The sequence below is a fragment of the Heterocephalus glaber genome, unplaced genomic scaffold, assembly GCF_053883595.1.
Source record: "Heterocephalus glaber isolate CG9 unplaced genomic scaffold, H.glaber_assembly_v1.0 deba00000347, whole genome shotgun sequence".
Lineage (NCBI taxonomy): Eukaryota > Metazoa > Chordata > Mammalia > Rodentia > Bathyergidae > Heterocephalus > Heterocephalus glaber.
Genome location: NW_028258143.1, coordinates 52,848,890 through 52,920,545, shown reverse-complemented (window position 1 = coordinate 52,920,545; position 71,656 = coordinate 52,848,890). Strand labels below are relative to the sequence as shown.

At 42.8% G+C, this 71,656-nt stretch overlaps 1 protein-coding gene and 4 pseudogenes across 8 annotated transcripts; 3 read left to right on the top strand and 2 right to left on the bottom strand.

The window, feature by feature from the left end:
* Positions 1–20,174: 20,174 nt before the first annotated feature.
* Positions 20,175–22,260, top strand: LOC101712433 (large ribosomal subunit protein eL22 pseudogene; annotated as a pseudogene).
* A 5,661-nt stretch (positions 22,261–27,921) lies between these two features.
* Positions 27,922–34,476, bottom strand: LOC101712094 (large ribosomal subunit protein eL8-like; annotated as a pseudogene).
* Position 34,477: 1 nt separating this feature from the next.
* On the top strand, positions 34,478–35,692 carry LOC101711724 (Y-box-binding protein 1 pseudogene; annotated as a pseudogene).
* Positions 35,693–40,692: 5,000 nt separating this feature from the next.
* Positions 40,693–41,731, top strand: LOC101711353 (uncharacterized; annotated as a pseudogene).
* A 3,104-nt stretch (positions 41,732–44,835) lies between these two features.
* On the bottom strand, positions 44,836–55,596 carry Cdca7 (cell division cycle associated 7). Of its 8 annotated transcripts, XM_021238613.2 has the most exons (12): positions 55,443–55,592; positions 54,166–54,258; positions 52,746–52,871; positions 52,093–52,329; positions 50,684–50,737; positions 50,283–50,519; positions 49,691–49,768; positions 48,516–48,710; positions 47,897–48,034; positions 47,169–47,318; positions 46,840–46,976; positions 44,836–46,055 (listed from the first exon to the last, which is right to left on the bottom strand). In XM_021238613.2, exons 3-12 carry the CDS (start codon positions 52,824–52,826, stop codon positions 46,016–46,018), a joined length of 1,347 nt encoding a protein of 448 aa, XP_021094272.2. In that variant the 5' UTR covers positions 52,827–52,871; positions 54,166–54,258; positions 55,443–55,592; the 3' UTR covers positions 44,836–46,015. The 8 variants fall into 8 exon arrangements, with proteins under 8 accessions (XP_021094272.2, XP_012932391.2, XP_021094269.2 ...); XM_013076937.3 differs by lacking the exon at positions 54,166–54,258 and having other exon boundaries at positions 55,443–55,596; XM_021238610.2 differs by lacking the exons at positions 54,166–54,258; positions 55,443–55,592 and adding an exon at positions 55,026–55,408 and having other exon boundaries at positions 48,516–48,707.
* Between the last annotated feature and the right edge of the window lie 16,060 nt (positions 55,597–71,656).

Here is a 71,656-nt window from a genome sequence, read left to right as displayed (position 1 = left end):
GAAAGTCAAGTCCGAGAAAGCCTTGGAAACATATTTGTTCATTTTAAAGGATTTTTCAACAAAAATGCTAATGTTTTAAATCTCTGCTCCATATGCTTAAAATAAAAGGTTTTTATTAGAGCAAGTCATTGAACTAAGATGCAGGTCATTTGAAAGAAAGAAAAAAAGACTCTTGAAAATGGCCTAGTGTCATTGTCTTGGAAGAGAATGATAAATAGAACACAGATATAAGCAGTTTTTAAACTCTCACAAAAGTTTTTAGGTTTAGTTTGAACATTTTTTACATGTACCTAAATCAACAGGGAGCACCATTATGAACATTTTTTTTTGCATATTATCAACTTTTATTTTTGAGTATCACAAACTTCAATCAGGACACTTTTAAAAATATTATTCTGCATGCATTCAACAAATTTGACAAATGGACAAGTATCCAGTTTATTTGCATGATAACAGCTTTAACTGAACAGTCAATTAACATACCTTCTATTGATGAGAAGAAGTTTGAAAAGACAGGAGATGGAGGAGAATTTGAAGGAGATGCTTATGGAGAAGATACTAAAGAAGGTGAGCTTGAAAAAGAGAGCAAAGATGGCTGCCCTGTAAAAGCTGGCCCGAGAGAGAGGCTGGAGGAGACTGCCCTGAAAAGGAGTTTGAAAGGGGTAGTCCTAGAAGGGTTGAAAAAGAATTCCTTCAAAAGAGAATCTAAGAAGAGACTCAAAAAAGGTGGTAAAGAGAACGGCCTTGCCAACAAGTCTGAAGATGATGATGCTGACAAGGAGTCCAAAGGGGAGGGCAGCCCCCCCAAAAATCGGAAGAGGACAACTCTGAGAATGAACTTTTTGAAGTACTTCCTTAGTCTCAATATTTCTGAACACAACTATGTTCCTTAAATAATTTAACACTCAGACTATAAATGTTTTGTTTTGGGCTTTTTCATTTTTTGTTTGTTTGTTTTTTAAGGATCACACCTTGTAAATAACCCTCACAGCTTTAGGAGAAAATGATTTACTAATATGTCAAAAGCAAATGTGCAAGACACCAAAAATAGAGAAAATTCTTTGAAGAAATTAGCTCTGATTTAAGTGTAAGTTACATTCAATGTCTCAGGCTTGGGATTTACAACTTTTTGTCCATAGCATGGGGCTCTGTCAGGAAAATAGCTAAATTCCAATTACTGAAACCAAAGGGCCAGGGATTTAGCTCAGTGGCACCGCACCTGCCTCTCAAATGTAGGGTCCTGAGTCCAATCCCCAGTACAAGACAGAGAGAGAGAGAGAGAAGGAAAGAAAGAAAGAAAGAAAGAAGGCAGGCAGGGAGGGAGGGAGGGAAGGGAAGGGAAGAAGGAAGGAAGGAAGGAAGGAAGGAAGGAAGGAAGGAAGGAAGGAAGGAAGGAAGAAAGAGAAATTCAGCATTCCCATTACTGAAACCAACAAAAATCTCATCAAGCAAAAGATTCAAGATCATAATTTGTCATCATGAAAATGAACAAAGGAAAATAATCATAGGAATTGTCCAAGTTTTAAACTTTTAGCCCAAATTTTGACCACGTAGAGATATAGCTTCATTTGATTATTTTCTGTCTTGAGTTCTTTCAATGTTTCTGTTATGATACAACCACTACTAGAATGTTGCTCAGTGAACTTATTTAAAACATCTGAAGATATTGAAATGAGAAAATGTGCCATGGCGGAGCATTAGACGCTTGTAGAAAGGATTGATAATGATGCTCAGGTACATTCACTTTTTATTGCATGTCCTGCAGTGTAGCTGGCAGGATATTCACTGATTATGAATTAAGTGGTTCAGGTAAATGTATGTGGCTCATACAGATGCTCTCAACATAAGATGGGATTACTTCCCCATAAACGCCTGGAAAGTTGAAAATATTGTAAGTCAAAAATGCATTGCTGGAGATTTAGCTCAGTGGTGCTGCTGCTGTTTCATAAGTGCAAGATCCTAAGCTCGATCCCTGGTGCCAAAAAAAAGCATTTAACCCACCTCGCCTAGCAAACAGCAACACAGGGTACTGCAGAGCACCAGCTGTACCTTGATGGTCACTGGGCTGACTGCAAGCTGCGGTTCACCACCACGGTCCAGCATTGTGAGAGAGTATTGTTCTGCATATCACTGGTACAGATCCAAAACTCCTGGTTTCCGCTGTGTGTATATTGCTTTGCACCATTGTCAAGTCAAAAAGTCCTAAGTCAAATCATTGTCAGTGGGAACCATCAGTAGCAAGTTTGTCCCTGTGTGGGTGGGATGGTGTAACCCAGGGGTTCTTTTTCTTTTTAACCAGGTTGTTTGCTAGATTCACCTAGCCAGGGATTTAGCTCAGTGGTTCCACTGCCTGCCTTGAAAGTGCAAGGACCAGAGTTCTATCTCTGGTAAGAAAAATAATAATAAAAAAATTTTTAACGATTCACTCACTGGGTTCCTTAGAAACACTGAAGCCAGGGCCAGGGATTTAGCTCAGTGGTTCTGTTGCCTGCTTTGTAAGTGCAAGGTCCCGAGTTCGATCCCTGGTACCAAAAAAAAAAAATTGGGGGGGCCTGTGATTTAGCTCAATGGTTCCACCACCTGCCTCTCAAGCAGAAGGACCCGAGTTCAATCCCCAGTACAAAAAAAAAAAAAAAAAAAACACTGAAGCCCTGGCCCCACCCTGGACCAATGGCTTCAGGATCACTGGATGTGGAGCAAGGACCAAGTTGTGTGTTTAAGCCCTGTGATGCCGCTATTTAGTGTGTGATGCCCTGATACAGACATCAAGGGCTGGCGCTGCATTCAGAGAGCAACTCTGCCCCTGACTAACTGTGCACACTTCAGCTTTGCTTCCTTGTCTGGAAAAGGGAGATGGTAATTCCTCCTTCAAAAAGTAACTGTAACTGTTAGATGAGAAAATATGTGGAAAATACTTGGTAATCGTAGCTAGAGATGCCAGTTTTCTTTCCTTTACTCAACGTTTTTTCTGCTCTGAAACAAATCTAATTTTGCTAAATAATTTCAAGAAAGTTGCTCAAATATCCAATATCTTTTCATTCTTTCCCAAGGAACTTACTTTCCAAAAACTGTGCAGACACTGGCTAAGCAGCTATCAGGCAGCATTGTGCAGGAACAAAGTGTGAACACCAGGGTTAGGGAGCAACAAATCCACACTTAGTAAGACTCAGCCTGCATGCTACGACCAGAACAGAAAGCGCTTACTCTTGCCTGTCTCTGATCCGACTTAAGCTGCAGAATCTACCCAGAAGTAGTCCAGGGCATGTCTGCCAATATTCTTTGTTCATGACTCATTAAACAATGACTCAGAAAAGGTCCAAAGACGAAGGAGTGAAGGGAGGGGAAGGGGAAAGGAAAAGAGGGAAAGGAAAAACTATGAGAAAAGAAAAAAAAATGGAAATGAAATCTTTGTAAATAGGGAAGGGTGGAGGGGGTGAAGGGTGCACAGGTAATGGGGAAAAAAAATAAGAACCAAGATACATCATGTACAGGTACAAACACCCAATGATAAATGTAAACAAATTGTATACCTAAAATGTACCACTAAAAGAACAACAACAACAACAACAAAAACAATGACTCAGACTTTTATTTCCAGTAATCCTCTGCAAGCACTACATGCAATGGGAACCTGACATTGGACTTTTCTTTAGAACAAGGTAAACAGAAAGAAAGAAAAATAAAAGAGAGAGGAGGGAAGGAAGGAAGGGTGGGAGGGAGGGAAGGACATAATGTGATCTTAAAACTACAATAGGCCTCATCCTAAGAATCTTGAGAAACTGCAGGAAGTGTGTCAGGAGGCACAGAGGAGGTGAACATTTTGCAAGCAGGTGTTGCTGGATAAGCCAGGGGCTGTTGGTCCATGCAGGAACCTTGCATGGTGGCAAGGCAATTTCCCTGGTAACCTGGTGGTCTGGAGTGGGAGGAGTCAAGAAGACCAAGCCATGCTCTTCAGCAGTACTCTTCTTCAACCTTCAAGTGAAAGCTTAAGCCATAAGACTTCCTGGCCCAGCAGTTCAGAAAGAGCCAGGCATTTTGTTGACTTCCATCTTCCCTTCAGAAAGAGAGAAAGAACTGTTTACATTTTTATTGTATTTCAATGACCTAAGATAAATACTCTCTTGGTTAGTATTCATGATTTTGTCATGAAACAAAAGCTATGCTTTAAGGGTTCAAGTATGCATTTTTCACCAGTGAGAAAAAGCTCATGATATATCCTTGGGTCAAAGACAAGAAACTTCAGCACAAACAGCCATGACAATTGCATCAAAAGAAGACCACTGGGTTATATTTCAAATAAGCCCACATTTCTCATTACAGCTGTGGTGCATTGAGGACTGAAATCTAGCTTTTCAACATAATATGCGTCTAGATCAAACAGCATTAAATAATCATTAAAATCTGCTTTGTCCTTCTTGAAGCGCTGCTCGTAGCTGCGCATTGTGCTATGCATATTAACGGAACATTGGATATTATATAAAATGTGAATTGCAACTGCCTTGTGTGGTAGACAGTTTACTAAAGCATTATCTAGAACACATGCTATCTGATTTACTAACTTATTACCCATTAAAAAAATCCCTGGGTAAATAAATGTGTAACTAAAAGAATTGTTACTCTGTATAATCAGATGAATAGATACAAACAGGGAAGATTGCTGTCATTATGTTGTATATTGTGCTACACAGATGCACATGATTTTTTTCAAATAGTGCACTATCTCACACTGCTTTCTTCTGTCCGGGCTGTGCTTTTATCAATAAGATGCTTCATATTTCAAACCAATCATTGTTCTGAGAAGGCTATTCTCCGCACCTCTCCTCCTTCCCCTACCCTCCTGGCTTCTTCCTTGCCCCAAATATTTTAGCGAAAAGGCTGGGCACAGAACAGAACTGATGGAGACACTGGATCTACAAAGCGTGGCTGAACCTGAGTCTGCCCTCGCCCTAAGGAGTGTAACATGCCACAGGGCACGTCTGAAAGAAATCACTGTGAGTCTTACTGGAGACTAGGGCCCTAGCAGTTTGCCAGCTCTCTAGATAACTGCTCCAACAGTCACAGGCCAAACTGCACATTGGTGTTACTTGTGTCTTCAGTCCTTCAGTGGGTGGCAGTGGTAGAGCTGTGCTAAATCACGCGGTCCTCATCCCTTCTGTGCTTTGCACACATCTTTCATTTCTAAGATGCAGATTTCTAAGAGCAGACAGTAGTCATGGGCAGAGATGACAACTGGCCCTTTCCTTGCATCTGTCCTTCATTCCACCCCATCCATCCATTTAGTCACACCAGAAACCCTCTCAGCTCCCTCCGGCAGCAGGCTACAGAGGCTTACAGAGGTGAAAGGAAGAGTCCCCGGAGCAGGGACTTGCTGGCAAGGTGCCAACAAAACTGAGAGCTGCACCAGGTGCTCTGGAAGCAGACAGGAGAGGCAGTGGACCCTGATGGAGTCCCAGGCACTCCAAGTTGTTTTAAAAACAACTCCTTTTAAAACACCTTTATTGAGATATTACTGTACAAATGTACTCAGTGACTTTTAATATATTTATAAGGGTGCACAGCCATCAGCACAATTGACTTCCAAACATTTTCATCACCCCCAAAAGAAAGTCCACATTCCTAAACTGTCACTCTCCAATCCCCACCCAGCCCCAAAGAACCGATAATCCACTGCATCTAGAGATTTGCCTATTCTGGACATTTCATGTTAATGGGATCATATGACATGATTGGCTTATTCCACTTAGCATAGGACTTCGGGGTCATTGAAACAGTCTTGAAAAAGGCAGCCATGGGTCCCAGCCTGGGGGACAGCTGACAAGTTGATTCCATGTGTTCTTGACCTGAAGGGTGGCCAATCCACATGCTGGTCATCAGCCAGGGAGGTGGTCTGGCAAGAAAGGATGTACAGGGCAATCAGATTCTTTCCCATAGGAGCTTCCAAAATACTGAGAACTAGGCAGCCTTTGGTGGGACTGAAGCCTCTCAGAGCTAGAGTTGCCCCTGGGGAACAAGGAAGTTGAGTTAGGCAGCAGTGGAGACTATAAGCAGGATGAGGAGAGGAAACTACCAGAGATCAGAGGCTATGAGGTAAAGAAAAGATGCAAATCCTATAGGCCCCATTAGTAGTGCCACCCAGACTGAAAGCATAATCACCTCTCCTTCAAACCTTCTTCAGAGATGTTCTGGGTTCTGCTTTTCCTAACCCCCCAAGGCTTCCCTTCCCCTGAGACCTGATTTTGGTTTTGGTTTTTCAAGCCCTAACAAGGTTCTTCCATAGACATACAATAAAACCGTCATTCTGTGAAATGATTCAAATGAGCTCAAAAGGAAGAAGAACACTTAGAAGCACAAGGGAATAATGAATTCAGAGCAAGATGTGCTGTTTAAGGTCGGGGACTCCAAGCTGAGCAGCTGTGGGGATATGTGAGCACCTAGAGGAGCAGGGACAGAGATTGTGCCAGGCCTGGCAAGGTCTCCAAATAGACACTACCGAGAAGTGAACAGAGATCGAGAGGCCAACCGAGGAGGATAAGAAGGGGCATAAGTCAGAGCCATGGGCAAAGAACCAGGAGACAGTGGTTGGGGAGCAAAGCCACACCCCTGGTCTCATTGTGCTAGAGGTCGATGAACTTGGCCATGTGACTCCCTAGACCCCCATTATTTCCCCTGTCTGTGGGAGAGCAGACCAATTTGCTCCCTCTCAGCTCTGACTTCCACTGAACTCAGGGAACACTGAGGACTGACCGCTGCGAAGCACTGTGCTGTGGATCTGCATGGAGAGGGGCTGATTAGGTCCTGGACTCTGGAGAAGGGGAAGAAAGAGCCAGTGCTCACTGTGAGATCACTGTGAACCAATCTGGCACCACGGAGATACTTTTTAAAGTTACCTTAAACCTCTGAACAACCAATGTAGAAACTGGATGATTGTATGCTCAAAACAGACAAAACATAGCTTTCAGGCAGTGCTGGTGAAACCTTGCTATAAACTCCCTTGTACAATGGAGCTTTCCCACTGCTGGACACAACACCCAACACTCGCAATTTAAAGGAGGAAAGGTTTAATTTAGCTCACACTTTAGGGGAATTCAATCCACACTCAGCTGGCTCCAAGGCCAGAACATCACGGCAGAAATGTGTGATGAAGCAAAGCTCTGAGTTCATGTTGGCTGTGGAGCGGAGCAGGGCAACAGCATCAGACAGCAACAGGCAAGGGACTAAGCACAGTACCCAAGGCCACACCTCCATAACCTACCTGGACACCCAGGAGCATGCTCCACTGATCAGCTAGGCATTTCTTAACCCAGTGAAGTAGATGTATCAGAATTATCAGTCCCAGATAGTAAAGCACTGCTGGGTGGAGGGGAGAGATTACGCATAAATGAGAGGATCTGAGCTCAATTCCTCATGCAGAGTGAGGGCTGAATGCAGCAGATTATCACCATTATCATCCACTTGCCTGTCAGGGCAGACCTAGTTTCAGTACCAGATTGTCAGACTGACTACTCTCCAACTAAACCACACTACAGTCCATGCAGACACCAATAATCACAATTCAAGGCAAAACACACTGCATTAAGAGCAACCCAAGGCCCTGCCACCTCTTCCACATCTTTGTACAAGTCTTCCAGTCCCTGCCACTCCACAGCTACCCTCAACTCCCTGGGGTTGTTTTATAGCTCACCTGAGACTGCATGAAAGCTTTTTGTAAACTAAAAATGTGTACACAGTTACAATGTGAGAGACTTGGGAAAGATCAGCCAAGTTTGGCTTTGTAAAGAGTTTGGGATACACAAGATCCGTTGTTTTCTGCACCTTGGGTAGGGTCCCACTATAAACATTTGTCAGCCTCACCTTACATAGTCAATAACCAAGGTGGAGAAATCCTGGATGAGGCTCCAGGAGAGATGGAGGTGGAGGAGGATACTGCAGGAGAGGTGTGACAAGGGCAGAGACAAAGTCCACAACCACACTGCTCATTTTCCTGGTGCCCCTCCAAAGGATCCCAGACACTGTGCCCCCACCAGTCTCTGGGCCACCTGGGCTGTTGGTGTCATCTGTGGCTGTACCAACTGCCTGGATGCCTCATAATTAGCCACAAACTGCTAGAGCAGAAAACCAGGGGGGAAAAGACCACATCAGTGGAAGCCGCCCTTGGAGGTGAATTCAGACCACCCAGAAAGGCATTTAATTCTGTCAAACTCAACAAATCTTAATACACAACATTATCAATAATAGTGCAAAGTAAACCCCAAACCAGACCCTCTAATTCTGAAACCAGCAGAAACCAACTGAAGTAAAGAGTAGACATTATAGAGAGTTGTCAAAGCCCATACAGCACAACATATCCTCCTGGCTCAGGAACACAGGTTATTACTAGAAGGTGCAGAGACCTGGAGTCTGAAGGATCTCCCAGACTCTGTGGTTATGCACTCTGACTTGGTGGATCTTATTTATAGAGGCACCACAGGCAAGGAAAAGATTGTTGGGACATAAGCCCTGCTTTCCTAAAGCTTACACCCTAAGGCATCATATGAAACCACAGCAACAAGGCAGTATATAATGAGTGCTAATTGTGTAACCCCAGCTGTAACAATTTAAAAACCAGTTAAGGTTGGAAATATCAAGGAAGGCTCCATGAAAGATCCAGAGCTTGGGGGAGGAGGGGACTTTCCTCTTGATGGGATAAGTATCTAGTACAGAGTAAGTATGAAATCAGCATTTGTTGGGTAAACTTTATTGAAGAAGGTCATGAAGGTGACGTGAGCAAGGTGAATGGCCAGTAATGCCACTCTGTAAAGCCACCTTCCCTCTCTTCCTTGGGATACAGTTGGTCAACATTGCCAAGGATGGTCATTTATGGTCATTCTATGTCTCTTCACTCCAAGGAAAGCAGAGATAGGGATTTAAAAGAAAAACAAAATGCCCTGCTAATACAAAGGACCTTCCTACCCTAGCCAATGCCCTTTATAACTATTTAGAAAAAAATCTGCAGATGTACACTTTACAATTTGCCCTGTTTTGCTAATGTCAGTCCCAAACTCATGCCTTCTGGCTCTTCCTATGTATTAGGAGACAGCAAGTCCTGGCAAGATCTGTGGAATCTCTGTTAAAATTCTGAATAAATGTTCTCAACAATTAAAACTCATTCATTACATGAATTAAAGCAAAATAAAACAAAAATCTATGTAGTCTTGCATATGAAAAGCAAAGGGAATGACACATGCAACTCTTGATTACACAAAGCAGACAGGATAGAGATACACAAGTAGCCACGGGACTGGTATGATGCATAAACTAAACATGAAGAGAGGGAAATATTGACTTCTCTTGCCATGTCATTTTGTCCATTTTGTTCATTTCCAGGCAAAAGTCTGCAGACTACTTTCAAATAAATGTGTGACCAACTTCCATCTCCAGAGACACAAGTTTCAGGAACCCGAATTATATTTGCAACACTATCATTCCCCTTTCAGCCCGGAGCCACTGGTCTGTGCGGAAATAGAGGAATCATTTTGCAGAAGAGGAAACTGAAGCCTAGAGATGTTACTGATTCATCAAAAATCATAGCAGCTGTCAGTTAGGTCCGGAACCGATTGACAGAGATGCACACTTTTCTTCTCCCCTTGAACTTTGTCCTTTTATCTATACCTAGCATTTTCAAAGTGTGCATCATGGAACAGCAGTGCCTGGAATGTAAGAGCTCTGCGGAGAGAGAAAACACCATGGGGAGATAATTTTTGGAAATGCCGAATTGGAGAAAATTGAGTGGGTTTTTTCATTTCTTTGTTTGAACTGCAGAACTTGTAACAAGCTCTTTCCACAAAGTCAGGCCACGGGGAGCTCATGGACAGTGGGAACAACTTTTCCATCGCTGTGACAGCACCCAAGGGCAGGCAGCACTGCAGGAAACACGCTGGGAAACGCTCCCAGCAGGCTGCTTCCCAGGTATTTCAGGAGCTGCAGAGGTTTTTATATTGTTTCACAGCTTCTCACATCCTACTGCAGATACTGCTGAACCAAGAACAGCAGACACGAAAGTGAAGTCTCTTGGCACTGATGTAGCTGCCGCTTAAAAGATTCCTGTTTTTTCCTTCCTAGAACCCAAAGCAAGAGCAGCAGGCACCAGGCAGTGGCCAAGGGAAATCTGGCCCATCTCCGCAGCGGGCAGTTTTCACAGCCTGAGGTGTGGCGCCCCTGCTTCAGCTACACACACCTTGGCAGGTGTGTCAGGCACAGCCTGCTACAGAAGCAGCTGTGGGGGAGGGCAGGGGGCGGGTAGGGGCTTTATTTACATTCCTCACTTTCTTTGCTGCCTTTGTAAGGCTGGTTACCTGCGCCTAAGATGTCTTTTCAGCTGTGCTGCTCTGAAGGTATTAACTGTTTTCCTTATCCAGGGACCGTGCGGAGGGCTCTGTTTCTGGTTCAGCGTCCTCACCTGTGAACCTCGTTACCGACCTCGCGGACCCGAGAACGCTGAACTCCTGGGAAGTCTGGCCTCGGTTCACCAGCACTCAGTGACCGCTGTCGGGTTCCCAGAGTTAGAGCTCCCCCTGCTGGAATTCGAGGCACTTTGTCGCCCGGCCTGGCTGTGTTTTTTCTCAACAAGAGTAAATGAGGTCCTGACTGAACAGGTTTCCGTGTATTCCCGTACAGAGAGAGGCTTTTCCCTAGGACTTAAACTGACATGGTGTTCAGCCATTCGCCATTCTTCCTACCCCTTTTCTGTGTTTCTTTTACTGAAGGATACTCCAGTTTGCCCAGCCCAGGTGCAATAAGATTCCTCCAGGCTGGAAATTAAGGTTTGGGGAATTTCCCAAATAAAACAAGAAGATCCTTGTAGGAGAAGTTTCTCCCTAACAAAATTACATTTATCAAATATTAGGTCCTTTGCACTGCGAGGGCCGAGGGGGAGCTGCCTTTCTATCATGGGGAAAAGAAATCTATCATTTACCTTAATTGGGATCCGGGGGATGGAGGGTGAAAAAACAGCTCAAGAAAGTACTCCTTTGGAGCGAGGTCTACAGGGAAAACGCTGAAAGCCTGTTTTTATCCTGCTGCGATTGCTAAACTGGTCTGCTGAATAGAATGAGCATAAACCTTAGCTCTTTTCTAGCTTCATCTCAGCGAGCAACCATATTCTACCCGAATCCCAGATGGCTGAGAAATTCCATGTCCCTCCACCCAGAAAATTCACCCTAGACAGAATTTAAATGGATCCCACCTATTTGAAATGAGGAATTCTGTGATCTTCTCATTTCCGAAAGGGGAAGCTGAAGGGGTATCACAGAGATGGTCTGAAATGGATATCTGGCTTTATAGTTCAGGGTGGGGCAAGCTGTCCTGCTGTTTTTCTCAATCAGGCAATGACTCGTTATGATCACTTGCCACACAGTTTGGAGGCTATCTGCAGCCTCGGAATCAGGGGCCATGTTTGCTGAAGGTGGTAGGTGCACCCACACCAGAGCTCATTGAAAACACAAAATGGAAAGACATCAAATGCAAAAACCTAAATAAAGGCATACTTCTTTCAACCCAGTGAATAATCATTCAGATTTACAAAACTGAATAATAAGAGAGCAAATCTTCATTTTACAGAAGGATGCACCATGGGATTTCTTTACATTCCAAGTTCCCCTGATGCATAAAACATATGATTAGATTTACAAAAACTTGATTTACACAGTTTTTTAGGAAAACATCTTTGCAGAAAGATTAGGTATGATTAGATGCAGTAAGAGCTCTTCTCAGAAGAGAAAACACATGTGCTTTACTAACAGGAGATGGTAGAGTTAATAGCCAAACACTCTTCATACCATTTGACAGAGTTGAATTCAATTTGGTGGAGTTCTTGAAGGTTTGTTAAGCAAGTCCAAATGACTGCTTACAGAGATGAGAATGGAAATCCCTGTGAAATGAGTGCTGTCCAGCCTCTTCCTAACTCCTGAGTTCTAGAAAAAAGCCAAGAGGCTGACCGTGCAGCTGGGAAATGCTGCACTCTGCCTCATGCAGGCCAAAGGAACCCCGAAAGACACTCACTCCTCTCCTGAACAGCACCCCTCCCTCTGCTAGGAGGCAGAAGACTGTTAGGCGAGAGAGAAAATTTCTGGACAGCATTGAGAGCCTTTGGCTGAGGCTGAAGGAAGAAATCTATCATTCTGAATTAATAACTTTGTTCCAAGGAGGTCTAAGAAGACTTTCAGAAGAGAGCTGGGTTTTCTAGTTCCAATTTCACTATTTTCACAGATGCATCTTTCCTGTGAAGCTCCACTGTGTACCTGACAAACAAATGACCACGGAGAGCATGTGTATCACAATTTTGGATGCTGCGTTCCCTGAATAGTAAGAACCCACTTTATTTTTAAGTACAGACTCAGAATAATTAGCCATGCTAACCTTTGAAAGAAAACTTCACATACCCTCTAACCTAATAAAGAAATACTACTTGCTCCATGTCTAGGAATTTCTGTTCTATTGTGATCTCATTCCTGATTTGTTTTGAACCTTCTGATCTGCGGGAGAAAAAGGGCGGTAAGAATCCACATCCAGCTTCCTTTCTCACCCTGCCATTCTCCCCACAGCCGCACTTCACCGTGGTCAGAGAAGGAGGTGTTCTCCGTCTCTCTCCTCTCCTCTCTCTCCTCACAGACTTAGAGCTACCATGATGTTGAAAACCTGTACACACGTCCACTTCCGTCAGCCTCTGTCTCTGTTCACGCTGCAGTATTTGTTTATGATCTTGCACCCGTTCTGGTGATGCAGCACATTTGCAGCTCATGAATATTTGATACCAAATTAAACAATTTGTCATTCTATTACATAAAGAACACAATTTAGTTCAGAGCAAACCATTTGAAAGAGAACTCGTTATTATGATACCACGATTTTATTTTATTTTATTGTAGTGTTTTGATTGTTAAATAGACAATACATGTCTTTCTTCCTTTCTCTCTTTTAATTTTTTTTTTTTTTTTTTTTTGTCTAAAAGATGAAGCCCTGCCTTTTACTTTACAGGCTACATTATTTATTTTCATTTAAATAAGCAAAAATACTTTTCTAAAATATTAAATTATTTAATTTGGGACAAATGGAATAATATTTTACCATGAGACCGTGCTTCAAACATTAGAGAGGAAATGTGTGCTCTTTCGCCAAAAGAATAAAGAAGATGGTGTTTGTATTTGTATTTGATAACAGTTTAACTAAAAATTAGTTCTGGACTGAACAGGAGACCCTTGCAATGTTCATCAGTGGCTAACTCATAATAGTGTCCCACACGTGTTGGTTATTGGTTACTGGTGTGGATTCACATAGAGAGGCATGGATGCAGTATGAATGTTGGGTCTTTTCCAACAGAGACACTTCTTTGTACATCTGATCAGAGTGCCAACTTTAAGCAATAATGAAAATAACCAGTTTTGACAGGCAAGCTGGGCCAGCAGCACACTCTTCACTCCAGAGCTGACCTAGGTGCAGGGAAGACAGGTCAGCTCCAGGGGGCTGCTCTGCTCTCTCAGGCACAGACTGAATTGCTGCTAGTGACTCGGGCAGCCTGGGCCCCCATCACTCGAGACAGGGTTGTCACTAGTGGACAGTAAGTCCAGAGAGGTGCTCTGAGCAGCAGGGCCCTAAGTCCACAGATGGAGAAGATTGTTCACAAAAGTGCAAGTATCTGTGTTCTTCTAAACAGTCAATTTTGCTTAACGTTACTATTTTCTTGTTTGATTTTCCTTTTCCCTTTATTTTGACCAAAGTAAAGTAGGAAATGGTTTTACAGCTGTTTAAAATATTAGCCTTAAAAATGAATCAAATTACTTAAACCACACCTTGAAATCATAAAGACTTTTTCCTTGATTTTCACTTAGTTGATTAGACTTCCCCGTGTAAGTCATTTTGTTAAGCTAGAGAACCAGTTCTCTAGCCATTTTTAGGTGCAACATCCCCAAATATTTTCATCTCTTTCTTTCCTCCCTTTAAGATTTTTTTTTCTTTCCAAGAATCAAATTGCTTTATAAAGGTCCAAGATAATAGTCCTCATGCCTGATATTTGCTGGTTCACACACCAATAATGAATGTGTTTTCCTTAAATTCAAATGCTTCCTTTGATGTGTAATTTAGATAAAGCCATATTCAGACATAACCAGGGAATATAGACCCCTTCATTCTACTTTACTGTATAAAATACCAGATATATTTGAAGTTCCTCTATTATATTTTACATACGATGATCCTACTGCTTGATATTCATTAAAAACTGACAAAAACATATGATCTGCACCTGACATTACCTCTAGAATTTTTGTTAAATTTTCTTTGTAATTTTTGTTATATTTTCAAGAACATGGAGGAAGGGCAATAATAGTCAAATTATGCTTTCTCTTCAATAATCTACTCTAAGTCAGCAAGTACTGGATATGTGTTTATTTTCAACCATAATTAAGAATATACAGTAGTCTCCTGGCTATATCTGAATTAATCAACTGTAATGCCCAATCCATCACAATTTGTATTTTAATATTAGTTTCCCATCATTGACAACTAATTCTAAAAGGCACCTAACTCAGAGGTAGATTTTGTCTTTTAAAGATGAATAGCACAAAAGCTGGAGTCGTGAGCTGGGGTGAAATGAAGTGCCATGGCTACTTCTGCCTTCTGCTTGATCTGTGGGTGAGTTAGTTAGTTAGTTAGTTAGTTAGTTGATTGGTTGGTTGATGTTGATCATCTGAGGGTGCCGGTGTCCACAACTGAAGAAGCGGAAAAGCACAGTCTCTAGGTTGTAATACTTGTGTTTCCATGTAAAGATCAGTCTATAAAACTTGGCTTTGGGTGATGAAATCATTTAAGATAACTCTTCTGCAGGGGCTCATTAGCCAGCCAGTGTCACCGGCAGTTCACCTGGTGGAAGTGGTTCTGGTCTCGGGCAGAACTGTCCTCTGCGTTGTGTTGCTTATTTGATGCTGCTGCTTTTTGTTTTTTGCTCAAGTAATCTGATTTCTTTTCTTGGCTGCCTTATTATTTGTTCTCTCTCCCTTCCTGTTCCTCTCCACCAACAGTCAGTCTCTCTCTCTCTCTCTCCCCTCCATCCATTATCCTTGATTCTTCTTTCTAGCTTGATGGTTCGCCTCCCTTCTTCTCCACGTTCCTCACAAATCTTTCCTTCTCTGACTGTTGCTCACTTTGACATTTCCTTCAGCTACTAGTTGCTAAATCACTTTTTTTTTCTTTTTCTTTTCTTTTTTTTTTGGTACCAGGGATCGAACTTGGGACCTTGTGCTTGGGAGGCAGGCAGCAGAACCACTGAGCTAAATCCCCGGCCCTTGCTAAATCACTTTAGATCTAGGCCTCCTTGAAAACTGAATTTGCTTCAGTACTCCTAGGAGTTAGGGAGTCCCATAACCTGTAAAGGAATCAAATTTGATTGTTTGTTGTTTGTTTGTTTGTTTGTGCCAGGGATCAAATCCAGGGCCTTGTGTGTGCTAGGCAAATTTTCTACTACTTTACTACTCTATACCTCCAACCCTCAGGCTTATTTTTTTAAAGAATGTGGTTGCTCAGGGACATGAAGAAGATGATGGTTAAGAGAAAACACAAAGATATCACTGTAACATAGGTTCTCTAGGGACTCAGTCAAATCTAAGAGACCTTTGGAAGATAAAGACTGGCCTCAGAGAGAAGCCAATTTCTCTTCTGTTGAGTCCACATCTGGGATCCTCCCATGGACCAAGAAAGGCACTAATGGGACTTGCCTGACAGTTCATCATCACCCAGGAGAGAGAGTGGAAGGGTCACCGCAGTCTCTCATCCAGTCACCCTTAAAGGAACAGCTTTACATGAAATGCAAACCACACAGGAATTAAAGGTTAACCACAGAAAGACTCAAACTGCTCTAAGTCTCAGTAGAAATTAAGGCATTTAAAAAATATAGTGAGGGAGGGCATCCAAAGGATATAATAAGAGGCCAGTGTACACAGGGTAAAAGAAACATTAATCAGAAAGGCTTCCCTTGTCATTACTGTCTTGTTCTGTTTAGTCTATTGACCATGTTTTCTACCGACACCAAACTGTGGGCAGAACATGACCCTCCTTGCTTAGTGGGTGCTTGCATAAATCTCAGGAGAGTCTTCTCCAGCACTGCCAGTGCCTGGCTCTCTCGTGGCACACGTAGCAGCCTGTCTGGATTCTAGAAGGTGAGAAAGCTCTTGGCCTGAGCCAAGGTGGTCTTACACTCATCAGCCTCCTGTAGAACCCAGCCTTGGTCAGACCATCCGTCCGGGGTATCCTCAGGGTCAGGGCCAAGCAAGTGTCCCCAACAAATGCTTGCTGAACTCCGCTAATCCAGGACCTGAGTGAGGGTTTAATTCAAGACAAGCCCCTATATGTGCAATGGAAAAGCCAGGAAAAGCTCTACCATGAACACCAAAAGCTAAAGTTAGCCTAGATGAGTGGAAGGGAGTGGTAGAGATTCTTGGGCTTGACCGAAGCCTACAGAGGAGAGACTCAGGCCCAGTCCACTTCTAGATATCCATAGCTGAACAAGGGCTCCCTCCAGAGCCTTCTACACCTCTTGGCCATCCAAAATCTGCCAGAATTTGTGAAGAACCTACTCTAGGTCAGATCCTAAGGATTCACAAGAGAGACTGCTAGACCCAAGACCGAATTCTACAGAGAACTTTAAGATGCACAACCACCTCAGCTCAGGCCAAAGAAGCCCCACCAACCTGTTAGCCACAGTCTGGTCTGCCATGGGTTAGAGAGACTCCCCACCCCAGTAGCGCCATGAGAACAGGAAATGCTGTGAAAATGGATGGTCCCAAAGGAGAAAGAGGGTGCTTCCTGAAGATGCGCATGGATTTCAGCCTCTCCCAAACACTTTCCATCTCCACGTGCAACCTGCTCACAGCACTTGGCTTGGGGAGCAAACCTGCCAAAATGACCTGAGACCACTTGAAATTGGTGCCATGTCTGCAATTAATGAGGGTGGCAGTGGCTGCATCATGGTTAAAGCCTCTCTGGGGGACAATCCCTATTTGGGTATGCTCAAGTTCTTCTTGCTTCTGAATCACGATAGACACCCTCTATGACCATAGTACACAACCCCTGTTCTTGAACCACTGCAAACTCAGACCCCAGTCTGGGCTGTGTGCAGGAGGAAGACCTACTCCTTTTCTGCCCCATGTTGGACTGTCCTCCTGTGAGAGCTTTCAGCACAGAGGGACAAGGTCTGAGCAGTGGGAAAGCACACAGTACTTCAGACATCTCCTGGAGCTGTTGGCAGCGCTCTTACAGAACTTATGCTGTCATCTAAGATATCTGCAGACACTTTCATTGTTCAGACCAGCTCACCTTTTTAAAATAAACAAGCCTCATCAATTGTGCCAGTTGAGATTTTCTTTGCATTTCACGATTCAGCTACCTTATGTGTTTTTATGGCAACCTCCCTCCCACCCCCTCCCCACCATTTATCACGTCATCTTATCACAGTCTCTTTGGGAGACGCAAATAGCACACTAATGTTTCCTTTTGTTAGGGTGAGTTGTCAATCTCCTCAGAGAGGGAACAACTACAGACAGCTCTTTCTTTTGATAATCCTTCTGACACTTGCCTGAGACTGGCTTATCCATCACACAGAACACACTCAGGGGAGAGGTGCGTGCAGACAGTCAATCAGTGTGGATGTCACTTTGTGTCCATCAAGAAAATGTGTAATGTGAACTATCAGGTATTTTGTTCTAGTAAATAGCCTTCCTTTCTTCCTAAATCTTGTCTGGTTTTCGTGGGCTGACAGTACAAACACAACACGCAGAACTCTGCCCTTTTAAAAAGCAAGTCTGAAAGCTGTCCTCTTTGTTCGGCTCTCAGCTTTCCGATGTACTCTGTTATTTTCGGTGACGTAAGTGTGGCCACCACAAATACTCAACTCAAAATGCCGGAGTTTGGATCAAGAGTGCCTCATTGGAATTAGGAATGTTGGATTTGGTGTGAAATTGCAACTAAATTGCATCATCAGCCACCTTCCGGCCACCAGAAATCTTCCCACCAATAACAGTCTGCACTTCCCAGATGCAGAACAATCCACAGAACTTGCAGAAGGAAACTAAGACTATACAGCCAGAAAAATATAATGAAGTCATTTCTCCAACAAGTCGGTATAGTTCAACCTGGCCAGGGCTCCAGGCCTCATTTCTAAATTTTTCTTGAAAACTTTTCTTTTTCCATCTGAGAGGAAGAAAGAGTCAGTTAGGAGGAAGGATTGGGGAAGACAGGGATGGAAAAAAGAAAAGAGGTTTTATCTTTACATTTGTGTGCTGGGTGGGTAGGCCACTCCCTGACTGTGAATTTCCCCATTTTGTTTTTTGGGAAAAAAAATTGGATAAAAGCTGCCAATTGTGGGCTGGGGATTTGGCTCAGCGGCATAGTGCCTGTCTCGAAAGGGCAAGATCCTGAGTTTGATCCCTGGTACCGCAAAAAAAAAAAAAAGCTGCCAATTGTGACTGTCCCCAAGCCTGGCTAAGATCTGTGGCTAGTATTTTAACTGGACCTGTGATACATTCAGATTTAATATATAGGTTTTTAAATAGAAAAATCTGTAGAAAACGTAGTTGTCCATTAATAGGAAAACGTTAATAAATTATTGGGACTCTCGCTATGGAATCTCTGCTCCCAGTCAAAACTGAGATGGATCTTTATGTTCTGGCGTGGAGAAGGTCCAATATATTACCACTGTCTGCATGATGACACGGATAGCACATCCTATCTTTTATTTCTAAATCATGATACCAATGCCAATTGCTAATGATTAACCCCGAGATGATGGGACCATGAAAAAGCATTTTTTTTTCACATTCTTTGCACTTTTTAAAAATAAGAGGGCCACAGATTTAGCTCAGTGGTTCCACTGCCTGGCTCACAAGCTCAAGGCCCCAAGTTCAATCCCCAGTACCAAAAAAAAAAAAAATATATTTATTTTTCCTAGCTATTTATCTTAAGGCAGTAAGAAAGATTTCCTCACTTTCACTCACACATAGTCTTCTGGCCAGAAAGGATTTCAGGGAAAGAATCTGCATGTGCTTTCATTGCTTTAGAGAATAGAGTGGTTGTGTTTTTGTTTTTGTTTCTTGGGTATGTGTTAGAATGGAAACAAAAATTCATGTTTCAAAAGCTCCCAGGCCAACTTAGCTGAAAAAATTAAGATTTTGGTGTTCTCTGCCAATATAAATGAATTGAATTGAACTTGTTTAAATGGAAGAGAAACTGGTGCTTCTAGGTCTCCCACAAAGATCTAGGGACTCCATGACAAAGAAATAATAATCCCTGTAGCTTTTGGACTAAAAAGAATTCTGTAGCATTGATGTAAACAGACATCCTGAAAAAAAAAAACCCTTCTACTTTAAACATATATCTCTAAGAATTATCTTCACTTGTCTTTTTGACTGAAGAAAAAAATTTCAGTGTTTAAAACATAAATCAAATAACTGACCAGGAAAATGAACCCCTGGATGAAAATTTAGCAAACTTGCCAACCCACAGCATTGGAGTTTTGTAAGAGAATCCCATTCCTAATGAAAAGCATGGAGCATCACACAAAAAGCCTGGGGTTGGGCTGAGCAACAAGGGCAGTGATATCTATGGATTAGAGTGGAAAGAAATACACTGTGTCTTCACAGGGTGGGTTCCAGTCCGATGGAAGAGGGGCGTTACCACTTCGCTCAACCAGAGCACTGGAGCCTGGCACTCTTGTTTGTTTGTTTGTTTGTTTGTTTAGATTTTTTGGGTTTCGTATTTTGGTTTTCAGCCCTGTGAACTGAAGACATTGAGCAATCTGTGAAGAAATTTTCCAACTAGAAATGAAATCGTGAGAATTTTTAAATGACTTTAAAATTAAATGACACCTGTGTGTGAACCAAAACGTAGCTTATGTTCTTGCTCCAAGGCTGGGCTGTATTGGGACCACTAGACTAACAGCAGCCTAGAAGGTACAGTCACCTACAAACACACACACACACACACACACACACACACACAATTCTCTAGCACATTCTATCACATGAGTGGATGCTACACAAAGAACACAGGACAAAAGAAATGGACAATATAATATATTAAGACCCTGTGCGCTACAGCTCTTTTCATCTTCATAGTGCATCCACCTCCTTTTCTGATTCTACCACGGCGCCCCATGAAAAAACCTGCAGGCCAGGGGGTGTTGGAAAAAAAAGCAGGTCCTGAAGTTCACCCCTGGCTGCATACATCCTATAGAAGATGGAATCGTGGAAGCTGCCAATTCTGAGCAGTTTCTCCAGGAAAGAATCTAAGTGAATGGCAAAGCTGGGAATCTCAGTGGAGATAGCCACCAGCAAAAGGAGCAATTGCAAGATCACCGTAACTTCCAGGGTGCCTCTTTCTGAAAGTTACGTGAAATATCTCATCAAAAAATATTTGAAGAAGAATAATCTACGTGATTTGTTGCGCATAATCGCTAAGAGCAAAGAGAGTTACCAGTTAAGTTACTTCCAGATTGACCAGGAGGAAGAAGAGGAGGAAGATGAAGGCGAAAACTCCTTTGTCTGGAATATTTTTTATGAGTTCTTGAATAAAACTTGGAAACCAAGAAAAAATCACATATATATTACTCATAATTTTCAGACACAGTGGTGTGTGCCTTTAGGCCTAGCTACTTAGGAGGTGGAGGCAGGAGGGTCCCTAGAGCCCAGGAGTTCAAAGCCACCCTGGGCAACATAGCCAGACCCCCATTTCAAAAAATTTAAAAAACAAGAATACTCATAATTAATTTATAACACTAAAATAAGATTACAAAACCTTTTGGAATAAGTTTGTTCGTGGATGTTACCCTAAAGGCACTTTTTAAATATAATCATAAGGGAAAGATAAATGCTTATCAGTAATATAGTTTACAAGTTACGCTATACCAAACAAGAGATGCAGCCATTGAAAGTGATAGTTTGAGATCTGGGGGTGTGGCTCAGTGGACAAATACTTGCCTAGCATTTACAAGATCATGGGTTTGATCCCCAGCACCATCCAAAAACAGTGAGTTTAGTTCTATACTTATTGGCAGAAAAGTATTATATTAAATTTATACTTAACATAAATGAACTTTTATTGACACTATAGAGCAAGTTACATAAATATTGTTTAATAAAATGTATGTGTCCAGTAAAATATTATACAAAGTGAGAAAATCAGATTTTAATACTGCATGAAGAATCTGTCTAGTTTTGTGAATACATGTGATATACATGTAACAAAGTTTAGAGCTATGGAGGGAACTGAACACATGACATGATGTATGTCATATGTGAGGCATTATATGTTATATAAATATATGTATTACAAAGTATAAAATGATAAGCAAGAGATCAGAACTCGGTCACCTCTTGTGAAAGGTCTTCTGAGAGAGAGTTGCTAGCAAGAGACTTGACCCACCTTCTAGGTACAAGAGACATCTTGGCCTAGGTGCTGATATGAGTCTGCATGATCTCTAAAGCTTTTTTAAATGTTGAGATATCCATTTGTGATTTGTGCTCCTTTCTGTATGTGCATTACACCTGAACTTTAAAAAAAAACATACAGGACCAAAATTATTAGAATGCTATCTTTGGAAGACATGGTTGCTTTTTATTCTCCTTGGTCTTTCCCTCTTACTTAAATGTTTTACAACAGTCACACATGTGTTTCTCTTATAACCTGAAAATATAATGAAGTAATTATTCAGAAAAAAAATCAAGCCATGAAGATTAAGATGAAGACAGATGTTGTGGAGATGGGAAGGAGCCCTTGGGCTAAGGGGAGATGGAAGGGAAGAGAGAAATAAAAAGGGTCAAGATGCAATATGTATGTGTACCTGTTCCCCACAGTTCATATTTTCATTACATATCACAACTGTATACTAATAAAAAAGTTTTAAAAATAGCCCAATCACAACAAATTTTCAGAAACAAGATATAATCTCCCTCTGTTGGACTCTTAATTTGCGGTAGATATATAACATCCATACCATGTTTTCCATGCATTCTGAAAGTGTTCCCCGACCCCAATGAAATCAACAGTCCTCCTTCGGTGGTTAAAAGGTGTAAGTAACATGGAGAACTAATCCTCCTGCCTCATTAGGAAAATATCCGGCCCAAAGAGGTCATCAGCCAGAGCAGTGTCCAGCCCGGGAGGGAAGTGAATGGGAGCAGGGATGAAGGGAGCCTTGTCTCAGATTCCTGCCGCTCTGGCCTAGAAGTTGAAGGTCTCCGTTGAGGTATGTTGCTGTGTGCGTGCCAGGCTCTGTTTATTTCATGTTCTGAATGATTCCTTTTTAACCTACCAAGTATTTATAGCCCATAGAAAGTCGGAGATGAAAGTTTTCCCGACGTGCAAAAGCCACAAATGACAAAATCTTGTTAGAGTGGCCGAAGCCAGGAGGGCTCTCAAGCCGGTGTGTGTGTCCATCCGTCTGAAGCCCTGTTCATTACGACAGAGCTTTTCTGGGCTGGTCCTCAGAGGAGAATGGGTGACCCTAGGAAACCAGTGCCACCACTGTGTTGTGAGCTGAAGGAGAGCCATTGAACACAAACAAAAAGAATGCTTCAAGGACGCACTGTAACACAATCAGAACCATGCCACAGGCTCTGATGGCTAGAGGGGACAGCAGGAGTGACACAATTAGGGACAGGAGTGGTTCAATTTAGGGGGAAAAAACCAACAGAAGTATGTGGTCTGCCAGACAAAGAGGCCGAGTTCTAAAGCACCCCCAGTAAGCAGCTTCCACAAAGCGCTGACCATGTGCATGGAGCAGCCTCTGCAGATGGCTCTTTAAGGCCCACTCTGAGCTGGCACTCTCAAAAGAGTTTGGGGGCAGCAGGCTTGCAGGCAAGGGAGAGCGCAGCTGCGTGAGAACGCGCGTGTGCCCTCTCTGTCCCAGAGGCAGTGCAGGCCAGACAAAGCCCCGCCTGGCAGGACTGGTGAGTCTCCAGCCTACGTCTGCCCTCTTCCTCTTCTTCCATGTTCTAGCCTCCCCAGCACTCCCCGGTTTATGCATTTTGAAGTGATAAGCCAGTTTAGATGCCCCACTTCCATTTGTTCAACCATTTTGGTCACAGAGCTCACTCAACTGTCGGTGAACGCTTTTCATCTGGACAACCATTCTTAGAAAATAAGGGCTTGTGATCTTCTGGAAATACAGGTTGGAAAACCTGCACCTTTCCTCCTAGGAATGCTAATGATGTTCATTGTATCCCCAGTGACAATGACTCCTATCAGGCATAACTAGGGAAGGCATAGATGAAGAAGACAAGTGGAATAAAATGTTTGTTTTAACCAAATCGTTCTCCTGGAATCCCAGACTCAAAAAAGTAATCCTTTTTTCCTTCTTTCCTTTTATAGAGTGTGTGTGTGTGTGTGTGTGTGCGCGCGCCTGCCACATGGTAGCCAAGTCTTCTACCCCTGAACCACACCACCAGCCTTCCCAGGTTAATTTTAATCAAGATGTTCACAACTCACCTCCCAAATGAGTGTAGAGCATCCTTGAACGCGCTGCTGAGGTTGGGGACAGGAGAGAGCTCTCACGCACTCTATCTTATCATGCTGCTCTTGAGTTTAGAGAAAAAGAGCCATGGGTGTGGAGAGCCAACTCTACAGACGCTAAACATTGAGTTTAACTTCTCTTACAGTTCATGGGACACATTTTCCTTCTTTAAATATGAGTGCAGTTTGCAATATTATGAGAGGAATGTACGTGCATCTTTTAGAAAGATAAATGCTGTAAATCCTGCCCATTTTTTGGAATAGAAGGCATAAGAGCAATCTGCGTTGGCAAAAATACGGACTTCAAATTGACCACTTCTTTTTTTTTTTTTCTTTTGCCTCTCATGGAAAAATGCATGGTGTACTGGATTTGGGGCCCCCTCATATGGCTGTACAGTCTGTGTTCTGAGCAAAGCCAGGGGACAGTTCTCAAGTGGACTGCCTATGCAATCTAATCGACAGTATGAGGCCCTATCGCTCCATGCTACCAAAGTAAGTGAAAGCATGCTGCGGATGTTGTTACCCTGAATCCACGTCAGGACTTGCTCTCTGTCCCCTGCTGTGTGGCGACTCAGATAAAACATCAGTGCCCACCTGCACATGCCTGTTTCTCTGTCTGTCCTGTACCCCCAAAACCCGTCTACCACAGAACCAGGATATGGGTGTTCTGCACTGCCACACTAAGCACTAAGTTCTAAGTGCTTAAATTCACCAGCCTGCCCCTCCGTGATGATCGAGATGGTTCCCATGTATGGAATTTCTACCATGAGCTGGGCCCTGTGCTGAGAGCCAGACTGACGCTATTATTTAGTCCCTTAGCACTTGCCGAGAAATTTGTCCAAATACAAACTCAGAGCTCCCTGAGCCTGGAGGCCACATTCCTCTTCCCATGACTGTGGGCCACTGCTCCAGTCCCTCTGACCTCCCTTCGTTCCCAGCGGCTCTGCTCCTCGAATGTGCTTTCCCCTTCTCATTCCCCCTCAGCCGTGGCACTCTCAGCTTCAGCATCTCTCCTCCAAAATAGGCAAGGCCTCTGTCCCCTTTCTCCCCCACGGACATGGTGTGTTGTTCTGTAGGCGTCTTTGTTCCATGTCTGCACTGCCACCCCGTGAGCTTTACAAAGGTGGGGCTGTGCCCATCACACAAACCACTGGGCTCCTCGGACATCTGAGGACTGAATGAGTGGACAGCCAAGGAGGACTCAAGCAAGGCAGACACAAGTAATGCGGAGCTTCATCTGAGTCCTCTTCACATAAATCACTTGTAGTCTAGCGGCCTGGGATTCTAATTGTAAAGAAAGCTCACATTTATTCTTTCCTTCAAAAATCATTTTTCGGGGGCCTACCAGGGTGCAAACCCTTCAATCAGGCTCCCTGAGAAGCTTCCAGCCTCCCTTCTGCACTCAGCTGGCTGCCTCCTGACCTCCTTCCCCAAAAAGTGCTTCTCCACCTTCCCTGCTTGACAAATTCCAGTCTTCTGTCCCACAGGGCAGCTGTCTTCCCCAGATTCTCCTGGGTAAAACACAAGGCTGTTCACCACTTTAATGTTACTGTGACTCGGTCCCACCACTAAGTACAATATTACTCATTAGTTTTATGTGCAGTGATCATATTATAGTGATATAATACACTGTGACAATCTTGATACTTTCGTCTGACAAGCCAACAAACCTGACAATCTCATTTTAAGGCATCTGCAATTTAAAGGGGAAAAAAATGTACACTCTAATGTCATCGTGCCCTCCCCACTCGAGGAGGGGTTGGACCCACTTGGAGTTCGACATTCTGAGACGCTGTCAGAATTCTTAAAGTTAAACAAAAACCCTCTTGGTGTTACAAGTGAGAAGACAATAGCAGCCACTACCTCAATAGATAGCTGTCACTCCAGATGACAGCCTACGGGCTATTCAGAGACGATGCTTTTGAGGGGAGCTAGGCTGGGCCACAGAGGGTGCTTCTGCTGGGTACCAGATTCCAGCTGCAGATGGGGTGCAGGCCCTCACCTGGCCTGGCTAGTCCCTCATCTCGGGCCAGGGCTCTGTGTCTAGTGAACAGATCCTGCAGGTAGGGGTGAAACAATGTGGCCCAGTTATGTGGTAAGGCTGTACTAACCGAGAAAACTACACAACAGAGCTGTGTCCAGCCATGCCTCCCCAAGACTTAACATTTTCATTCAACTCTGTTAATAAAAATTTTTTTAACCATGCTTGCCTCCAATCAGCATATTTTCTGGCATTTTCACACCTAGGGTCTCAATCAAAATTAATTGCTTGCATTCTTTTTAAAGAAAAAAACCCTTAGACTTGTGCTATAAATAGAAGAGCAAAATTTCTAGCCAATTCTGATCCTTCAGAAGAGGAAGGACACCCAGAAGCTTGTAAAAACCATCCACCATGCTCACCTGGGAGCTGGCTTTGAAAGAGCCAAGCGCAACCTGCACCTCAGGCAGAGTCAAGGCCTCACGCTTGCAGGGTGGGCTGTGTCTGGGATCATTTCCCGGCCTTAATAAGAAGCTCTGTCCTCCCAGGCAGCAGAGGAGTGCCCCTTCGTGACCCCAGCACGCGACAACACCGAGTCGCTGAGAGGACGCTCACCTTTGGGGAAAAGAATGCTCTAATCTTGATCCTGTTCCCACGGCTGCAAGAATGCACCCTGGTTGTGTATCCTCGGCCTTTTTTCTTGTTTGCTTTTGTGGTCTGGGTACACTGATCCTCTCTCCCTGGGCTAGAGAGCTGTGTGGGCCCCGGGCTCCCTCCCTCACCTCCTCATCTGGGTAGCAGGCTTTTTCAACCCCCGGTCCTTCTTCACAGGTAGGAAGCACATCACAACTCATTAGTAATTTACTGCTACAGTAATTTTTATAATTACTGCCAGGAGGCCTCATTAAATTTGATCTAATGAATAAATATTGTATTTTTCAACGTGATTACCAGAACAGCTTAAGCTGAGTGCCATAAACAATTATTTTCCTCACTACTCAGGATGTCGGTGACTATTGATTTTTATTTCATAAAGAATTTACTGTAGTAATACCAATATAAATGAATTCAGGAATAGCAGCATCCACCATGTCAATTCGAAAGGAACAGTAAGCCCCAGAAACAGCCGGAGGGCAGGCTAGGGAGGCGGACCGAGAGAGGTGTGCCGAGTGTCTGTGGCCAGCGACGGGGGTCCCTAAGGACAGCGCTGCTGCCCACTTGGAATCATGAGCCCCAGGTTCCTGACATGCTGGAGATGGAGCAGCTCCCGGCCAAACTGGAAGGCTGGGGGTTGCCTTTTGCATTTTATAAAATCAAGTCAATAAACTCTGCTCAGTTGAAATTTTCCAAACTAAAACATAAAAACTAGGCTTACTAGGTTTGCATCAAATCCTAATTAATTATTCCTCTGTTTCTTCACTTCCAGTGAATAACTTGTGTTCTTCTGCTTCTCCTTTTTTTTCTTTTCTGATTTCAGGTAATGGACTTTCGCATTGTAACTAATGGGATGGACGTCTCCCTGCCTCTTTCAGTGTTTGTTGCACTTAACACTCCATCTGTTTGTATCCTAAGCCACTGTGAACTGTATTGAGAGTCTCCCAAGTTTGATTTATTTTCCTCACCAAAGGAGCAATTTGCCCCCACAGGTGTCCGTCACTTCCATCACTTCTCTGGCTCATTGCTTAGACCACTGCCTAGAGCAGCTGGCCTCAACCTTGGCTCCATATTAGAATCAAGGAACTTTTCAAACATGCTAATACCCAGGGCCTTCCCCAGAGATCCTGGTTTAATTGGTCTGGGGTAGGGTCACGCTATAACTATTTTTTTTTGACTCACCAGGTCACCCTAATCTGCGGCCAGAGCCTAAAACCACTGCCCTAGAAGGGGAAGGGTGAAGGCTTAAGGCTAGAGAAGTGGGATAGGAGCCAGGATCCATCCGTACAGACCTCCAGAATGGCTGCTGGTGGTCCTCCTGGCTTAGCTGTTCCCCCACAAAGCTCATATGTTGAACCCCTGCTACTTCAGAATGTGACTGAATTGGGAAACAGGGCCTCTAAAGAGGTGCTGAGGTAAAATGAAGTCATGTGGATGGGCTCTAATCCAATATGACTGCTATCCCTATGAGACAAGGAGAATAGGTCACAGACAAACATGAAGGGAAGACACAGGGAGGAGAAGACAGCCATACAAGCCAAGGAGAGAGACCTCTGAAGAAACCAACCCTGCTGACATCTTGTTCTCGAACTTCAGCCTCCAGAATTGTAAGAAAATAAATTTCTTTTGTTTAACCCACATGGTCTGAGGTGCTTTGATTTTTTTAACTTTTATTTTTAATTGACACATAATTCTACATGTTTATAGGGTAGAAGATGCTACCTCAATACATGTATTTGTTAAACTATAATCGAACTGGGCTAATTAGCATAGCCATAATGTAGTGCTTTGTCACAGCAACCCCAGGAAACCAGCATAGCAGGCTTCACAGACTGTGGGTGGTGGAGCCCAGTGACAAACAGCAGAGACTCTGGAGGTAGACAGAAAGGTAGACTTTGGAGGTAGACTCAAACATGGGGTCTGGATGGGCCTCATCAAAAAACATTGTTGAAGGACAATTTTTATCATTTTTATGTACAGAAAACTCAGCACTATACATTTAACTCAGCAGTGATGGGTTCTTTAGCTTTGCCTTTTCCACCTTGGTAAAGCAAGCCACAAACTTTGGACCCAGGATCTTACCTCTCCCATGGAAGTAGATCTCATCACAGCTGTCACATTGTGACTGGTTTTAAGAGCTTCCACCAATTGAGCCAGATCCCTTTGTCTTCTGAGTTGACGTGTAAAAGCAGTGGTGGGCATGTCTTCCTATGGACTAGATGTCTCAGCCTGGCTTCCCCTTGATAATGCAGTAGGGATCCCCCAGGGCAGGCAGGAAGACAACCCAGTCCAGTGGTTTCTATGCCATGTAGTCACCACCAGCTGAGCCTTCCTGCTCTCCAGCAAGGTAGTAACAATATTACACCCTGCATTAAGGACAGGTTTTCTCTTAGTGGTGAAATCCCCTTTGGCAGCTTTCTCCCTAGCCCAAGCCTACAGTCTCTACTTCTGTTCTTATTTTTTCCTGGTTTGTACTTGTGGGCCAGCCTATGTAGTTGAGTAGCTATTTGGCTGTTCAGGGACTGGTGGACTAGTTAATTGCAGGAGGCTCTTTCAGCCCCTTTAGGGGATAGCCCTTTGTCACTGCAGCCAGGTGTAAAAGCCAGTTAGATCCCTTCTGCTTGGATGTCCTGTTCAATGCCAAAATTCTTAAGGCATTTTCTCAAACAAGGGAGTTTCCGCCTTCTTGGCCTCCTGCTTCTTCATAACTGCAGGAGTCAGGCCACCATCTTTGACTTTGTTTTCTTTTTTTCAGCATCTTGGGCAACTGGAAGAGATATACGATAATTCTTTTTCGCACTAATGAATTCCATAGTTAGGAATTTAGACGGGGTGTAATGGGCCAATTTCTCTCTGTTCAACCTGGTCTGAGGCCTCAGGGGGAAGACTGGAAGGATGAGGTAAGCCAAGAGCTGTGGTCCAGGATCCTCTAAAGGTTTCTCTTCTCCTGTGTCTGGTGATTGATCAGCCATTCCTGGGACCTAAGTTGACACTATTAAGCAGAATACTGATATGCAGCCACTTCATCAAATGTGAGCTTCCTCAAAACATGGGATTGGGTTAGATGGGCTGGAACCCACAGCAAAGAGATAATAAGATTCTGTTCTGCCTTTTTAAGCCAAGACTTGCAGGTTCATGCAGTGAGATCTTCACAGTGTTCTACTCATCAAGACAGTCACAAAGGCCTGTCCACCTTCCAGGGGAAAGACACCGACCCTATGGCAAAGGAGAATGAATACAGTGTTTGGAAAACCAAAAGGGCCAGGAATACTGTTGTGGCCATTTTGGGGAAAATGCAATCTGCCATACCTAGATATATTTTTAACCTTTCTGAGCCTCTTTTTCTTCATCCTTAAAAGTGGAGTAATGCAGATTCACTCATTTGGTTGTCAAAAGATTAAAATGGCGGCTCTAGTACACAGTGCCTGGCACCTAGCAAGGGCTTAGGAAATTCTACTTGCTCTTATTATCTCTAGGACCAATGTGTTTACTCTAGCCTGACCTTGAGGGTTGATCACAAGGCTCAGAGGCTGCTCTCACTTGCCCAGAATCATGACATTCCTCCTTGGCTTAGTTACTTTCTCATTGCCAGGACAAAATACCTAACACCCACAACCTAATAGAGGGAAGGTTTATTTGGCTTATGTTTTTAGTTGGTGGTTGTCAGGCTCCAAGAAAGGAAGGACATGGTGGAAGGGCCTAGGCAGAAAAAAGCTGCTCACATTATGGTGGCCAGAAAGCAGAGAGCAAAGGGAGGAGCCACAGAGAGAGATAGACTCTTCCAGGTCACACCCCCAGTGACCCACCTTTTCCAAACAGGCTTCACCTTCTAAGTCAGTGATATCAATCCCAGGATTCAATCACCTTCCAAAAGCCCTGCCTATGAATGCATGGAGACATTCCCAATCTAAACCATAGCATCCCAAAAGACGAATAGGCATCTCTATGCAAAATCCATTTAGTTTCGGCGTGATGGCACACACAATTGGCTAAGCACTACGAAGCAAATCCCAGCACTTGGGAGGCTGAGCCAGGAAAACTGCTGCCAGTTCAAGGCCAGCTGGGCTACATAATGAGTTCATGGCCAGCCTGAACTACACAGTTAGACCCTGTCTCAAAAAAACAAATGCACTTAGTCCATCTCTAAGAGTCACCAAAGTTTTAAGCTTTACCATTGCTGAAAAGTTCAAGTCTAAAGTCTCCTTTGAGACTCAAGGCAAACTCTTAGTTGTGAGCCCCTGTTTAAAAAAAAAAAAAAAAACCCTTCAGACATACAGTAGCACAGGCTAAACATTCCCATTCCAAAAAGGAGAAATAGAGGGATGGAAAGGAATCAGACCAAAGTAAGATGGAAACTGCTACAGCAAACATTAAGTCCTAAATATTAAAACAGAAATACTAAATTTGCTGAAAGAGAATAGGTAGAACTCTTGAAGACACAGATGTAGGCAAAGATTTTATTTGACCTTTTTTGTCCTACATAAATTACAACTGTGTGTGATTTGCCTATTTTAAGTATCCGATGATAAAGTGAAGGAATCCTCATGGGTTGTAAAAAAAACAGATTCTGTGAGAGAAAAAGAAAAAACACATAGAATCAGAAAACCTAGTATCCAACAAATAAGAAAAGAGCATTAAAAGAGCACATTCACAAATAAATGAACAAAAAGAGCAAAATTAAAGAGAGTGCATTTTTTTAAATAACAAAAGAACTACCCAATAACTTTAATTGAAAAGTGCCAATCAGAACAAATGAAAAACAACAACAAAACAAAAGACATCAATGTATATCATTGTGAAATTTCAGCACATGAAAATAAAGGGATCCCAAAAGCCTCCCGGAAGAAAAATATATGTTCCCACTAGCAATAACTTCTCATTGGTACAATAGATGCTGGCAAGCAAAGGAACAAAAGTATAAAAATCCTGAAAGAAGTCTCATTTGACTTCAAATTTTCTTTCCCACCAAACCACTAATCAAGTTTACGGTCAAAATAATTTTCAACATGTGCCAGGAGTTACTTCTTAGCCTTTCTGAGAAAACAGCCTGAGAACACACCCCACAAAATTAGAGCAGAAACTAAGGGAGTGGAAAATGTGGCTCACAGAAATGATGGGTCTTACCCATCCTAGGAAGATAGCTGAGTAGCAAAATAGAGGAGCGGTTTAGTGGCTTCAAAAGGAGAATGAGGAACATTCCAAGTAATAAGCAGAATAAGAAGATAACATAAATTAAATGTGTGATAAAGTGTACATTTCATGTTCCTTTCCAGAAAAGTGGTAATATAAAAATCTGGGAGAAAAGCTGACATTTCTATAAGAAAGTTAGGAAAAGAAAAGTAAAATGTGGGCAGCTGGTGGTGGAGCTCAATGGGAGAGTAACACCTAGCATGCAGAGACCTGGGTTCAATCCCAGCACACACACACACACACACACACACACACACGTGGTATAATTCTGATCAATCACTGGAGTATAAAAGTAAAAATTTCAATTGATAACAATACTGGGATCACTCTCCTTGAGAACCCAAAGGTTGTGATCAGGAAGAAAAGGGAAGGAAATGTAATCATAGCAAGTCACTCTGAGATGCACCATTATCTTATTTATGTCAATGCTCTTTACTTGCTCTCCATCTCTAGGCCCACCCTAGACAGGCTCTAAAGACTACATTTACAGAACAAAATACCATCATCTTTAAATACTATCACCCTTAATCGTGGAAAAATAAAAGAGTTGCCAGGTGCTGGTCGTAAATGTGGGGAAGAGAAATTGGAATGTGAGTAGATAATTCCTCAAGTTGAGAAATCAAGACGTATTGAGAAAGAGGTATCATTGGAGATATGGAGGTTATTTCTTGACAGTTACAAAAATTGAACTTAAGAGTGGTACCAGGGGCTGGCATATTACTCAGTGATAGAGCACATGCCTAGCATTCCCAAGTCCTGAGGTCCAATCCCACTTTTAAAAATTTCAAAATTTTTAAAACTTAAAAAAAAAGATCACCCCTGAAGAGTAGGGTTGGAGTTCTGGAGAGATGGGGAAAGGAGCTGTTGCTTCTCAAGAGAAATCCTTCAGATCTATTTGATTGTTTTAACTAAATGCATGTGGTTTTTTAATTACAAAAAAAGATCCATGAAAAAGACATGCTAAAAGTGGCTGTCCAAATAAAAGTAAATAAATTGCTGTCACCTCTTATTCTATTTTAGAGTGTAGTTAATTGATGTTTCTTAACAATGAGTCAATTTACATAATTTAGATGTTAAAGATGATAGTAAAATCTCAAAATAGTAACAACACTCATGTTCGGTACCTATAAATGGGCTAATTCTTAACTGTGATGTTTATGACCAGAAGGATTATGGATGATTTTAATTATGAAATTCCCATTTTCTATAATAAATAATTAGAAGACTTTTTTTTTTGTACCGGGGATCGAACTCGGGTTAGAAGACATTTTATAATCGTCAAAATACATTGGACCAAAGATAAATAATACATTTAAAATATGAACATAAGTTTATTTCTCATATTTCTTTTTTCTCTTCCCCATTGTTGAAGGTAGCATGATCAAATGAAGTGTTGGCTATAGTTTGCCCAAGACTGGGTATTTCTTGTTAATAAGGCAGTATTGGGATGCTCATATCAAAATGGGTAACACTAGCCAGGTGTGATGACACACACCTGTAATCCCAGCACTCTCGAAGACTGAGGCAGGAGAATCACAAATTTAAGCCCTGGCTGGGCAACTCAGTGATTTAGCAGGACCCTATTTTGAAATAAAAAATAAAAAGGGGATGGGAATGCAGATAAGTGTGAAGGCTCTGGGTTCAATCCCCAATAATGGAAAAAGAAGGAGAAGGAGGATGAGAGGGGATGGGAGAGGGAGTGGGAGAGAAAGAGGGAGAAGGAAGAAGCAAAAGAAGAAGAGGAAGAGAAAGAAGAGGAGGAGGAAGAGGAGGAAGAAGGGGGAGGAGAAGAAGGAAAAGAAGGCAGCCTAAACCTAAATAGGGTAGTAGTTTGGGCAGTAATATTTTCAGCATTTAGAAAGACTTAAGGTCACAAAGTGTCTGATAAACACAAAGAATGAATAAAAGCTCTCAAGGATGCACTAGGGAGAAAACAGTTTCCTTTAAAATAATATGTTGGGTAGAAAACATTATGTTGGGTGTAGTATCTCATGCCTGTAGTCACAATAACTCAGGAGGCTGAGGCAGGAAGATGATAAGTTCATGGTGAGTCTGGGTAATGTGGTAAGATCCTGTCTCAAAATAAAAAACCAAAAAGGGTGGAGGGTGTAGGTCAGTGCTTTCTGGGTTCAATCCCTAGTACCACAAAAATGAGTAAATAATATTAACATCAAATATAACATCAAAATAAGCTGTGTATCATCAGTGCTTCCTAAAGAAACAGTCAAGGCAAGATATGCAAATACATAAGAATCTACAAGATTGGTTTACAATGACCGCCCATAGAATCAGGTGTGGAAAGGTACAGAAGGTCTCTCTGTGTGCTGGAGATGAGAAGGATCCAATTAAAATCCTGGAGCTCACTGTAGTGGCCCAGGTGAGTCAGGAAGCCAAAGGGTCTGTGCTGGAGGCTGAAGGGTCTGTATTGGAAGCCAGGAGAGGACATGCAAGGTGAGGTGAAGACTGGAGCTCCTGCAAAGAAAAGGAAGCAGACTTCCTTCTTCCTTTCCCTTTTATTCCATTCAGGCTCCAGCCTATTGGTTGCTGTCACTCACACCCAGGGTCTTCTGTCTTCAGTAAATTCCTAGAGCCACACCCAGAACTACGCTGATCCAATTTAGCTGGGCGTTTGTTACTCAAGTCGACACAATCTGTTAACCACCACGAGTTGTGTATCTCTACACCGGTAATGAACATTGTGAAGGTGAAATTAAGAAAACAAGTCCAGATAAAATAATATCAAAAAGAATAAATTTGTTCGGAATAAATTAACCAGAGGAATTCAAAACTTGCACAGTGGAAATTATAAAGCATTGTTGAAAGAATTTAAGTAAAGAAATTAAAAGACATTATTATTCATGGATTGAAAAACTTAATGTTGCTAAGATTGCAATATTCCCCCAAGTGGAACTTCAGAGTCAATGCAGTCTCTATCAAAACTCCAATTACCATTTCTGTAGAAATGAACAAACTGTTCTTAAAATTCACACAGGGGAGTTCGATCGGGAGCGGGAGCGGAGAGCGGACCCCAGAGAGCCCTGAGCAGCCCTGAGAGACCCCGCCGCCGGCCTAGTTCCTCTCTCACCCCGGTAGGGGCCGCAGCGGCCGCCGCCGGCCCCGGTCGCCATCATGGCAACCGAGCAGTGAGGCCGAGACCCAGCAGCCGCCCCCCGCCCCGCCCTCAGCGCTGCCGACACCAAGCCCGGCACCACGGGCAGCGGCGGCCAGAGCGGGCTCACCTCGGCGCCGGGAACAAGGTCATCGCAAGGAAGGTTTTGGGAACAGCAAAATGGTTCAATGTAAGAAACGGATATGGTTTCATCAACAGGAATGACACCAAGGAAGATGTATTTGTACATCAGACTGCCATGAAGAAGAATAACCCCAGGAAGCACCTTCGCGGAGCAGGAGATGGAGGAACTGTGGAGTCTGATGTTGTTGAAGGAGAAAAGGGTGCGCAGGCAGCAAATGGTACAGGCCCTGGTCCAGTTCCAGTTCAAGACAGGAAATACGCAGCAGACCGTAACCATTATAGACGCTATCCACGTCGGAGGGGTCCTCCACGGAATTACCAGCAGAATTACCAGAACAGTGAGAGTGGGGAAAAGAAGGAGGGATCGGAGAGGGCTCCGGAGGCCAGGCCCAACAACGCCGGGCCTACCGCACCGCAGGCGAAGGTTCCCACCTTACTACACGCGGAGACCTTACAGGCGTCGACCACAGTATTCCAACCCTCTCGTGCAGGGAGAAGTGATGGGGGTGCTGACAACCAGGGTGCAGGAGAACAAGGTAGACAAGTGAGACAGTATGTATCGAGGTTGTAGACCGCGATTTCTCAGGGGCCCTCCTCGCCAAAGACGGCCTAGAGAGGATGGCAAGGAAGAGGATAAGGAAAATCAAGGAGATGAGACCCAGCGGCCACCTCAACGTCGGTACCGCCGCAACTTCCATTACCGACGCAGACGCCCAGAGAACCCTAAACCACAAGATGGCAAAGAGAGGAAAGCAGCCGATTCACCAGCTGAGAATTCCTCGGCTCCGGAGGCTGAGCAGGCTGGGGCTGAGTAAATGCCGGCTGGCTTAACATCTCTACCATCATCGGGTTTAGTCACCCAGCAAGAAGAAACGAATATGAAATTCCAGCAATAAGAAATGAACAAAAGATTGGGAACTGAAGACCTTAAGTGCTTGCTTTTTGCCCATTGACCAGATAACTAGAACTATCTGTGTTATCTATGCAGCATGGGGTTTTTATTATTTTTACCTAAAGATGTCTCTTTTTGGTAATGACAAACGTGTTTTTTTTAAAAAGCCTGGTTTTTCTCAATACACCTTTAAAGGTTTTTAAATTGTTTCATATCTAGTTAAGTTGAGATTTTTAAGAACTTCATTTTTAATTTGTAATAAAAGTACAACTTGATTTTTTCAAAATCAACAAACTGCAAGCCTCTGTTAATAAAGGTCTTAAATAATTGTCTTTAAAAAAAATTCACATGGGGTTGCCAAGGCCCCCAGTAGCCAATAGTCTCGAAAAAGAAGTCAGAAGGATCACACTCTGCAATTTTACAACTTACTATGAAACCACAATAATCAAAACAGTGTAGTAGTGGCATGAGGATAGACATAAAGATTGATGAGATAGAATTGGGAGTCTAGTCATACATTCATGTATCAATGTTCAATTAATTTTCAACCAGAGTGCCCATGGGGGAAAGAATTAGCCTTTTCAACATATGGTGCTGGGGCAAAAATTATCCACACTAGTCAAAAGGCAAAAACCACCAAAATATCCATTGACTAATGTATGGATAAACAGCACTATATTCATACAATGGGATAGTATTTAGCCATAAATAGAGAATGAAATACTGATACATGTTACATTGCAAGTAAGCCTTGAAAACATTACACTAAGTGAAGGAAACCAGACACAAAATGCCACATGTTGTGTGTTTCCAAATGTCCAAAACAGGCAGATGCGGACAGGAAGCAGATGGGTTGTCACAGGCTGGGGAGAGAGAAGGGGCTAGGCTTTGGGGGAGAAAAATAAAGGTGTTCTGCAGCTCTTTAGTAATGATGGCTGCACAGCTTTTGTAAATGTACTAGAAGCCAGAGACATAGCAAGCTTGTTACAGGCCTGCTTCCCAAGTCCAGTTGTTTGGTAAAAATGACTAAGTTGCGATAAAACCTCTGCCCACCCGATCCTTCTCCCATGTGTAAGAGTCCCACATCCTGCCTGTGAAAATCAATTAACAGAATTCTTAGTATCTACCCTAATTGTTCATGCAGACAGATACAACTTTGTTAATATCCTTTCTCCTTCCCTAACACTGAAAAACAAAATAAATAGAATCTATCTCCACAATTTTACTTAGTCGTTTAGGTCAGTAGAATCTGTTCATCATGATTTACAAGAATTTGGCTGGCAACAAGAGTTGAAGAAAGCATTTGCATAAAGGAATTTTATTTACATATTTCTCCTTCTTAAGGGCTAGGATCCTTACCATGGTCAAGTTGTGGAAATTCAGGCGAGCCACAGTGGCAATTATTACTTTTCTAAAAGCCATGTTGGATGGCCCTTAAGAAGTGAGAAACATTCACAGCTATTCAATTTAGAAGACAAACTTGAGGCTCTATTAAAGTAAAGGTAAGCTAATAAAACTAAGAGAAAGCTGAAGCTGGGATTCGTGTTGCTGCAACTTGCTGCTAAGTCTGGGAGAAATGAGAACTTGGCTTCCTCAGCATGAGCTCACAGAGAGAAAAGCACCTTCCAAATATTTGTTTCTCTGGAATTTTAATGCTTACTTCCATGTTCACACATAAAAATTATACTTCAGAGTTCTCTATACAATATCCTTTGTATAATAAAATTTAGTATGCTTATCTCTCCCATATATGTTAAGTGAAAGAGTCAGTGACAGAAGTATGTAGTGAATGACCGTCTTTTATCTGAAAGGCAAGAGGAGGGTACAAAAGTATAGACATATTTGCTTAGATTTTTAAAAGCTAATGTATATAAACCAGGCACACTGGTACATTCTGTAATTCCAGCTACTCAGGATGCTGAGGCAGGAAGATCATAAATTCAAAGTCAGCCTAGGCAACTTGGTGAGATCCAGTCTCAAAATAAAGAATAAAATGGGAGCTGGGTATGGTAGCACACACCTAAAATCCCAGTACTCCAGAGGCTAAGGCAGGAGAATTGTAAATTTGTGGCTGGTCTGGGATACACAGTGAGTTTAAGGGCAACCTGGACTACGTAGCAAGACAATAAACAAACAAATAATAAGTTGGGGATGTGGTTCAGTGTATATAGCTCAATAGCCCCAGAGCATCTCTGAACTCTATCTCCAGTCCTGGGGGGACGGGGGGAGCGGAAATCAGAGCACAAATCATAGTTTTATAAATGGTTACCTATAAAGCAAGATAATGCTCGGGGTATAGAACAGTCAGAAATGTGATCTAGACCTCTCTGAAAACAATTTTGTACAGGTACCAACTTCCCATGATGAATGCAATCATTTACTTATGTACTGCAAACACGTATTAACAAAAATTTTAAAAAATAAAAACACTTGACTTAGAAATATGTTGTTTAAAATGTTTTATATCATTATGTGTGAATTAAATCCTAATTTTAAGAAAATTAAATCTTTAAAATCAAAAGCAGCTGGGCACAGTTGAGGCAGGAGACTAGGGTGTGGCAAAGTGACTAAACCAGTGGGTGTGACTTGTCAAGCACAGAGATCCAAGGCACAGGAACCCAAACCCTGCACCTAGGACCAATCAGAGAATGCTATCTTCAATTCTTCTTGGGAGAAATCAAGCAGGTTTTGGGGGGTTTTTTTGGTACCGAGGATCGAACTCAGGTCCTTGAGCTTTCGAGGCAGGCGGCAGAACCTCTGAGCTGAATCCCTGCCCAAGCAGGTTTTTGATAGGACAGCCCAGACCTGACATGGGGATGGGGGATATAAAAGATGGCCTGCATTAACCTTCACGACTGTGCTCTCCCTTGCTCAGTGGCCCATTTTCACCCTGCAGTGCGCACTTCTTTTCCTACTTTAATTGGCCCACACTTGCTCTGCAGAGAATATTTCCTGCCCTACCTCTAATAAATGTAAAACCACATTATCTTTTGCATGTGTCTTCACCAGTTCTTTGCTCAGGACAACAAGAACCTGGAAAGAATCTCTAGAAGAACCTCAAGTACTCTCCAAACCCCCAGTAACACGGTGCCACACACCTAGAGTCCCAGCACTTGGGGAGGCTGAGGCAAGAAGATAAAAAATTCAAATCCAGCCTAGGCAATTTAGCAACCTAGTGAAATCCTGCCTCAAAATAAAACAATAAAAAGGGCTTGGCGACATAGCTCAGGGAGAAAGCTCGAAGGCTTGGAGTTCAATCCTCAGTACTGAAAAGAAAAATCAAAAGCAAGACTGAACAAATGAATCTAATCATGTGTCAACTTGGTTTCACCACATAAAAAGAAACTGTTTTAAGCCCGGGGATTTAGCTCAGTGGTTCTGCTGCCTGCCTGGCAAGCGGAAGGTCCTAAATTCGATCCCCGATACCGAAAAAAAAAAAAAAAAGAAACTGTTTAAGATGGTTTTGAAACACAGTAAGTTAACTGTATCTAGAGTTTATACTAAGGACCTAGGGGGGAAAAAAACCTTAAACTGTTTTCAGTAATATTGTAATTATAAATCTGAAACCATACATGTATATGTAACAATATTACTGTTATTAATATACATAGTCGGCTAAAATATGTATACATTAGGAAAAGGAAAACTTGTATAAATATTTTAATACTAAATTTATTGAAACATCATGAGATTCATACAAGTTACCTTTGGCCTCTACAGTTACCAGAGGAGCTCACAGTGGTAGACATTAGCTTCTGGACATTTATTAGTGCAATGAACTGCTGAAGTGTGTATACATTTTTTTGGCTGACTCTGTATAAATACTAGTATATAAGCAGATATATGGATGTGTGTATAGGTATATTCACAAATACACAGTTAAATTATAGATAAGTAGAAAGGAATAGGTTTTGAAAATGAAGCACTTTAGATAGATAGCTGATTCCAGGTTTGGAACCAAAAGGACATAGCATGACCCTGCATATCTTATGTGGCGAAAAAACAAAAGATGCTATCAACTGCCAATGGGGACCTGACGAAGTTGTACATATTAGTACATGAAACAAAATGCACTGGGCGTGGTGGCACATGTCTGTCATCCCAGCACTCAGGAGGCTGAGGCAAGAGGATCACTGCAAATGCAAGGCCAGCCTGGGCTACACAGTGAGTTCAAAGTGAGCCTGAATTACATAGTGAGACCCTGTCTCAAAGCCAAGAAACAAAGAAAGAAAGAAAAGCACAAGGAGGCTGGGAATATACCTCAGCGGTAGAGTACACACCTAACACATATTTGCGAGGCCCTGGGTTTGATCCCATCACCGAGGGAAGAAAAAAAAAAGCTGGGCTTGGTGGCACAGGTCCCGACACACTGAGGAACAGGCCCCTCTCTTCCTTGGTCCTGGGTTCTTTGGGCCCTTCATGAAAGAAGTCATCCAAGACATGGGCCGCTCAGAAGAATAGGCAGAATTTACTGTAAAGTGGATGTAGAGGGAATCAAGTGAGAAGGCAGGCGGTGCCTTGAAGGCATTATCCATAATTGGAGTTTGGATACATTTTTATGCACCCAAGAGGGAAAGGGTAATTCCAGTGCTTAGCAACATTTCACTTAGAAGTTACTTTGGAAGTGCAAAATATCTTCCTGTCCTTTTAGCTGGTCAGTATGTCTTCTGGGCCTTTAATCACGTAAGAAACTTAACAAAAGATAAGTTCCTAATTTAAACCAAGCCCAGTCCAAAGCAAAAGGCCCTTTAAAGAACTTTTCCTTTCCTGATATCATGGGGCCGTAGCCAGGAATGCTGTGCACCTTGTTTTGGAACGAGCCTGCCAGGTGTCCGAAGGACGTACATAGAGTCGCTGTGCTCAGTGGGGCCGCCTTAGCTCTGAGACCCAACAAATGCTTCTCAGTGCATCATACACAGAAGTCTGCTTCTCTACTGAGCTGCAGTGCATGCTATTTTGGACACTCTCAACCCCATCTGTCCTTCAGGCCTGGGAGCCTGAGGCAGGAGGATCACAAGTTCTAGCCCAGCCTGGGCAACTTAATTTGATTCTATTTTTAAATACTTTTATTTTTTTAAAAAAAAGGGCTGCAGGCGCCCGCCTCTGCAGCTGCGCGCTGGCGGCCGAGCCGAGGGGCAGGGGTCGCGCAGGGGGGCCTTCCGAGACTGAGCGGGACCCGAGGCCAGGTAGGGAGCGGCCATGTGTCGCTACATGAGGCCCCCCAACACCTCCCTGTTCGTCAGGAACATCGCGGATGCCACCAGAAAATCTAAAGCAGTCCACAGTAGCTGGCAAGCACCCCCCAGTTTGAACCAACCTGTCAGCTAGAATCCAAGCATAAATCAAGCAGGCGAGACAAAAGGCACCAAAAGTTCAAGCATCAAGGAGTAAAGAGGGAGGGTGGACACAGATATAAAGACCTGGAAGAGGGGAAGTCTTTATCAAGCAAAAGACAAAGCCAACTTTGAGACTTCGGCTTTCCTACATTTACTCAGAGTTCCAGAGTCAAAGCCAAGTCTGATTTTGTTGGTTCTGCGTCTCTTATAAAGTCCATCTTGCAAGTCCTAAAGAGTAAAGGTCAAGGTTCAAGATCAAGTGACATTGAGCACCAGGCCAAATGAAATCAAAAGAACAGCATCTGGGCCGGGCATTTAGTTCAGTGGTTCCACCGCCTGCCTGCCTCACAAGCAGAAAGTCCTGAGTTCGATCCCCGGTACAAAAAAAAAAAAAAAAAAAAAAAAGAACGGCATCCTTGTTCTCTAGCTGATCACAGGAGATCAAGATCAAGCAGCCCCCCCAGTCAAAGGAGAACTCAAAGTAGAAGTTCTTCATGGGGAAGAAACAGGAGGTGCTCACATAGCCTTAAAGAGTCTCAACACTGGCGATTCTCTTATAGCCAGTCTAAATCTCATTCCAAATCACTACCAAGGCGGTCTACCTCAGCACAGCAGTCAAGAACTCCAAGAAGGAATTCTGGTTCTAGAGGACGGTCAAGGTCCAAATCCTTACAAAGAAGGTCCAAGTCAATAGGAAAATCACAGTCAAGTTCACCTCAAAAGCAGACTAGCTCAGGAACAAAATCAAGATCACATGGAAGACATTCTGACTCCATAGCAAGATCCCCCTGTAAATCTCCCAAGGGTATACCAATTCTGAGACTAAAGCACAAACAGCAAAATATTCTCATTTTTGGTCACATTCCAGATCTCGGAGTTATCATCATAAAAACAGTTGGTGAACAATAGAAGAGCACTACATTGTCTTTAATATGTTATTATATCTCTCATTATGTTAAATAAAAATTTCAAGGTTTACCAAAAAAAAAAAAGGGGCTGCAGATGTAGCTCAGTAGCAAGGCCCTGAATTCAAGTCCCAATATGAAAAAAAAAAAAAGGCAATGGTATTGGAAAACTTTAACATATTAGTGGTTTTTCCTCCCCAGTATTAGGATTGAACCCAGAAGAGCTCTGCCACTGAGCTACAACGTCAACCCATTTTATTTTTATTTAGACACAAGGTCCTGCTAAATTGCCCAGGTTGGCCTTGAACTTGTGATCCTCCTGCCTCGGCCTCCGGAGCAGCTGCGATTACAGACACACATCTATGCATCAGGGGCTTTCTCCTTTGAGTGGCATATCCTTTGTTCCTTGCTCTTTCTCTCCAGGAACATCATCACCTGGATTTGTCACTCAATAAAGCCTCTCCCTGGAACAGGCCATACTGCCTGCGTGCAAGGGGACTCTCCTTACACACTCCCACGGGTCCCCACCTTCTGCCCCACACCAAGCTCCTAGGAGTCTGGGCTCTGATTTTCCTCCTCCTTCCCCAATCTTGTACATCTCTAAGTAGTCCTCCCCTGCTCACAGGATTTTTTGAGCCTGCAGTTAAAGCCTCCATTTTACCCTGGACCTTCGGGAGGCACAGCCCTCCCAGCCTACCTGAAAGACCTGTCTCGGGCACACAGCGGGGCTCAACCCCCTGCTTGCTCATCCCCTCCTTCGTGCCCAGTGTGGCTGTCGTGCCAGTTGTGTGCTGATGGGCGTTTTCCTCAACGTTTTTGGATCTGCTTCCACCCCCTCGAGGAAGCTGGTGTGTGGCTGACTTTAACACAAAACAGCCCGTGCTCACTTGCTCTTTTCTTTCCTCTGCGCACCTAATGCTGTGCTGTCCTCCTCCTTCTCCCAAAGCACTGAGCTTTGATTCCATTCTCCCAGTGTGCAAATGACCTGATTTTCCCCACCTTCATCCGTCAGGCATACCCTGCCCCTGTCTTCTAAAGGCAAATTAAAATAATGCCTCCCGCCAACAGCCCCGCTGGCCGCTGTCCTTGCCCCTCACTGCGAATACCTCATCTGGGCTGTCAGTCATTGTGGGTGGAAGGGAAGCTACCGCCCAACCTCAGGACCAGAACAGAAGAGGATGTGGGGCACCGAGCAAGGTATACCACTTTTTCTTTTCTGGTTTATGTTCAGGCTGACCTTGAACTCACTGTTGTGCTGTAGACTGGCCATGAACTTACAGCAATCCTCCCGCCTCAGCCTTCTGAGTGCTGGGATCACAGGCATGCACCACCACACCCAGTGTAACTGCTTTTCACACCCACTTGTCCAAACTGCAACTCAGGACAGCGCAGAGACGTGAGGGATCCAGCAGTCCAGGCCAAGACCATGCACCTGACTTGAGAGTCTTATTGTGAAGTGGGACTCAGGACAAAACCCAGGGGCCAGGCCTGGTCGACCCCACCACTCAGGAGACTGGGGCAGGAGGATTATTTGAATCCAGGAATTTGAGGCCAGGCTGAGGAACACAGTGAGAGCTCCCATCTCAGAAAGAGAAACCGAACAATCATATGCTTATCTGTGACTTCAAATGCCTGGTAATGAGAAGCCAAGTTTTCCTCCCTTTCTGTATTCCCAAGGGTATGTTTTAGGTTTTTATCTTACTTCAGACCACTACTGTGAATCCTTTTTAAGATAAAGCACCACAATCAACTGTTCCTTTTATTTTTTGGTGGTACTGGGGATTGAACCCAGGGCCTTCACACTGCTTCACACACATCCCCAGTCCTTTATTTTTTTGACAGGGTTTTTGAGTCACCCAAGCTGATTACAAGTGGGATTATAAGTGTGAGCCACCAACCTTGGCAGTTTTAAGGAAAACCATACTAGTTGTTTTTTTGAGACAGGGTCTTGCTATGTACTTCAGGCTGGCCTGGAAATCGTGGCGATCGTTCTGCCTCAGCCTCCTGACCACTGGGATTACAGGTATGTGCCACCATGCCCAGCGAAACCATTAGTTCTTACACCAAGAACTGCCTAGTAACAGGATAGATGTAGCTCAGTGGAAGAGTATGTGCTTAGCATATGCAATATCCTAGTTTGATCACATACCTAATAAGTTTTCCGATTACAGTACATATCTAGTGAGGCTGAATTATTAGGATTAAGATCCCAAGTTCTCGATTTGTCATACATCAACTGGGCTACGTGTTCTAGGTCTTTTCCCTGCATAAGTCTGTACAGGTAAACATGGCTTCCCAGGTAAGTTTGGTGTAGGACACCACAAACTTTCTGTAAAGCGCCACGTTGTAAATATTTTAGGTTTTGTGAACCATGCTGTCATATGATCTTTTAAACACTTAACTTAAAAATGTGTTAAGTGTTCATATGCACCATATAATATAGCCCACAACAGGATCTGGCCTGCAGGCTGCATTTGCCAACCCCTGCCCTAAAGAACTGGGGTGTTAACTGGGCGAGGTGGCTCAAGCTTATAATCTCGGCACTCAAGAGGCTGAGGGAGGAGAATTGCCATAAGTATGAGGCCAACCTGGGCCACATAATGAATTCAAGGCCAGTAAGACCTTGCCTCAAAAAAAAAAATTGGGCTCTAAGAGCTTTTAGAGCACATCTTCAGGTTCTCCCAGTCCTGGAAACAGCATGCATGTAACAGACATTTGAATAGTAAGAGTAGCCAACTACTGCAAAATCACCCTTAGTCTTTGGGGTTGCAAATGACAAAGAAAAACACAACATTGTAAAATTTCCCATTCACAATGTTGTGTTCTCTTTTCTTTTCTTTGGTAACGGGTGATCAAACTCGGGTCCTTGCGCTTTTGGGCCAGGAGGCAGAACCACTGAGCTAAATCCCCAGCCCTCTCTTTTCTGATTATAGCTACTGGTCACATCACCAAGAGACACTGTTTGGAAGAGCTGGCCCTGGACATTCAGAAACTGAAGACAAAAGGGAAACTTGTAGAAAAGGCAGACATGGCCTTTTATTGAAATACAAGGGGAAAAAAAAGACGTACTGTAAGATCAAATGTTTTAAAAAGCAGACAAGTTAGAACAAAAATGTTTTATTATTAAAATAAAAACTTTTGTGTAAAACCATTACAGATCAAAAGTTATATTTACACTTATTGTCTGAAGGTCTCATTAGCTATCACTCCACAGCGATCGCAACAGCTACACATGCAGGTAAACCAGACCCTGTGGAACGACTTAATACAAAAGGAGAGGGAAGATGTACAAAATGGGCCCAGGAACAAATCTGAGAGAGCTGTCATGTTGACAAACTGTTGAAAGGTTCCATCTCCAAAAGACACTTCTTGTTATAAAAGTGCTGAAAACCTCAACCCTGTACATAGCAACCGGCAGGGATAATTTCTTCAAGAATTGCACAAACTAGACTAGTTCTTAATACCAAGATTCTACACTTTCATGCCAAGGATTCATATCAGCCTATTCCTGGAACTTTTCACCATCCGAATTCCCCAGAATGTCTTTTCTACAGTAATTTTAAGCAGCACAATATAATGCTGCCCACAAACCTCTGGATGACTGGGTGAGCCACTTAACCTCAGCAACCAAGCAATACACTCCACTTTGCAACAATTACCTAACTTTGCCACATGGTTTTAAGAGTGAACACTAAATTATACCCATTGTTTCTGTGTAAACAGGTTAGAAGGTTCTTCTCTGGAATTCAACAGAACAATGAGTTAACACTTCTATGCTTCTAAGTGCTTGGGTTTATGGGAAGGTTCCAGGGCTATTTCAACAGGAATACAATCAAATATACACTCACAATTTAAAAAGAATTTGAGGGCTGGGGACATAGGTCCGTGGAATAGCACTTACCTAGCATGCACAAGGCCCTGGATTCCACCCCTAGCACCACACACACACACACAAACACAAACACACACACACACACACACACACACACACACACAAATAAAAAGAATCGGAAACTTCAGTGGTGGGAGAAGACCATGGAAATAGAGGGGAAGACCGAGGTGGGGACCGGGGATGTGGAGAAGTGGCAAGAGGGACAGGTGCCACTAGCAAACCACTTCCATGATGTTCTTGAAGCACTTGTGAGTCTAATGGGATTAACCTGACCTGAGAGTCCTATAAAACAGACTGGTCATCATGATTCTTAACTCAGGTTCGATCAACAACAGAACTGAAAACTTCAACTAGGAAGATGTGAGAAGTAGAAAGCAGGCAGCCAATCTCTAGGTATTATGGGCTTGCATCTCAAACTCCTGTTTCAGACTGTGAAAGAGAAGAAAGAAAAAATAAATAAAAAGTCAGGGTATCGTTTTTGACCAATGAATTCTTTTGAAAGCCAACGCCCCTACCTCAAAATACTGAGGCTTGAGGCCAGGACCTTTGCACTGAGCTACATCCCCAGCCCTTTTTAAAGTTTTTATTTCAAGATAAGGTCTCACTGAGGCACTAAATTGCCCAGGCTGGACTGGAACTTGGTGGTTTTTGTTTTTAAGTTCGGTACCAGGGATCAAACTCAGGACCTTGTGCTTACCAGGCAGGTGGCAGCACCACTGAGCTAAATCCCTGACTCCCTTGTTTGTTTTTTGAGACAGGGTCTCACTGTCTATTCCAGGCTGGCCCTGAACTCACTATGTAGTTGAGGCTGGCCTCAAACTTGCAGCGATCCTCCTGGATTACAAAGGTGCACCACCACGGCCTGGCACTGGTGAGCATCTGGGAACTTCCTGCCTCTACCTCCTGAAGTGCTGGGATTACAGGAGTGCACCACCACTCCACACCTGGCTGAATTTTCTAAACAATATTTTTACTGAATCACAATATGTGCACAGTCAAATGCACAAACCAAGTGTACAATCTGAATTTTACATGCATGCCCACCTGGCTACCACCCCTCCAATGAGAAAATGTTTCCAACCCTCCCCATGTGCCCTTTCTGGTCAATACTCACACTACCCCTGCCCTAGAGATAACGAGATTCTGATTTCTTTTTACTAAGATGCATCAGTGAAGGTAAGATTCAGATGTAGAAGAGAGAAACAACTGTTACCTCTTCAGGTAGGCATGCACATTCCCGAAGCCATGGTACTTGGCTAAATACACAAGGACCCCAGTCGCACACCGTCCATCTCGTTGGCGACAGAAACTGCAGTTACAGATCCCTCGACAAGGCGGGCAATGCCAGTCCTGAAGGGCGAGTGTGAAAGGGCACACTGTGAAACCCAAGCTCTGAGCACATGCGCCAGGCTCAGACCTGTGCACCCCAACACTGCGAGTTCATCTGTACCCCACCCCAGGAGCAAGTGCCTCCTAACACGAAGGACTCCAGGGCTCCCCCAGGACAGCTCCAGGTTCACGCCCTCCTATTAGGGCACCTACCGGGTTCAGTAGCGCATCCTTCACCTCCTCACCATAACGGTTTCGAAGGCAGGGTCCACAGAATTGGCCTCGGATACCCCAGCATTCTGGATTTCTGCAGTTTGTTTTGGTATCAATAGTCTTCTGACGGCACTGATGGCAAGTAGATCCCTACAAATAAAGAGCAAATAAGGAAAAAACTTACGAACGTTGCTTTTTGTAGAGAAAAATGGCATATCTAAAGAATGACCCTGACCACACAGGAGTGTGGCATTTCCTATCTCCATGTACTCAGGTACGTGGCACAGCACAGCATGAAAAGCATCCGAAGCAAGAGGCCTGCACTCTGTCGTCGGATGTCTTTATTTTCGGGGATGGATGTACAGCTCCGTGGTGGAGTCCTTGCCTACTATGTGTGAGGCTGAGTTCAATGCCAGCACACACAAAAACCTGCCCCAATCCATTTTTCTCTTTCATACACTGCATCTACGTATGCATACATACTAGATACACAATAGACGTGTTCAAGGGATCCAGTTGTAGATTAGAGGAAAAGATTTGATACTACTAAGCAGGTAGTCCAAGTGACAGCGCTATATCCTAGGAATAGTAAAACTCTTCTTTCCTTGTATGGAAAAATGCAGGCTCACATCCTTCTGCCAGACCTTTCAACATCAGCAGCACTCCAGGGCTGGAGGCCGCCTCCCCTCTCGCTGTTTACATTTCCAGGCAGATTTAGGAGCTCTCACCAGGGAGCGGTTATAGATCTTTTCTCGAGAGTTGCTGCAGATGTTCTCCAACTCATCCTCCGTGATCTCTTCCACCGGACGAATTATATGGGGAAGGGTCATGGCTCCCGGGCGACGACCTCTGGGTATGTCATCATCCTGTGTGACAAGAAGCATGAGACAGGGCCCCTTACTGGCTCTCCCCAGCTTTGTACCTCAGATACTTGATTTTTAACTTCTTCACAGACAATTCAAACTTGCTTATGGAAAAGGGGTAAGTCACAAATTTCTTGTGAGGATAATAGGACATTATGGAAACCGAGAAAAGTTGAGAAAACCTGACTCTGACCTACTAACAAAATCCAAACAACCAGCATTCTGGGAGGCTGAGGCAGAAGAGTCACAAGTCTGAAGCCAGCCTAGGCAACCTAGCAAGGCCCTGTCTCAGAATAAAAGTTAAAAAAGGGGCTGAGGATGTGGCTCAGTGTGAAGGCCCTGGGTTAGACTCCAGTACTGGAAAAAAAAAAAAATCAAATTAAGTTTACGTGACATTAACAGTTGGTCTGAGCAAACATTTAAGTTGGTTCACAGGGTTTTGAGGCTGTGTGTAGTGATACTGGGCCAACAGAGGGTGAAGTACCAATGCATCCAAGGCCTTCCTTTTTCTCACGAGCATGTACTTGTCATCTTCCTCTTCCTCCTCCTCTTCAGTGGGAAGAGCGCTGAGGGACCCCAGGATTCGAGACCTAGACCTGGTGAGTGGCCGGGCTCTCCGCTCAGGGTTCCTCCGGGAAGCCACACCTGGGAATGTCCGCCTTCGGGGAGTCTTTGACTGCTTAACAAAACAGGATGGAATCTGTTTATTTCCTAAGAAAGACAAGTAGTACTTTGGAAAATTTACATCTTTTCCTTAAGGGACTTCCTTTTAAGCAAAAAGAGAGCTTCATTTTCTCATTTTTGTCTTTTTTATAATGCATGGAAAATAAGCCCAAAACCCACAAGGCCACTGTAATTTTGTAAAACCAAGCCCAGGTTCTCTCAAATTGGTCTATTTATTCTTCTACTTAATAAAGATGCAAAATCTGATTTTCTGTTCCAAAAAAACTTCTGTACTACATCTCTTGAGCCCTGGAACACAGGCACTGTTTCTATATTGCACAAAAGAATGCTTGGCTCTCCTTCTTCCTACCTTGCTGACTTCTGTCTGGCCTCCTGGGGGCAGAAGGACAGACCAGGCTTTCCTTCTGTACCACAGCAGCTACAACAAATTTCCCTCCGTCACTGCAGCCTACAATCATATATTTCTGGCCATAACCTGGTAAAGAAATTACTTTCCTTACTCTCAGGCTTACTACATACCTACTGTGCAGGATAAATATAGGTAAAGCCCAGCCTAGCTGGGAAGGACAGAAATAACCAAAGTTTTGAAAGCCCAGGAATGGTGGTACATGCAGCACCCAGGAGGCCAAAGCAGAAGGATCACGCCAAGTTAAGAGGCCAGCCTGGAATACACAGCAAGACCCTATCTCAAAAAAGTTTTGGGGGGCCAGGGATTTAGCTCAGTGGTTCCGGTGCCTGCCACACAAGTGCAAGGTCCCGAGTTCAATCTCCAGTACAAAAAAAAAAAAAGTTTTGAGAACCACATGGGCAGGGTGGAGGCCACAATATTTAGGATGCAAGGAGGCTTGTTCTAGTTCTTCTTTGACTGCCTAGATCACAGCAGCAATAAGGAGATTAGATTTTATAATCCCACAGAAATCTGCTCTAGGCTTGCCCAAAGCAATACCACACAAACAAGGAATCACAAACACTTACTGATCTGGGGCCTGGGAGAGAAGGTCTTCCGGAGAATGAGCCAGGAAAACTTTCTAATTCTGACATGAGTTTTGCAAGCTAAAAAGCAAAGAAATTTAATAGAAAGCAGTGATTCAGAAAAGAAGCAACTAACTTGTAAAGATTGTTCCGGCGCATCTCACAGCTTTAATAAGTTGACACATTCAAAAGAGTTTCTGATTCTCTTCTGTGCTTAACTAAGTCTTTAACATGTATTTTAAAAAGCAAAGTTTAGGGAAAGGAATGCTTTCCTTTTGGATGCTATCGATTGAACTCATGGTGGCAAAGCACATGCTCTACCACTGAGCTATGTGCTCAGCTCCAAGAAACACATTTCAAGAATACATTATGAAGGGGCTGGGAATTTAGCTCAGTGGTTCTGCCGCCTGCCTCGAAAGCACAAGGTCCTAAGCTCAATCCCCGGTACCAAAAAACAAAACAAAACAAAAACAAAAAAAAGAATACATTATGAAGTCTTCACAGCTACACAGAAATAATTCTTAGGGTCCGGATGTAAGTTAAAAAATTGCTTAGGGAAAAGCTGGGAAGAGTCGATTCTAAGTCGGATACTTACCATGGCTTTGTTTTGCTTTATATTTAAGGCTCTTTTTTCCAGAAAGTTCATGCCGCTTTCATCTTCTGAATCGGAATTGGAATTGCTGGCAGAATTCTCTGAGGGCTGGGGGGTCACTTTCTTTTTGTTGGCTGACCCCTTGGTGTTCCGCACCGGAAATTTCATGGCCACCCTGAGAGGGCCAGAGGGTCTGGCCTGGCTGCGGGTCCTGCAGCCCTCTCGGGCTGACTGTGGTCTCTAGAGAATCAGAGCGATTGAGTTGTCAAGGATATGCTGATGGAAGATAAGTGTCGCCTCACCAATTTGACTACAAAGATACTTTAGCAAATGAATTTTAACTGAACATCGGGCAACTGATCATTTGGGTTAACAAAATCAAGACATACAAATAAAACAATAACCTGAGTATACTGTGACTCCATGCAGCCTATCTGGGACACACTGTTCTGAGCCATCTGAGAAAAAAATACCATCCATGAAGTTCCAGAAAAGAAAGACCCATTTTCTTTTTTCTTTTGAGGGGTACTAAGGATTGAAGCCAGGGCCTCTGCAACAAGCTACATCCTAGCCCTTTTGAGACAGGGTCTTGCTAAGTTACTAAATTGCCCAGCATGGGCTTGAAATCCTCCTGCCTCAGCTGCCCAGAGCTGGAATTACAAGCATGACCCACCACACCTAGGTTGGAAAAACTCATTTTTAACATTCAGAAGTTTCTTAACACGCAGGAGGTGTAGCTCAGTGGAACAATGCGTGCTTACCAGTCATAAGGCCCTGAGTTTGACCCCCAGCATGAATAAAAAAATGAATAAACAAATATTTCTTAAATCCCCATGGTTTTTGGTACCATCCATGTACTTTTTCATGTCTAAGGAGGAGAGAATACAAAACAAGAAACTTTTATGGATTCTTTACACTTTTAATCAACTAGAATTTTACTAATCACAACGTCCAGTATCTACAAAGACCTGAATCACTGCCCAGAAATTATTCAGGCTACTGACAATGGGTCACAGCACAATTCGCAGACTGGCCCTGCAGTGAGCGCCCACTGGGGCCATCATCGGGTACCATGCTCAGGACAGTGCAATAGCACTGAGTGCTCCTGGGCCAGGTGCTGCCACTCACATGCATGTAACTCAACAGTCCGGAAGTGGAGCTGTGCCACACCAGTGAGGTGGAGGTATGCACCCGCCTGCAGGGAACTCAGCTTCTCCACGGAAAGTCTGAGGCAAGAACAGGTCTGCAGAGTTAGGCGTGTGCTCAGTAGTGGGGCAAGCGTAGCAGCAGCAGCCTCAGGACAATAACAAGTTAAAGGGGAGGGTACATGCACAGGAAAAGCAGACCAAGCAGCAGACAGAAGCAGCAGGAAGGGCCCTACTTGTCCCTGTGTGCACTGAGCTCCTGCCCCGGAGGACTCTCGGGTTCCTGGGATGAAGGTACAGAGCTACCTATGGAAAGCAGTGTTCATCAAAGGCCTGTTGTGTGCCAGGCACTGGGCAGGGCACCTGCACATACTCGAGAACGCAGCTCATCTTTAGGGCTCACATGCTCCCTTTCATTAGGCTGGATCCCTGTGGTAATCATGGAAATCTGTTTTGATTTGCAGAACCTACAAAATGTTTGAGCTTTACAAATAGGGTCACAGTAGTAAAAACTGCTCCAAGATATGAATATTCAAAAATTTTAAATGGTCAACAAAATCTCTGACATGACTAAAACAAAAATTGAAGGAAAAATTTTTTCAAAGTACAAGCACATCATGCTTTAAATGCACCTTACTTATTGAAACTGGTGAAATTCTCAGACTCACCATTCCATCTTGTATCTCACTCTCTGAGAAACCGCAAAATGATTCATCGTCAGAGTCGGCATGAAAAATACTGGCCAGTTCGTTAGTGACATCTGGCCTTGGTTTCTGTAAAAATCCACAATGGTCTAACACATCTTGCACCTCACTTTCTGAAAAGCCGCAGAAAGATTCGTTATCAGAGTCCTCATAAAAAACATTTGCCAGTTCTTCACTGATATCTGACCTGAATTTAGGTTTCTGTAAAATAAATAAATAAATGTGGTTGTGCATTTTTTTCTTTTTCAAGAATCAATTTTCCATAAACCGTGCAGAGAGCAAATCACATTTACAAGTGCACTACAAGAGAATAGCTTTTGTTACAAAGAAAAATGGTTCAGAGGTTTACAAATGATTTCTGAGTTGTTATGGCAAATCATCAGGCATGTTAGGTTAGGCGACATTTCAAAAGGATAGAATAAGTAGCTAATCTACCTCCAACAATTACCACCCAGAACCACGGCAAAAAGTGAAATAAAATTACAGTGCATACTGTATTTTCCTAACGGCTGTATAGAAATGTAGGCAAAAAGCAAGCAGTTTTTATCATGCACAAAGCATTTGGGGCATTTTGAGTACTGCAGACTCAATTCTGTTTATTCTCAGGCAGCACTTACCGTGTTTGCAAAATTATCAGAAGCAAAGCTGTCACAACTGTCATCAGAGGATGATGACGTTTCCATGGAAATCAACTTCATATATCTGAATTTCTTTACATTCTTCTTTACTCTGAGATCATTTTGCTGCAAATGGAAATGGCAATGCTCTTAAGTGGCATGTTTACTGTAGTAGCTAACTAAAGACATTTGAGTTTAAACAGCAGAGTAGACATGTTCATTTCTCATAACTTACAGAGAAAAAGGAAGCTGTGCAATTGCTACAAAAAGATTTCTAAACCAGGTCACATTTTAAGAGGGATCTCTTTGGAAAAAGAAAAATGTAATATTTATCAATTTACTGAAACATCTGCAGAACTACCTGTTCCTACCTTAGGCCCTAAGCACTTAGCATCGTGCTAGGCTCCACAGGAATTCAATGCTAAACTCCTAAAATCCAATCTCACTATTTAAAAAATCGAACTGTACTTTTAAAAGGAAATTTCAAAAGTACAAAATTGCAGAGCAATTTTCTCTCCCTCAGCCAAAATCAAGCAAATGAGGTCTTTTTATGTAAGCAATGGACTATGTACTGTGTTGCTAATTTCCCCAACTACCAAAATTGGGCAGGACCTCTATTTCAAGGTGGCAGACTTCCAAAGAGGCCACCTTCCAGTCAGGAGGGGTATAGTGATTTCAGCACAAGTCCTTACAGATCAAACATATCAGCCCAGTAAACACATGGTAAAAGCCAAGCTAATGATAAAACAGCACTCCAAACCAAGAGGAACGTCTGATTGCATTTTAGCACTCTATGTCTGTCATTCAGTTCTTTCTGCAGGCCCCTTACTCTCTCCAAGACTTGTTTTTTGGGGGAGGGTACCGGGATTGAACTTGGGACCTTGAGCTTGCGAGGCAGGCAGTGGAACCACTGAGCTAAATCCCCGGCTCAAGACTTAAGTTTTTTAGGGCCGGAAATGCAGCTCAGTGGTAAATGCCCTAGGTTTGATCCCAGTGATCAGAAAAACAAAAGGACCACTTTTTTAGAAGTCCTTTCATAAGGTGCACACTACTTATAGATATGAAAATGCTCTATTCATTCACAACACTAAACAGCTCTGCACTGCTCATCAGAAAATGCAACTGGAATCTATCTTGTGTAAAAAGGACAGTCGTTTCTGACTTTTCTTAATGAGATTTCTTAAGTGTTCCATTAGTTCCTATATTTTTATTTCTTTAAATAGGGGCATGGAGTGGCAGTGAGTCCTTACACTTAAAACTTTGGAAGGACAAGTTCTGCTCTAGGTCTCAGAAAACAATGCTAAGATGTGAGGAGTCAGATGAGCAAAACGTTCTTGATTTCCTTCTTCACCCAACATTCTGCCTTTCAGTCTCCAGCGAACAATAAAATTATTTGCGAAAATAATTGTTGCAACCTAACCTTCCTATGCCAAGAGGCCGTCCAATCACTTTAAGAAGTGTCTGTCTTTCTGTCCTTTTAGGAACCATTTTCTGGATGAGGAAATCCAAGCCCCTAGGAAGGAGAAATAGATTGCACAAAAATCACAGGGCTGGAAGAACTCTGGTCTGCAACTTTCTAAAAGAGCTGTGATTGCATTGCTTCGGGGACTCCTGACACTCATCCATCTACCTGGAGTAGTCAGAGTTCACAACAGCCTCAAGGGAGCATTTCTATAGGGGGTTGTCTCGGGAATACATGCTGAGCCTTAACAAGTCAGCACAACCCAAGTTATTTGCCCGGCAAGAATATCCTTGGAGAAAACAAATGCTCACGACAGAGATAAATGTTTTTGTCAAGCTTAATGACTGATACCACTCGTAGTGCACAGTGGGCCAGATTTGAATCCTAGACACTGTTAACACCTGGCTTTCTGCAGGCTGGAAGCCACGGCCCGTTCCACCTACCTGGGCAGAGAAGGCTGAGACCACGCCCCTCCTAGCCCCCCTGGCCCCCCGCCCCCGCAGAGGTCCTATCCGCTGTTAACTGCAGCACATCCCACTCTTCCTTTCCACCCAACCCCCACTTTCCTCCCCTCTCTTGGGCAGGCCCTAAATTCTGGCTTCCCTTAGAACAGAGTAACGTTCAGTTCTGGGCAACTCGCAGCTGCGAGTGAGGCGGGGTGGGGGGAGAGGGAGTGGGGACAACTAGGACCACGCCAGCGAACGGTCTGATCACCAGGCGCCTCAACTGCGCTTCTGCAACGCCTGGAACTAAAAATACACCTACACCCCGCTGTGTACAACCCAACTCCTGCAGAAAGGCGTTTGCAAGACCTTCACCTTCAAATCCACCGACCCTAGGCGGTTAGGAGCGGCCGCTGGGCACCCCCTGCGCGCGGGTGTGCGCCGCGAGAAGGGTGCGAGCTGTGCGGCTGCCGGGCGCTGTGGGACCCCAGCCACCATCCGGCTGCCCCGCCAGGCCCGGCCCGCGCACGTGCCCGGCGGAGGCACGTGCCCGGTCCCAGGCGCCACCACCCTCGCCGCGAGCCGCTCGGCTCCCTCCGCCCGCGCGCGAGCCGACGGGATCGTCCCGTCCCCGGATCCCTGAGTTGCCCCGAGTGCACAAATCTGGGGCTTCTCAAACCGGCGACGCCCAGGATGGCCACCAGTTGATAAGCAGTCCCGGTCTGCGGAGTCCTGGGGAGCCGCCCGTCCCCGCCCGCACCTAGCGCCCAGCACCCGGCACCCAGCCCTCACCCGCACGCGGCGAGCCTCCATGCCGGCGGTGGGCACCCGAGCTGCTAGGACCGGACGGCGGAGAAGCCGAGCGTCGCGGTGCCACGCAACCGGAGCCTCAGGAGCCGCTCAACCTTCAGGCGGGGCGCGCTGAGCGGGCCCCAGGGGCGGGGCTGGGGCTGGCTTTCCCGCGTCGGGGCGCAGGTCCTGCAAGCTGAGGTAACGTCCCGACGGAGCATAAGGCCAATTAGACCCCCAGAAAAAAACTCCGCCCCTCACCTATTCTGCGCGCCAAGGATAATCTTGGAGACTCCAAAATTTCTTTGAGAAACCCCCCTGGGGGCTCCAGGGACCCCCCCACTCTTTATGTAGCTGTGCGGTCCTGAGCGAGTGGCGCGAAAGTGGTTCGTATTGCCCCGGGGGGAGCAGGCTGATTTGCATGAATTCCGGGCTGGGGAGGGAAATCCGAGGCAGCGGGCCGGGGCGCCCGCCTCTGGGTACTTTTCTTTGCTCAGTGGGGCTCACATTATGTAAAGCAACATAAATAGCAAAGAATCCAGCTCGACCACCAATATTTGTAGCCGATTTCCCGTCCCTTAGTGTAGCTCCTCTTATCTGGTAACCACACAATTATCTGAAGCAATAAAATGAGTTAAGTCCTGATCTTTCCAGAAAGCAGGGGAAAAGGTCTGGTTTTGCATAAGACTCGTGGCAATTAAACTGGAAAACCACAAGTGCAGTTTACTGAAGCCTTATCTATGGGATTAAAAAAAGAAAAGTCTCTAGACCATTATTTGTTGGAGATAGAAGCTGCAGACTGTTTTTTTTGTTTTAATGTGGCTTGGAGATCTTTCCTCCCGTTTGAATAAGGAATTACCTGAGTTAGAATGAATGACAGATACTTCTCATCGACTTTTAAATCAAACCTAGCATGACAACGAAATAAAGTGTGAAGCTTTTTTCTTTCTTTCGGTAAAGGGCAAAAAACTTGCTTTAGAAGAAAAATAAATCGATTGCTTTAAAAGATCCTAATTATCATAGTACATTTTAAAACAAGTGATTGAAGTGAAAACACGTATTTCTCCCTTATGTAAAAACTTTTCGCTGGAGATAACTCCTTGGCAATTAAGAGTATACATGAACTCACTGCGTTCCTCCCGGGAGGCACCATTGAATACAAACCCATCTAGTGCTCGAGAACAATGGGTTGGAAGGAGTCTTCCAGCTTTTCTTCAACATGCCTGCCACTGTGCAAAGGACAAAAAAATCTGGGACTTGGAGGTAGACACCAGGAGAGGCTATTGGTCTTCTCTGGTAAATTGCTAGCAGTACCTGAGCCTTCAATAGATATTTGCTGAATAAACAACCAAATGGATGATGGACTAAAATTATTCTTAATGTAGTGTCCTTAGGTATAGGGTTTTTAGTTTCCTAACCCTAAATACATATACTGTCTGAGCATTTGTAATTGCTAATCACATAAAGTGAGAAAGATATGATAAGATAGAATTATATGAGAGGTTATGATAAGAAAAGTCTTAGTCTTCCTGGGGCATTAGAAAATAATTTGGTGTACATGTTTTCTTAAAGGACAAGATCTCTGGTCCTTGTATGAAGTCACCAATAGTACTCAGGAAAATGCAAATTAAAACAGAAGATACTGTTTGGCTGTAACTAGCAGGACTTCAAAAACGTGGTAAGATCAAGTTAAAGATGTGAGCAACTCCTATAATGCTAGTAGTGTAAAGTTTTTAAATTAAAGAACAATTCAAGAATATTTAGTAGACCCAGCAAAAGCACTTCAAGGTATATACACTAGAACAATTTTTCACATTGTTGGTTCAAATTTGTTGGTAGATTGTGAAATCAATTCAATGTGTTGCAACTAGTGTATTTTCTTGTCTTTGTGTGTGTGTGTGTGCTTACCTTACTAATTTTATTTTATTGCGGTTGATTAAAAAAACACTTAACATGAGACATACATCTCTTTTTTTTTTTTTTTTTTTGGACCAGGGATCAAACTCTGGACCTTGTGCTTGCAAGGCAGGCGGTGGAACCACTGAGCTAAATCCCCAGCCCTGAGACATACATCTTTATAACAAAGTTGTACGTGTACTATACAGTGCTGTTAACTACAAGTACAGTGTTGAATAGATCACTAGAATTTATTAATCTTGCTTAACTGAAAGTTATAGTCATTGATTGGCAATTCTCCACTTCCCTCTCCCTAGTCCCTGGCAACCACTCTTCCACTCCGATTCTATGGAAAAAAAATTTTTTTAACAGCACTGGGGATTCAACCAAGGGCCTTCACACTGAGCTACACCCTCACCTTTTAAAATTTTGATGTAAATTTTAAAATTTATCTCTCTAAGTTGCCCAGGCTGGGTTGAACTTGTGATGCTCCTGCCTCAGCCTCCCAGAGTGCTGAGATTACAGGTGTGCACCTCCATACCCAGCTGGATTCTATGAATTTCACTGTTTCAGACACCTCATATTAGTAAAAGCATGCCTTATTTGTCTTTCTTTGCTTCTTTCTTTTCTCAGTGAAATTGAGTATGAGAGTGGTATGAGTATTGTTTCTCGAAACTTTCTATTATGTGTTTAGGTGTTTGTATGTGTGCTGTATAAATTTCTCTCCTACTGTGCTCCATCATCAAGTGTTTTCAAGGTACTATGCAGAAGAATATGCACAGTGGGTCATTTACTGATGGTCTTGCATTTTTTTCATTCTGCCAAGGGCTGGTAAACCAGGCATCATTCTGAGTAGTGGGGACACACAGTGCAGTTTTCAATCTGTTAGGGGAAGCAGAAGTAAACAAATAGCTCAGGTTTGCGAACTAAGAAGAAAAAAAGCAAGGTGAAAATTAGAAGCAAGATAAGGAGCTAGGAAATGAAGGAAATACTCACTTAGAGAAGCTGGACAGTCAGTGTAAATAAGGAACTGGAGGTGATATCTGAGCAGCAATCAGACAACGGCAGAGAGGAAGCCACAGGAAGGAGAGGAAGGGTGGTTGCAGGCAATGTGGTAACTTTTTCCAAGTCCCCGAGGCAGAGTCCCCATCCACTTCGGAGAGCTAGGAAGGGACTGAGAGAGGCTCGACCATTGTGGCTGTCCCAGCCACGGGAAGCGCTTTGATCCATTCCAGGAATGATGAGCAGATACTGAAGGGTTTTGGTGGAAGGAAAGACCCCATCTAGCCTCAAGGGCTGTGTACACAGTGGACTGCAGAGGAACCCTAATGAAACCAGGAGAGTCTCCTGCTCCTAGAGGAGAAAACAGTAGCTTGCGCTGGGATCACTGTGGTGTGGGAAGAAGTGGTCATACTCAAGATATGTTATTTCAAAGTTGGAGCTAATTGGATCTGCGATGTACATGGTTCATTGCTTTTTTTTTTTTTGTACTGGGGATCAAACTCACAACCTTGTGCTTTCGAGGCAGGTGCTACTGAGCTAAATCCCCAGCCCATGGTTCATTGCCGTTAGCATTGTATATCATGGTAAAAGATGGGGATGGGCTGGGGATTTAGCTCAGTGGTTCCCGCCTGCCTTGCAAGCACAAGGTCCCGAGTTGATCCCCCATACGAAAAAATTAAAAATTAAAAACATAAAAACTATACATGTAGCCGGGTGTGGTGGCACATGCCTGTGACCTCAGCACTCTGGAAGGCTGAGGCAGGAGGATGGCAAGTTCGAGCCCAGCCTTGGCAACTTAGTGACTTAATGAGACCCTATCTCAAAATAAAAAATAAGGGGCTGGTGATGTTGCTCAGTGCAAAGGTCATGGTGTCAGTCCTCAGTACTGCTGAATGAATGAATGAATGAATGAAAACCATATGAAGCAAATCTGGCAAGTGGGTAAATATGGGTACATGGGTATCTTTCGTTTTTAGTTTCTATGCTTTTTTGTATCTGAAATATTTCATAAAAATTTGTAAGTTTTATAAAATGTGTTCTACCAGACATACACACACACTGTGCATATAATGTATATGCATATACATACATATTTGTAAATTTGTAACATTAAAAGTGCATTTTTTTGCTGGGCATGGTGGCACACACCTATAACCCCACCACTGGGAGCCTCAAGCAGGAGAATCACAAGTTCAAACTGAGCCTGGGGAATTAGCGGTATCACAAGACCCTGTTTCAAAATAAAAAATGAAAAAGGCTGGATATGTAGCTCAGTGCAAAGCCCTGGATTCAATCCTCAGTACGACAAAAATAAATAAATATGCATTTGCTTTGTAGGATCCAATAAATGGGAATGCAAGTTTCTCTTGCAATTTTAGGTTAAAAAAAGGGGGGGGGAGGGTTGTTTGATTTTTTTTTTTGAGATAGGGTCTTGTTTGATAACCCAAGTGGAATTCAAACTCACACTCCTCCCACCTCAACCTCCCAAGAGCTGGGATTATGGGCAGGTACTGTACCGCCACATCCAGCTTCACCAAGGTGTAATTCACTGTTATTAATCACACACTAGTTTTTCATTTTGAATGAAAGACAATGAATAAAGATGGAAAATCAATGTGCAGGAAAAGATGAGCACCCTTGCCTGAGCAACAGGTAAAGGGAATGACATTTCATAAGCGGGTCCCTGGCATATACACACAATATGTGAGGAGTGTAAATAAAAGAGCTACTCTGTAAATACTTATTACCAGCTAAAATGATTATAAGTGGATTCTCAAATCTGTTAAGCATTCTAAACGCTGAGTCTGCTATTATGCGGCTTGAATTCCTTGGGCTACTGCAGCTCCTCTAGCTTTTATTCAGCTTGCACAATGAATTCCATTTCATATTGTTTGAAACTTGACCCTGAGGTGCTGAGCACTCAGCACTTGTATAATGAAGTGAGCTAAAGTCAAACTTTAACTCAGGATGATTGATTATAGGTCAAAGAATGCAACAACTAGTAAAAGGTATCATTTTTAGGTGAGATTTCAGAACAATGCTAATGTCCCACCGCATATCCATCTCTTAGGCCTTGTAACAAGAAGTCTGGCCGGTGGTGGAAACCAGACACCTCACCTGGAGACAAAGGGCTGCAAAGATTTTTCACTCCTTAGTAGGGACAGACATGTGGCAGTTTGTCAGGTCACAAATCTCTTTTAAATAACCCCATAATTATAGATTTACCTCCCTTGTGCCTGCTTTCAGGGTGCATAAAGGCAAGAAACCTAAAAGACCTAAAGTTTCAGTTGCATTGCCAGAGGCTGCTCCGTGGGCAGGCCAGCACATTACCACCCAGGCTCAGTTGGTTCAAAAATCCTGGCTCCGCAGACTCTCCTGGCATGGTTGCTTTCTGTTATATGCCAACATTATCTGAAGTAGGGCAGTTTGCTGACATCCAATATTTGATTAGAGAAAAGAATATGGAAAAGTGAATCCAAATCTGGCCATTTTTAGCAGGAGGAAATATTTCTTTCTTTTTGGGTAAGCATTGTCCACTGTGAAATGTCTGACTGCATGATGTTAAAACATCATTGAACACTTTAGGATTTAACCCAGGGCCTCAAGCATGCTGGGCAAAGACTCTACCACTGAGTTTTAACCAGTCCCCTTAACCAGCACCAGCCCCCTTGTTTTTTTGAGACAGGGTCTAACTATGTAGCTAAGGCTGGCCTGAAATTCTCAGGGGCTGGCCTGGAACTCAGGGATTCTCCTGCCTCTGCCTCCCTTGTGCTAGGATTATAGGTGTGCACTGCCATGCCCAGCTCGCTACCCTTGAGCCCTTTGGATAGGTAGAATCAAGCTTTGATTACTGAATCAGTCAGTTTCAAAATTATGGAAGCATGAATTACAACTGAAAGCACTTCTACATATTATTTTAAACTCTTTTCTACCTGTTTCTTATTCCATAATTTAAAAAAAAAATTTGTGCTTGGCAAAGTTTTTGTTTGTTTTTACTTATTTGTTTTTAACTTGATACCCTCCCCCCAAAAAAAACAACTGGAGTAGCTTCAAAAAAGTTTTATAAAATCTCTGTTCATAAGTGATGTATTCTAATCTGTCTTAGTTGTGAATTATCCAGGTCATTGATTTCTTCTTCAGATCTATCCCTTTTAAGCAGCTCTTTGGAAGAACAATTGTGGCAAAAAGGGGAATTTTACTAGCTAAAAGGGAATTTAAGGATCATCCAAAGATTGTTTAATTTTCTGGAGTGAACAAAATATAAAATATTAGTAAGGGGGTCTAAGGAAGAGCCTATTCTACACAATGACCTGTTGACCTTTAGAAGTCAAAACCAGCCCACCAGAAGTCCTCAAAAAGTTAAATGTAGAATTATCATATGATCAGGGCTGAGGATATAGCTCAGCAGCCTGCCTGGCAAGCGTGAGGTCCTGAGTTTGATCCCCTATACCAAAAAATAAAAGAATTATTGTATGATCCAGAAATTTTTAGGCATGTACCCAAAATAATTGAGAACAGAACTCAAAAAATACCTGTATACCAATATGCATAATAGCATTATTGATAATACCCAAGCATTCAGCAGCAGATGAATGTATAAAAATAAGTTAAGTGTAGTATATACAAATAATGGAATATTATTCAGCCTTTCAAAGGAAGTAAATTCACCAGGTATGGTAGCACACACCTGGGAGGTGGAGGCTAGAGAATTGAAAGTTCATGACTAACCTGGGCAATTTCATAAGATCCTGTCTCAAAAAATAAAAAAGGAAATTCTGACACATGCTTCAATACAGATGAAATGGAGTGTAATAAAACAGACACAGAAGACAAACTAATAGATATTTCACTTATATGAAGCACCTCGAATGGGCAAATTCATAGAGACAAAAAGTAGAATAGAGAGTACCAGGAGCTGGGGAAGGGGAAGAGAAATGAGAAGTAATTACTAAATGAGTTCAGAGTTTCCATTTGAGATGAAAAAGTTGTGGAAATGGATAGTGGTATGGTTGTACAATCTTATGAATGTGCTTACTGTCCCTGAATTGTACACTTAGAATGGTTAAATGGCAAAGTTTGAAGTTGTGTGAATTTTAGCATAATTTTTAAAAATCTACCAGAAACATTATTCATGGGGTCAGGGTAAAGATGTCAGGAGTGAAGACAAATCATATTCTAACCCCACCCTCACCCAGCACTCCAGGAGGAGAAGAAATTGCTCTTGGAAATGTGACAGAATAATTAATATCTTGTAAGTCATGATAATTCAGTTCCTTGTTGCTGCCAACAGGTTAAAGATTGAAATTTTTAAAATAAAAATGTTTAAATATCATAGCACATAACCACTACACCCACAAATGTATTGCCCTCATAAGGCAGCAGAAAGAAAAGTGAAGAGAACACCCAGAATTGTCAGTCTGGCCCTTTACAGAGATGAAGCCTTAGAAACAACATCCCTGTCCCTAAGAGGGTGTCACTTAGCCCAAAGGGAAATGACTCTGACAGGATACTCAGTTTGAGTTAAGTTTCTTCTGAAGCATTTAAGGATATTTGGCCCCAAGAGATGTTTTGGGTAGGGACACAGAATGATTGTACTCAAATGTCCTCCAACTGGGCCTAGTGGAACTCTTTTCTCCTGAGGTTATAACCGAGAAGGGCTACTTCCTTTGGAATTAAATGAAACAGTTGAAACTCGAGATGGGTGTGTGGCTCAGTGGTAGAGTATATGCTTAGCATGTGTTGGGCCCTGGGTTCAATACTTAGCACTGCCAGATAGATAGATAGATAGATAGACAGACAGACAGACAGATAGACAGACAGACAGACAGACAGACAGACAGACAGACAGACACAGTAGAAATGGGAGGAAATGGGGCCTGGGATTTGGCTCAGTGGTTCCGCTGCCTGCCTCGCAAGTGCAAGGTCCCGAGTTTGATCACTGGTACCAAAAAGAAAAAAAAAAAAAGAAGAAAGAAATGGATGGGAGGAAAGGCTTTTCCTGTCAGCAAGACCAGTGTCTGCCACCATACCATGTGTTAGTCAGGTTTCTGTTGCTATAACAAGTATCTAAGATAAATCAACTTATGAAGAGGAAAGATTTATTCGGTTAATTTGGTTCACACTTTTGTAGGTTTAAGTCCATGGTCAGGTAGTGCTGTTGCTTTTGGACCTGTCAGAAATCAACACACCAGGTTGGGAACATGTGGCAGAGGAAGGTAGTACCTTATGGTGGTCAAGAAACAAAGCAAAAGAGGAAGAGACTGGTGTCCCACCACTCCCTTCAAGGGCCAACCCTCAGCGACCTAAGATTGTCCCCTAGGCCCCACTTCTGAAAGTTTCCACCACCCAATAGCACCAGCTTCAGTACACATGGGCCTTTAGGAGACAGCCAGACAGCAAAATCTAAACAACAGAGCAAGGCGTCACCACACAGCCTCAGTCAGGATCGAGGTGGGTTGAGGTGATAGGAGCAGCAATGGCAGATACTTTGCTCACTGGGACTGCAGTAAAGTGGAGAGAGGCACTGACAAGTGTCCCAGGGACAATTCAGTGGCAACCAAGAACATCACAGGAGCTTCTTAGGCTATACTTTGAAAGGCTTAAAGAATTTGGGTTTTATCCTGAGGGCAAACAGTTTTAAGCAAAGGCACAATGTAATAAAATTTGTATTCTCGAAAAATAACTGGCCACAAGATGAAGAACATACTAGAAGAGGGAAAGTCTGTGTGCTGCACAAACATGAAGCTATTCCAGCCATCTAGACAAGAAAGGATGAGGAGCTAAATTAATATTCCTCACAAGGGATTAGAGGGAAGGATGAGCATGAAGCTGAATATAAGAAAAGTTGGGGCAAGCAAAGGGTCCAAGGCTATGACCAGGGGAAGAGGAAAATAAAATGGCAGGATTAACAGAGATTCAGAGGGAAGTATTGAAGACGCCATTCATGGTATCCTCAAAACACAAGCCAGTGAGCTCAGGATGATCTGTAAGTTTGGAGATATATTTTGAAAACTATGTGAAAAAACTAAAAATCATGATTAATGTTCTAATAATCAAACAGAGGTTAGACATAAAAGAAACACAGGTGGTTCTCCAGGTGGAATTATATAATTGCATAAGAAAGACCCAGGTTAGTGGACTTACTGTGCCTGTAGTTACCCACTGTGTGCCCGGTGCTGTGCTGACACACATGAAAGGAAGAGAAAAGGGACCTGGTTTGCTTGGGACAGACTCACAGGGACTAGAGTTCTTTCCTTTGATGCTATCATTCTTAGAAATTTATTTTTAAATTTCCTCTTTCATTGAATACACTTACACTTTATACTTATTATACTTCACTACTAAGGACTGGAATAATAAATACTTGAATAATACACCATTAGTGTTGATGGTGGTTAAAAGTACCATGTAGTGGGGCCAGGGATTTAGCTCAGTGGTTCTGGCAGCTGCCACGCAAGCACAAGGTCCCGAGTTTGATTCCTGGTACCAAAAAAAAAAGAGTACCATTTAGTCCATAGGTTCTGGAATGGCAGGAAGGAATTGTAGTGGCTCAAGAGATGGGATGGAAATTGCCAGAAAGTTGTGAACACTTAAGACTGAAAAAAACCCTTTTACTCTCACCCCATAATATCAGCCTTGGATACAGTAACTGGATATGATTTGAGGCACTTAAAAAAAACAAACCAGAAATGTGGGCTTGTGATTAGTTCCAGTATTCTTTCTTTCTTTTTTTTGGTACCAGCCATCAAACTCAGGACCTTATGCTTTCGATGCAGGTGCGGTGCCACTGAGCTACATCCCCAGCGCTGTGAGCTTATGACTAGAAAAGTAAATTATAGAATGGGAAAAGATGCATTTCTCAAACTCAATAATAATAGTTAAGGTATATTGAATACTTAATGTGTGCCAGACAAATGCTCATTTAATCTTAATGCCAATTTATAAGGCAAGCTTGGATTATTATCTCCATTTTATGGATAAGTAAGCTAAGATTCAGAAAGATTAGCCTGCTCAAGGTCATAAAACATGTGGTAAATGGCAGGCTACTTTTCAAAGGAAAGCCCCCGCTCTTTACCATTTTACTGAGCCAGATGACATCTGAACCCCTCACCCTAGATGTGCCCTACAGTTGACAGTGCGCCATCACAGAGTGGACGCCTGGTCCTGACATAGGGACTGCCCATCCAAAGTACCTACCTAATGTCCTTCACTCAGACATGCGCAAAGAGTGAAGCCAATCATTTTCTCTTTCTTGGCTTAATCTCTCCCTAGTACCAAGAGTAATGATGGTTGAGAATAAGGCTAAAGGCAAAAACCATGCTCGGAGTCCACAGCAGGCAGAAGCTTGCTATAAGCTGATATTAGGAAACAGAGAAGACAGAGTGGCCAGGAAGGAAGCTGGGTTGCTTGGGATGGTACAAAGGAGAATTATCCAAAACTTGAAAAATTAGAAACTGTGATTGGTAAGGCCTGGTTACTCAGGTTATTGGCTTTCAGTGTAAGAGTTTGAAAGATCTAGTTTATCACCAGTGATATGTGGTTCCCATTTCCAGCTAGAGGCCGACAAAGCTGGTTCTGTTTGGACTTCTCTTTTACAAGTTCAAAATGAGAAACCCAGGATAGTGTTATATCAGTTTCCCAGGACAGCTGCACAAGTTACCATAAACTTAGTGTCTTAAAACAACAGAAATGTATTGTCTCACAGCTCTGAGGACTAGAAGTCTGAAGCCAAGATATTTTCAGGGCCATGCTTCCTCCAGATCCAGGGAAGATTCTGTTCTGCCAGCTTCGGTGGCTGCTCACATTCATTCCCCAACAGACGGCTGCACACTTAGTCTTCACATGAACTTCTGCTCTGTGTCTTTCCTCTTGTGTCTCTTTTGAGGACATACCCCATTGGATTTGAGAATTGTTCAATTATGGGATGATCTCAAGATCCTTAATTATATCCACAAAGACCCCTTTTCCAAATAAAGCCACATCCACAGAGGCTGGGGATTAGAACATGGACATACCCTATGGAGGGCCACCATTGACTTCATGACAGGTCCCAGGTGTGGTCTGATTTCAGTTTTCTGAAAGCCTATGAAAGCATAAAGTACAATGATAGGCTTTCAGGTTTCTGTGTTTGTTGTTGTTTATTTAATGAACTCTGTGGGTTGGAGACCATGAAAGTCCAGAGTGACTGGTAGTAAAAGTATCACCCCACAGCAGTCTCCATGTTTTATGTCTGAGGAATAGAGAAAGTGACTTCTTAAAACAATTTTATTAGGATGAGCCATTGTCAATCATAGTGTTACTCTGAAGGATACCCAGAAAGACAAAATAATGATAAAAGGCTGAAATGCTGCCATTTGAATACTGATCAAGTGGACTTAGAAATCTTGGTGGTGCCTAGAAGACAGTTCAGGCTATAGAAAAATATAGAGACCCATTTAATATAATTCAAGTAAGAGATACATGAGGAACAATAAAGAGACTCATAAAAATACAGGATCAACTCTGTGGCCATAACATATCTGGTTCCAGTAACATGATTTTCCTATGTACTACCCGGTGTTTCTGTCACCTAATGTCAAATATAATTCTTAGAAACTTTGTAGCTTTACCAAACACTGTACATAACTGGTTAATGTCCCAGGAGACATAAAATTATATCCTCTAGAATTATTTTTTCTAGTAACAGAAAAGAAAATCATCACCTCTTACCTATTCCATACAATTATAGAACATAATCAATTCTATGTATTCTATATAACATAATCACATTATAATAATAAACACATTTTATGTTACACAATTCTGTATAACATAATCACTAGTACCTAATCAATTCTGTGAACAAAGTTCCGCTGGAGAATTAGGTGACTCTTAAATCTGGCAGTCGAAAAATGTTCATATAATCATCTTTTTGCCTTATACCTCAGTTTGGGATAATGCTCCTGGACATCCTCCCTTGGGACCAAAAATAATCTCTGAATATTCCTATAAGTCAGAAAACCTAAAGCTGGGGTTTATTTCAGAAATGTAAGGCTGGTTTCATATTCAAATTTTAATCAGTATAATCTAGCATATTAACAGGTAAAAAAAGAAATATTTCATGATCATATTAACCATCCAAAAAAGCATTTAACACAACTCAGAACCCACTAATGATTTTTTAAAACTATCAGAAAAATAAGATTAAAAAATCCCTTCCAAATTGAATGAATACCATCTACAGCAAACCTATAGCATTTCACTTAATGGTAAAAGATTGACTCCTACCTACCCCCAGCTTGGGAACAAGGCAAGGATGTCTGCTCTCATCACTCTTATTCAACATAGTGCTAGAAGTTCCAGCCAGTGTAATAAGGAAAGAAAAGGAAATAAATGCAAAATATTTCAAAAAAAGAAAAAAGAAAACTGTTCCTATATACAGATGACATGAAAAAATGTAGAAAATTCCAAGGGATCTTTTTTTCAGAAAACAAAACCCCTTTAGAATGAATATATTTAGTAAGATTCCAGGAAATAAGGTCAATATAAGAAAGCTTTGTGTTGTTATCTGTTTGTTTTTTCTTTGTAAGAATCTTTTTGGTCTATGTCTTGTACTCTGAGTATGTACTTTGAAGATAATAATATACAAAGTATAAACTATTATTCTTTCATTGTTTTGTTATGAGATTTTGTTTTATTTTTCATTAAAAAATCATACAATGGTTATGATGCATAAGGCCCTGGGTCTGAACCCCAGAAGTAGATGTGTGCATACACACACACACACACACACACACACACACACACACACTTACTATAAATCTAACAAAACACATACAGGACTTGTACATTGAAAACAACACGATTTTGCTGAAAGAAATCAAAGAAAATAGAGAGAGAAATACCATGTCCATAGGTTGCAAGACACAAAGATATCAATTCTCCCCAAACTGATAAAAAATTTAGTACAATTTTTATCAAAATCACAACAGGATTTTTGTTAAGTATAGAAAAAAGAAAGTAGAACAGCTGAAACAATTTTTAAAAAACAACAAAGTAGGGGTCACCCCAGTTCCTGGCAGGTTGAGACAAAAGCATCACTAAAGACCCCGAGTCTGTCAAAAAAAACAAAAAAATAAAGTGAAAAGGAATTGGTCTACCTGATTTCAGAACTTACTATGTAGCTATAGCAATCAGAGTGTGGTTTGGTGGAGGAATAGACACATACGTCGACTTCCATTGAGAACCCAGAAATAGACCACTGCAAATATACCCAACTTTCCTTTCCTTCTTTTTTCCTTCCTTCCCTCCCTTTTTCTTTCCTTCTTTCTACTTTCCTCTTTCCTTCCTCTCTTCTTTTTTCAGTGTAGAGTATTGAATCCAAGACCTCACACTGAACACTGAACTACATTCCCAGAGATCCTCCTGCCTCAGTGTCCCAGAGTGCTGAGATTACAGGTGTGCACCATCATGCCCAAATACCCAATTGATTTTTTTTTTTTATACCAAGGATCAAATTCAGGATCTTGTGCTTGCAAGGCAGATGCCGGACTCACTGAGCTAAATTCCCGGCCCACCCAACTGATTTCTTACAAAGGTACAAAAGCAGTTCAATGGAGGAAAGAGAGCCTTTTCAACAAATGATGCTGGAGTAATTGTATATGCATGGGGGAGAAAAAAACCCAAAGCCTCACACCTCATACCTTACAAAAAGGTGCTCATATTCATAATCTACAAGTAGATTATGAATTTAAGTGTAAAAAGTAAAACTATAAACATTTTAGAAAAAAACTTAGAACAAAATCTTTAGGATGTAAAGGAAGGGAGAGAGTTTTTTGGGTTGGTTTTTTTTTTGGTACTAGGAGACAAACTCAGGCCCTTACGCTTGCCAGGCAGGTGCTGTGCTGCTGAGCTACATCCCTGGCTGGGAGAGGGTTCTTAGCCTTGACACTGAAAACATAATCTATGAAAGAAAAAGATGATAAATGATACTTTATCAAAATTAAAAACTGTTCTGCAAACATCCCATTAAGAATATGAAAAAGCAAGGTAATTTATGAGAAATTATTTGCAAATCATATATCAGAGAATGGATTGCCTTTGTACAGATGATAAGGAGATGGAAGAGGTGTTTGGTATCATTAGCTATTGGGAAAATGATAATTAAATCTATAATAAGATATCACTACACACCTATCAGAATGGTTATAATAAAATATAATGACACAACTAAATGCTGATGGAGATGTATTCAACTATTATACAATCCAACATTTACGTTTTAGGCCATTTATTGCACAGAAATGAAGACACAAAATCCTGTACATGAGTTTTTGTAGCAGCTGTACTTAGAATATTCAAAAACTATTGGGAGGGGAACCCAGATGTCTCTCAATGGGTGAATGGTTAAACAAACTATGGGCACATCAATACCTTCAAATACTACTCATAAAAAAAGGGAACAAGCTACTGACACATATAGAACCTAGGTGCATTATGAGAATTACGCTGAGTGAAGAAAATCAACCCCCAAAAGTAACATGCTATGTGATTGAATATGTAGCATTCTTAAACCATCAAAATGAAGAATTAGTGGCCGGTAGGGACTAGTGAGGGGGCTGAGGGATGAGGAAAGTGAATGTGACTATAAAAAAGCAACTTGAAGAATATTGGTATAATGGAAATGTTCTGTAACTTGATTATATCAATGTTAATATCCTCTTGTAATATTGTTATGGGGGTGGTACCGGGTATTGAACTCAGAACCTTGAGCTTGTGAGCCAGGCATGATGCCACTGAGCTAATCTCTGGCCCTGTGCTGGGATAACAGCCATGCACCACCACACCAGGCTCCTGTTGTAATATTGCACTATCATTTTGCTAAATGTTACTATATTAGTTACTCTTCAGTTGCTGGAACGAAATACCTAACCTATACAATTTAGAGGAGAAAAAGGTTTAGGGTTATTTTGGCTCAGGGTTTCAGGGATTTTAGTCCATGGTAAGGTGGCCCCAAGGCAGAAATAGCATGGTGGAAGGGCATGGCAGAGAAAAATTGTCTACCTCATAGCCACCAGGAAGCAGAGATACTGGGAAAGAATCAGAGAGGAAGGGGCCAGAGACCAGATGTAGTCCCCAAGGTCATGGGGGCATGCCCTAACTGAACACTCACAATTGTGTGTTACTCATCTCCTAGGTGTCTCTCAAGCCAATCAAGTTGATAGTAAAGATCAACCATGACAATTACTTTTATGGGAAGCTAGGTAATGGTATGTGAAATTTCTATTATTTCTTATAACTCTACATGTACCTGCAATGATCTAAAAGTAAAAATTTTAGTTTAACTAAAGCAGGGCACCTGGGCATGGTGGTGCATACCTGTAATCCCAGCACTTGGGAGGCTGAGGCAAGAAGATCACCATGTGTTTGAGGCCAGCCTGGGCTAATAATGCGTTCAAGGTCAGCCTGGACTACATAATGAGACTATCTTAAGAAACAAACAAACAAACAAAAACAGGGCTAGGGACATAGCAGTGATATAGCTCTGTGCCTAGCATGGAAAAGGCCTTAGGTTTGATCCCTGATACCAAAAAATTTTTATAAATATAAAAATGCTCATAGTTGTCTATTAAGGCCTAAAAGAAAAAACACTATCCATAAAGCAGGACCCCCCCCTTTATTTTGCAAAGCCATAGAGACAAATCAAATTAAATATCATCACCCAAAAAGTACTTTGGAGATTCTGCTTCAGTAATGATGTAGAAGTTTCTAGGGGACCAACACTCCTAGACAAGATCTGAAAAACAGCTAACCTGATACTGACCAAAAGCACTTGAAAGTGACTAAAAGCTAGCAAAAACTGCAAAGAGTTTGTACTTGGAAGAAAGAAATAGCTATTTCCTGTTTTCATGACTTTTAAATTGAAGTCAGCTGAAAGTAGCACCACCTTCAGGTTGTGCTCAAAGCTCAACAGAAACTTGCATCCTTACCGGTTTGAAGAAGACAAATGGAAGAGTTTAAAGAGACCAAAGCAGCTAGAAACTGAGGGAGAAATCTCAGGAAGGAAAGGTGACCAAAGGATACTCTTGAATTCTGCAAAAGGTCCTTGATATAGAAGTTCTTCTCATAAACTCTGCCCAAATTTCTTTCTGATCTCTATACTTCATATGTGGAACAGATCCAAGGAGTTAAACCATTGCAGCCTTGGGTAAACAAGTCAGCAGAGACTTCAGCCATTACCAACTACAGGACAGAGGTTAGGGCAGACCTAGTTAACTTTCTGTTAAAATAAATAATCCAGGCTCTTTAGGAGAATAGAACAGAATCCAGAGTCTCTACAA

What these genes read in the sequence shown, in the direction of transcription:
- Cdca7 (XM_021238609.2), bottom strand. Translation starts at nt 55,148, where the DNA reads ATGGTGGCTGGGGTCCCACAGCGCCCGGCAGCCGCACAGCTCGCACCC. An exon ending in TAAAGCAAAACAAAGCCATG is followed by an intron (nt 49,769 to 50,282) that starts GTAAGTATCCGA and finishes TTTGCTTTTTAG; the next exon opens with CTTGCAAAACTCATGTCAGA. An exon ending in GGAAGGCCTTGGATGCATTG is followed by an intron (nt 48,035 to 48,515) that starts GTACTTCACCCT and finishes CTTGTCACACAG; the next exon opens with GATGATGACATACCCAGAGG.